This window comes from Pinus tabuliformis, chromosome 8 (assembly GCF_031772625.1).
Source record: "Pinus tabuliformis cultivar Carrire ecotype Pingquan chromosome 8, CPIR1, whole genome shotgun sequence".
Lineage (NCBI taxonomy): Eukaryota > Viridiplantae > Streptophyta > Pinopsida > Pinales > Pinaceae > Pinus > Pinus tabuliformis.
This window is the reverse complement of record NC_142294.1, coordinates 1,809,441,975-1,809,514,063: the sequence shown is the minus strand read 5'-3', so window position 1 is coordinate 1,809,514,063 and position 72,089 is coordinate 1,809,441,975.

The following is a 72,089-nucleotide window of genomic DNA, read 5'->3' as shown; positions in this document are numbered from 1 at the left end:
AGTTGTAGAAATATTACTTAGCAAGCCCATTTTCTAGAAACAAGTTTTGATTTCTCTTGATGTTTGCTAAGGAAGAAAATATAAGTGTAGGTGCTTACATAAGGACTTGTAGAGGTTTGTATGATTTATGTTCTTATCAAAAAGGCAAGGTTGCAAGTTAGGAAAAGATAGGTCATATAACACATCTTTTTTTCTTTAAGAAGGACCTTCTATTTATTGTGCAAGATATTAAAGCTTTTATCTTTTCTAATGTACATTATCATATATTGGTTTTCGTTGCTCGTATATTTTTTATTGCGGGTCGAGAGAAATTACACTCGCTTCATTGGAAATATCACTACACTTATCCCTAACCTTCTAGATGGATAGGTTAAGACTAGGCTTAGTTTCATTTAGTTTCCTTTGCGTTGCATCAACCCTCTACCCTGCTCTCCATTGAGTCTTTGCAATTGTTTGTTTTCTTATTATATATGTTGCACATTGTCTTTACTTCCCACCTCCATTTTTTTTGTTATTTTAGTTTAGTTTTGTTGTTTTTCATGTATTCGCTTTTTCATTTTGTTCAATAATACTTTGCATGAAAGATACTCTTGTTGGCTCAAAACACACGTGGATAAAATTGAAAAGGGAAATTGTGATGATGAACAATGCTTGGCTTATCTGTTGGATCTTCTCTATCCTTCGTTTACATATATTTAAAGTCAATTTTGTCTGAATGGAAAATACGATCCACTTGAACATAAAACTTTTGGTCAAACTATAAGACCTGTATCTATTCTAGGATCCTCATTCCTTAATTCAGAATTATAAGTAAACAATGCTTTTCTTGTTGACCCAGACAAGTGGAGAAAGGGTTAGGAGAAAATCAATTAGTGAGCAAACCAATATCAAAGGTCTATACCTACTTCTCTAAATGGGAAACCTCCTCTTCTCTTAATAAGTTGGGATCCCTCTTCCACTCATTGAAAATGATAAGTATCGAAGCACAACCTTATTAAATAAATAAATAAAGGGTGAAAGAAGAGAGAGGCTTCCTACATAGGGAGGTGAATAAAGTGACTTCATCGGGGTACTGTCTAGGCTTGGTGGTAGTGAATAAATACTTGTGCTCCTGTAGTGACTTCGTCGGGGTACTTTCTAGGCCTACTGATAGCGAAGAAACACTAGAGATGAAACACCTACTTTGAAAATATTAAATGCATCGTGCATAATACCCTTTCATAGATCGAAACAATTTTGATTTGAAAAACCTTGATATGTGTTTAACCAAGTAAGGGAATGGAAGGAACTATATCTCAAACTGGGTTAAGTAGGGAATCCAGGGTAATCCAAAAGATAAATCAATACTTCCTGAAATACTGAGACCTTGCACTTAGAGAACTAAACCTAAATAGAGAAGCTACAATTCTACTAGTGTGTCGCAAAGTGTTGATGTTTCGATCAACACCCTCCAAAAATTTTCCCACACTTGAATTTTGGAGCCTTTTGAGGATCCTACAATCTATTCTTCCATGGTTTATTGGTGTTTAAGTCTTCTTCCAAGTCTTAATTATCAAGTCACACACACACACATGCTCAATCTTGATGAGTTCATGAGATCACTACCTGTATGCAAGCTTGAGCAAGCATGGCACCGTCAATCATGGCAATGGTTGTGCAATTTTCAACTCATGTTGACAATCAATCTACACTTTCATTGATAGTCTACTCACCTTAGTTGTGATTGTACTTCTATTTCTGTGAGAGTTCTCAACTGTTACTTTTAAGCGCCTCTATGTTCAAAAGTGTCGCTTTCACTTTTAGAGTTGTCACTTTTGCTTGCTTTTACCTTAACAAGTTACATACTCATATTATCTTCACTTTGGCATGTGTTGCCTTCAATTTCTTTAAACTTTTGCAAGTGTCTCTTTGTTGTTGTTTCAAGGTGTGGCTGTTGTTCATGAGTCTTGTGCATTCCCTTGTCTTACATAAATGACATTCATATGTGTGATCCTTGTTTTAGTAGTGATCAGATGCATCTCTTTCTTTTACTATATTGGTCTCACACGTATCCATTTTGAAGCCATTTATTAGTCCTACTATTCCACACAAGTTATAGAGGCATTATCCATCTTACTATGTAATGAGTGAAGCTTATCCATGAGCCTCATTGACCCATATTTCCTCCCATACTTGTGCACTAAGTCTTTTCTAAGGTCTCCTTCCTCTCACAGTGCATTAGTACTTCCTAAGGATAAGTCACCTAGCCTTGTGTTGCCTCCCTCAGTGAAAATCACATTCCAAATGAATAAGTAGCCACTGTTGGAGAGAATTGTGCCCTTCCAAGCTTGAGCACACTTCAAAACAACAAAGCACACTTGAAAATAATGAATTGAACTTCAAATTCTCAGTGAAAAATCACACTTCAGAAGAACAAGGACCTTCTCTCCTCTAAAAAGCACATTATGGAAAAACAAGGACCTTCTTGCCTTAAAAATCACACTCTGAGATCCTAAGTGCACTTCAAAACCATGAGTGCACTTTGGGACTATGAGCATGCTCCTTTGGCATGAAGAAATGCACCCTCTTAGAGTGCATGTCTCACTCACGAAGAATGAAACCTTGAGCTCACTCCTTCAACATGAAGAACTATGCCTTCTTAGATTGCATGTCACACTCACAAAGAATGAAGCCTTGAGAACACTCCTTCAGCATGAAGAAATTCTCCCTTCTTTGAGTGCATGTCACAATCGTAAAGCACAAAGCCTTGAGTGTACTCCTTTTTCATGAAGAACTACTCTCTCCTTTGAGCACATGTTGGATTCATGAAGCACGAAGCCTTGAACACACTCCTTTGGCACAAAGAACTACTCCCTCCTTTGAGAACATGTCACACTCACAAAGCATGAGGCCTTGAGTGTACTCCTTCAACTCAAATAACTGCTCCCTCATTGAGCACATGAGTGCACCTTGAAGGCTTGAATTTTTTCCCTTCATCCTTTTGGTATGTGCCAATGAGCCCTTTTTGTCCCTGATTGCATGAGCACACCTTGAAGGCTTGAAGCCTCACTCCTTCATCTCTTTAGAGTGTGACTTTATGCCCTTGGTGTTCTCTCTTCCCTTGACCACATAAGTGAACCTTGAAGTCCTCTTGTAAGCCTTGATGAGTTTGACTATTCTCTCATAATCAGGCCTTACTCTTTTGTTCCTCTCAAAGGCCTATCATGAGCATATCATTCCATGACCTAGGTAGTGATAGAATAGATATTTTTAGACTAAATTTTACTCTTCATGAATTATTTTCATCAGAAGGAGTACCTTCCTAGCATGAAAAGGTGATGCTCAAAAGAAGATAGCAGGGAGAAAGAATAAAGGAACACCTATGGAGAAGAAGAACAAAAGAAAGTTATCATGAAGACATGAAGGAGATCATGGACTAAGACAGAAAGATGACATTTCATGATGACTCAGGATATTTTGAATATTGATAATAATAAAAAAACTTTGGAGGGTGAAAATGAAGAATAAATTAGATCCTTCATGAAGAATAGATCATATCTCTCTTCAAAAATACAAGATGAAGCAACAAGGAAGATATCTTGGCATTGCCACCTCATCATGAAGTTCATGTCATCATTGTCAAGTTACAACCTGTACAAGTGTTGGCTTGAGGGGGCCTGACCCAGATTCAAAATTAATTAGCTGAACAAATCCCTACACTACTCGCCCTTTTGGCATCAACCCGCGGAGCACGGGCCAAAGTCTCACCGGAAGCAGTATGGGGGGATGCTGGAACCAAGTTTCCACACCCTGAGATGGTTGTGATATTGTTTGATTCCCTCTATCCCTACCTTCACATAGGTCGCTTCGCTCTAGGGCTTGCAATACGAGCCCTCCATTACTTCCTTTAATACCTCCACAAAAGAGTACGATCGACCTTTGCGCAGCCCTAGCCTGCTACTCAAGTACGCCATATAGATTCCCCAATTATTCTAAGTGACTTGCTTATCTTATCAAACAATTATAGTTAACACTACGTAAATAGATATTCGTAAATGAGTTTAGTTATTTGATGTAATTGCATCCATTCGTGCATCACATAAGCATAATAAAGGAAATTCATACATAACATATCAAGATGCATCAACAGAACAAAGACACTAAAATTGTAGATTATTTATCTTTATTGATATCTTCCAAGTGTTTACAAACTTTATCCAACTCGTGCACACAGCTACACGGGTCTGCGCACTCAGCTGCGGACTTCTACCCTAGGCCTCTGCGCATTCAGCTGCAGAGCCTCTACCTATGCTACAACCCAAGACTTAGACTTCTTTCTCCAAAGCTATGACTCTCTTGCACTATGTGTCTCTAAAACGACTTTAAGCTTAGCTCCTTTTATACAATCCCATGGTCTGCGGACCATGGGTAGATCTCTTACAGCCGACTTTACTTTACAAAACTAAGGGCGGACTACCCTTTATGACACACAACACCTTCGCACTCCGCAACCGCAAAATGCAGAGTCTTTATAATTTTATTACAAAATTTACTTCAAACATGGGCTTTTAGCCCCAAAGCTATCCTTGGGGGATCCCGCTCCCAACAGGCCCCAACACAAACATCATGATTCACTCTCGAGTCACTCAACAGGTGCGGAGATCTTTGTGTGAAGCCCTTCCAGCTCGACCTGTATGAATGCTACATCGGTCGTGCACTGAGCTACCGCCTACTTCATGTCTTCCACTATCTTCTCAGTCACTGCTCCTGTGGTATCCAAGGAAAATTTTAAGAACCCCCCCTAAATTTATAAATATATAAATGGGCGAATCTCCATGGTATATAGGAAAAATGGAAGGCGATTTTATCAATAATATAATATGTATATATAATTTTTTGGCGAATCTCTCACCAGGCATGGCGAATATTTTACTCAATTATAAAATCTTGTAAGATCTTAGCAAGTCTTTCACTAAATAATAAAACTTTGTAAAGTCCTAGTGAATCTTAGCATAGGCTACATGCTGGTTTAATTCCCCCATTTAAATAGGCTACATTCCAGGTGAATACCATGTGCCATTTTGGCGAATACCATGGGTCAATACCATGTGCCATTTTTATTTTTATTAATTATAATATTAGGGTTAATAATGGTTTTTTGCATTGTATTAATAACAATCTAGTCCATTGTATTTGTCCCATAGTATTTTGGCCATAGGTTTCACCTAAATATAACCCATTTTTTGAGTGTTCGTAAATATAAGGTGACTTATGGAGTAAATATAAAAAAAAAGTTTTATTTGTTTACCATACCTCTCGTTTATTTATATTTTTATTAATTTACCATACCTCTTTTACAAATATGGTATTTGGCCCATAGGATTCACTTAAATAAAATCTCTTTCTTGAGCCTTCATAAATAGAATGAGGGTTATGGACTAAATATAAAAAGAGGCTTTATTTATTTACGATACGTCTAGTTTATTTATATTTTTATTTATTTACCATACCTTTTGAGTAAGTATAAAAAGATGTTTTATTTATTTACCATACCTCCACTTTACTTATATTTTTATTTGTTTACACCCTTACATGTATATAAGGTGACTTATGGAGTAAATATAAAAAATGTTTTATTTATTTACCATACCTCTCATTTATTTATATTTTTATTAATTTACCATACCTCTTTTATAAATATGGTATTTGGCCCATAGGATTCACTTAAATAAAACCTATTCTTGAAAATGGGCGAATGGATTCACTTAAATAAAACCTATTCTTAAAAATGGGCGAATGGAAGGTTGTAAGTCCTAATTTCAAGGGCTAAATTTACCTTTTTTACCCTCTCCCTTAAAATAAGGTGGGCTATTTGAGGTGATTTGTAAAAATGTACTATGATACAAAATATTCGCACACTAAAAATTTAAAACCCCTTAATTTCGCCAAAGGGCGAACATTCGCCCCTAAAATTATCCTTGGTGCTATCAGCCTAAAGCTTTTGTTGCACCGCTTGCAGAGTTGCAAGCTTGCCTTCGATATTTCTTGTGAATGCGTAAGCCTCCTCCAGCCAAGGCTTTAGTCTCACCTTTAGCACTGTTTCCTTGTGCAGTGCTGCATCCACCCGTTCCTTCAGCTGCTCAGCCTCCTACAACTTGGCTAGTCTCTGTGTTAGCGTGACAGTTCCCATTGTGCCCTTAACCTCATCGTAGCGTTGTTGTAGCTCATGTCGTTTCATCTCTATCCTCTATATATTGGGGTCCTCTTGAAATCTTTTTAGGACCTCAAATGATTGCTCAAATAACTATGTGTAGTCTGCCACTGCACTCTCCACTGCCGCAATTGACTTTGTGACAATGGTCACCCACTGTTCCTTTACTTTTGGCTATGTTGAAGGTTGGGCCTTCAACTATGGCTCTGTAATTTGCAGGTTAAACTCCAACTGAACCCACGCCATGTCAGTTCGAGTGTCGCACACCCCTGTGGCCAACTTGCAGATGCATACCTCGACTGCCTCCTCCTCCAGAATGGCCAACTCTGGGACCATTCGACATGCCTCCTCAACGACCTGCATAATCCTCTTTCTTTGATTGGTCACCTCGGTCTCATTGGCGATAGCAACATTTCTCTGTAGGGCCATTTGTTCATTTTTGATCTGTTGTTCGCTAATTACCTAGAGGGTGTAGTGCTCATGGGCCCTCAGTTCTACAATTACTCCATCCTGTAAGAGGTGGAGTGCTTCGCGCGGAAGCACTGCCAGGTTTAGCCCAGCTCCCTTCAGGGTGCTGACAGTGGGCCTGTCAGCCTCATTTTCTATGGTCAGTGCTCCATCTGGCAGGACTATCGCACTGGAAGCCTTCATGCACAGCATATCGGGAGCCTCTGAAGTGTCGATAGACAATATGGTAGACACCGTACCAGCCTGTGACGTGTAGGTCTGCAACTATCTCTAGATAGCCCCTAGCATGATCTGCTACTGTTGTTCAAATTGTTGCAGGGCCTCCGCGGTGACATCCCTAACAGTGTCATCAATATCATGTAAATCGCCCTCTGTAAATGTGATAGGGTCCAGCGAGGTATTTGTCACCTTTGATTTCCTTCTAGACCCTTCCTTCTCTAGCTCTCTTGCATGCTTCATGCGGGCGGATGTCTCCTGAGGGTCTGCACCATGCTATTCTGTTTCTTCCTCTTCTATCTCATGTGAAGGCAACCTCATGCCTTTTTCAGAGCCATGCTCTGTTCCACCTGTCTGCTTTCCTGCCTGTTCTGCCTAAGCCTTATTAGTGGCCTCCTTTTTCCTCTTCTTGACCAGCTACACCATCTTTAGCTTGGCCTCCTCCTTCTTCTTCTGCATGGTAGACTTGCTTCCACCCACTGCCAAGTCTGTGGTAGTGTGCCACTCCGCTGGCCATTGATCAAGCACCACATCAATGGCACCATTGTGGCTAGATATAGCAAGTTGTACCACTTCTACACAGGGTCCTTTCGTGCCGTGATGGATATTCGATGGAAATCGGTTTTAAATTCGGCATAGCCCTGCAGATTGGCGTACACCATATGTGACAATCATGGCTTGTGATTGATGGCCATCCTAATGTTCATCTCCATCAAGATCAAGAATATCTTGCTGTCCCAGACTCATTGCACATCCGTGGTGACCCACAACGAAGTGTACTTCGCTACTTTAGGGACATGACCAAAGGGAACTGGCTGTCCTCTAGCAGCTCCCATGCTACCAGCACAATCGACAACAAGAGCCACACGTAGGAACATCTTGCTGAGCTCTTGTGCTTCGCAGCAGTTCTCCAGGAACTCTCCATGAAGGTAGTCAGACCAGTTGAACTGGACTCCTTCCGCGCACTGCTATGCAAGCATGACAACAGGCGCTGACACCTTATCGGCGTGACACTTCCTCATTACCTTCCTTGCGAGGATCTATGTGGCTACCTTCATGGCAAGGTCGCAGATGCTGGAGATAGCATACCTATGCAACATCTTCACCAGCTTGAATTTTTCCTTCATTGACTCTGCGAGAGCCTACTCACCACCCTTTCTGCCAAAGATCATGGCTGTATTTTCACCTGTATATGACAGTTGTGTTATTCTATGAATAAACCTATCTATGATGGGTATGAACTCCTTCAGCCACAGACACCCATCATGCACCACGCACAACAGCTACTTGATGATCAAAACTGTCGCTAGGGTGTGGTTATAATGCGACACCTAGACCAGGTTGAGTAACCCTACCCTTTCTACTCCCTTGAGCCACCTCCACAGCTCCAATGTGGTCATTCCCGTACTCGTATCAATTATGTGGCGCATCAGCTACTCGGTTGCCAGGTGCGAGAAATTCTCGTGGTCTGCCAAGTCCTAGTCTTCAAGTTTTAGCAGCGGCACTCGTGCCAATCGTGGACTGTCGAAAACAATTTCGTCCGGTAGCAGAGGGGTTTGCAAGGGAGTCTTACTCTCACTGATGTCCTTGTAGGTTTTAACCCCATACAGAAATTACCTGCATATGAATTCTAAGACACAGAAAATAAATAATGCGAGAGCAGAACACATAAAACACATATACACAGAGATTTTCCCCTGGATCCCAAAACCAGGACTACCAGCTTGATTTTTCATTATGTTCCTTTCAATGTTATAATACATATTTATACATGCCGAAGCATCCAATACCATGGACCAAAAACCATCGCGTCCAATACCATGGACCGAAAACCATCGTGTCCAAAAGACGTGTGAAAAATCATGCACAAAACCATAGGTGGGTCAACCTAATCTAACATAGGGTCCAAAACCAAAATTTTCTAGGTTGCTGCCCTGAACCCCATAAAGTGGAATTACAGGTGCCCCTTAAACCCCCTGTTAACTACGTGGAAAGAATATAACACAACCCAACATTCTCCCACTTGTTGTTTTCTTTCCACAGGGAGCCACAAGAGATCTTAGTCATTTTTCCAGCCCTGAAATGCCCATTGTCTCTCTACACCAAGAGAACTTTTCAGAGCTCACAAATTTTGTCAATGCATCTACAATATTCTTCAAAGTGTCCACCTTTACCAGCAACACCATTTTGTCTTCTATCATATCCCTCACAAGGTGATACTGAACATCAATGTGCTTTGTCTTTGAATGATATGCAGCGTTCTTTGCCAAGAAAATTACACTTTGGGTATCACAGTCTATCCTTATAGCTCCCTGTGCTAACCCCATACTTGAACACAATCTCTACAACCAAACTGTTTCCTTGCTTGCATGAGTGGCTACCATATATTCTGCCTCTGTAGTTGATAGCGCCACTACAGATTGTTTCTTACTCATCCAACTGACTGCACCTCCAAATAGGTTAAACACATAGCCACTTGTAGATCTTCTCTGATCTAGATCTCCAGCCTAGTCTACATCAACAAAGCGACGAATATCCAACCTTCTGTTCAATCCTGATCTTCCATGGTAGCACAAACCATAATCACTAGTGCCACGCAAATACTTGAAAACCCGCTTCACTACTATCCAATGCTCCTTTCCTGGTTTTGACATAAACCTACTCAATACTCCCACTGCATGTACAATGTCTGGTCTCGTACAGACCATTGCATACATCAGGCTACTGACTGCACTTGCATATGGAACATGGGACATGTCCTCTTCTTGGGACATTGTTCAGTAGATAACCTCACACCTACAGGAATAGGAACCTTCATCGGTTTACTATCCTGCATATTAAACCTCCATAGTATTGTCTTGACATACTTCCTCTGGTTTAACCAGATCTTCCTCTTTGCCCAATCTCTTTTAATTTCCATGCCCAAAATATAGTTTGCAGCACCAAGATATTTCGTGTCGAATTTGGAGGAAAATTGGGTCTTCAAATCCTGGATAATTTCTTTGTCATTTCCAACCACCAACATATCATCCACATACAAGACCAGATAAATAGCACAGTCACCAATTAATTTAAAATACACAGAGTGATCTGCTTTGCTTCTGGTGAAGCCAAGTCCCCATATAAATGTATCAAATTTCTGATACCACATCCTTGGTGACTGTTTTAACCCATACTGAGACTTCTTTAACTTGCATATTGTTATCAGGAAAACTAGTGTCTATTCGAAGCTGCTAGTCCCACTAAGATGGGTAGCTATCTTAGAAACAAACAAACTAAAGTCACTTGTGTTTTCCTTTACGAGAGATAGATGAGAAAGAAGCAGAGAGTACCAACCTCAGTCTTTCGCTTGGCTCCTTGCTTGTTTCCTTTCCCCTTTGACAGAATCTCGCCACTCCTTCCTTACTTGTCCCACTTCAAAGAGCACCTGTAGATTCAAAGTAGCATAATACCATCAAAGCATAGAAATCTATCACCATAAACAATATAGGATCAGATATATATTGACCATACAAATGCATATATCAATACAAGATTCAAAGATATACAAAAATATGGAGGAAAACTCAAATAGCTTTATTGATAGAAGTAGTAGAAGAGAGGATTACAACCACTTGGTCTGACCCAGCACCATCCTCCCAAAATGAAAGCCCTCTTCACCTCATACAAAGAAAGATCACCCAACAATGTCTTCGAAGAGAAACCAACAACACTTCCTTGCAAATTACAAAATTCTAGCCTTTGGATATCTGGGATGAGGGATCCATATATAGATGTTTGCAGGGGAGTGAGTCAGCTCCTGGGATTTGATTAGTGTCATCTCTCTAATAGTTCTTGGTTCCACTTGGAGATTTCATGATCTCTTACTCATCTTTGGGCGAATTCAGTGAGGCAAGTGTCAAATGAGCAGCTTCTAGAAGATGCTCAGGGTCTCCACCTAGAAAACTGCTTGTGCCATTTGTCTACTCTCACTCATCGCACCCTATAGAAGGGCTTTCTAGTATGCATCGCACTTTTTGCATGTGGCAAGTGAGATGCATCGCACCCTTAGCACTAGGCAGTCTATATGGTCCTGCTTTGACCAGTTCTGAGTAGTTTTTCATGGAGAACTTCTGGGAGATGATGTAATCAGCTGACCTTGCTCCTTTAGGGTATGAAACAACACTTTTATGGACTTAGAAGCCCTTGGTTTATGGACATATATGATTGGGGTTGCTGTGCCCAAATATGTCCATAACAGTTGCCCCCTAAAGCATGAGGTCGTAAATCTTTTTGATGTCGGGTGAAATGCTTTATTATGAGGATCCGAGGTTTTTCGAACTGGAAGGCGACCTGTAATAAGATATAATACAATACATTATCTTCATAATATTTTCATGATCTAGCTGAGGCGGGCATTCCCATGCTCAGCTTTATAAATTCATTTTCATGTACATAGGACAGACAACCGTCTGTGTAGCAGACCGATGATTCTGGTAGAGCCATCATCCTTTGGTTTGGATGATTATCTATGCAGCAATGATGTAAATTTGGTGTCTTTATTTTCCTAAATATATCACAGCCCAGATGGATGAAACTAGATCTGGGGTCTTCAAAACTCATTCAATCTTCACCCGAAAGTACAAGTCGACCCATGTGAAAAGATGTTCTGATGTCAAACATGGAAAGACATCACTTGATTACCAACCAATGATGTAAGATGTTAACAGGTGCGAGAGGAATCACCGATGATGATGATGACCCTCAAGGTACTACAGTACAATCCACATGGTGTGAATACATGAGTTAATGTCGAACACCACACAAAATCTTTTGGTCGAAGGCCATTAATGTAAACCTGTCGCTGGAAGTAAGAAACTTGCCATTGATGCATGCAAGCTTCAAAGTACTAAAAGGGTTGTTCCTAGGTCGACTTCTTGGATAATGAGCTGATGTTGACAAGAAGTGACCCGTCGTAGGAGGGCATTAATGAATCCCACATCTATGACACAAAACGGAGCAAATGATTTTGTGTATGTGAAAACGATCTAATGATACAAGGTTCAGGGTGGTGGTCATGAAAGAATGAAGTGTGAAGGTATTGCAGCGGATGAGACACAAGCTGGGTAGGTGAATTCTCAGAGTGACTTCTCTTGAACATATCGGCGACACTGAAATGGATTGGTAGCGTTAACCCCAAAAGTGGATGGTGCAGTGGACCAATGGTGATATGACCGGTGAGCAGAATAACCCAACCCGACTCAATCATGGTGATGGAGTGAAAGTGTCATGTTCGACAGCGACCTGCTACCAATAAAGTTTCTTCAAGTTTTCTTCCCAATTTTCCCCAGTCATTTCTGACCAGTACCTCTTTATTTTTGTCAAGCTTGAGGAGGATAGCATATGCTTGTTCTATAATTTTCCCTTCGGGCAAACCCGTCGCTATGTTTTAACGAGCCTAGCGACAGTGAGACTCGCTCTTGTCTAAATGGACACATTTGTCGCTATTGTTTTAATGAGTTTAACGATAAGGATAACTCGGTTCTTTTCAATTTTAGAGAGTCTGAAAAGAGACAGAAAGGAAACTCCAATATTCCTTTTTCGTAATATAATCCCTTAAGTCTGAAAAAGTATAAAACAATGCGAAATGGATGACTTTTCGATAGTTTTAACGAGCCGAACAAGACAAACGCTCGATCTTTTTGTGTAATAATCCCTCAGGTCCAAAAATATTAAAATCTAGAGGAGGGATGGCACTTCCAATCACTTTAATGAGCTGGAGAGGCCAATTGCTCGACAATATTTTCATATTTTATGATTCAGGTGAAAAGAGCTTAAAGGAGACTCGTTTTTTGAGGAATGAGTGATGTTTTCAGATAGCAGATGGTTCTAGGTAATGTTTGGAACTTTTCAATCATGGCAGTGTAAAGAAGGTGGCTAATAGGATCACTTGTCGTAGCTGTTCCCCAAAAGGGGTAAACAATCAAATGGAGGCATATGATCGGCTAAAAAAGAGTGGAGGTGATGGTAAGAACACGACCAAGGCTCAAAAGCAGATAATAATGCAATCGCAATGGTTATTTACCAAAGGTTGGTTCATTTTTTAACGAGCTTAAACTCTAGTGGAACATATGCTATCGCTGGGTTTATTTTTTAATGAGCTTGAACTTCGCGTAAAACTGCTTGTGATAATGGTCATTGATATTCGACTCACTGTTAACACTATGTTCTTTTGACAGTCGTACTACCTGTTCAATTTCTCCATCAAACTGATTAGAAATGAGAATACATGCTTGAAAAATGAGTTAAAAAATAATACCCTACTTAAATTACGTGAAAAGTAACTTAAAAGTAGTTTTTACCCCTCATTTTACCATTTCATTTGGAGTTGTGATTGTTGGAGCTCTGGAGGTGTTTTCCCCTTTGATTTTCATTAGCTAATTCCAGGAGATTCTGTGGACGATTTTCACTGCCGTCTGGACCAGGTAGGAGCTAAACCTAAGCTCTTCAATTGCATTCTTTCCTTTTTGAATTCTAAGCATGTTTTCCTACTTTTTTGAGCTTCTGGGGTTTGAACATTTTGTTCTGCCCCCATTACACCTAGTATACATCGAAAGGTGCGACGCATCCTAGGCTAGCCACCATGGAAAATTTTAGGGGCTAATGTTCGCCCAGTGGGCTAATTTTCCATGATTTTTCCACAAAAAAGATTCGCCAATTTCCAATTTTATAAAAGACGATTCGCCCAAATTTTAGAATATAAAATTATTTTACCTTAAAAATCGCCAACATTATATAGAGACTATATATAAAATAATTATAAATTTGAATAATTTTACAAATATATCAATAAACATTTATAATTTGCATATTAGGGATTAGTGAGATTCGCCAATGTTTTAAACTTCAAGAAAAATTTCCATCCTTAAAATTTTCCTTGCTAGCCACTGGCCAGTCAGTATGCATCCCACCTAGTACATAGCTAGGGTGCGATGGGCACGAGGAAAACTTTTACACTGATTTTTCATGGAAATTTTGCCTGTTTTTTGCCATCAAGATCCTAATTCTCCTCTTGTTTGTTTTTCAGAGATTCATCGGAGCAAAAATGGTTGTTACATGGCATGAACATGAGCATGAAGAAGAGGACATGGTTACCTTACATGATCCAGGTACAATAACTGCATTGCGGAACTATGGCTTACTCAAGTTCTTCTACATATCTAACATGATGCAACAAATCAACTTGTTGCAATATTTACTTTATGCATGGGATCCTACCAACCAAGTGTTCTAGATTAGAGGAAAATCCATCCCCTTGACTACTGAGGACATCTACTTCTTGACCGGTTTATCAAGGCATGGTGCCCCTCTCTCACTATCAGGTTCCGCCCGTGGGGGCGAATCCGTGAGGGATTATAGTTTCTGATACTGTAGAGAAGGATCTCAGCCGAGCAGGGACGGTAAGATCAGTATCTGAGATGTCACTCACCAGTCCTTGAGGACTATTTTATTCACCTTCGCTAGATTGGCTAGTAGCACGGCCCTTCACTGGGCCAATAGGTCCTATATGCAGTACGCTTTGGAATGCCTCGAACCCAAGGTATTCAACTGGTGTGATGCAGTACTTCCAGTGATAAAAGAACAACTCACCAAGGTGAAAAACGAAAGATCCAAGAACTTTGGCTATGGTTCTATTCTGACCGCTTTCGCCTTGGAGAAGATCCCACTGATGCAGCCACAGTACATTTCACTTGGCCTACCACCACCAACTGAGCCACGGATGCAGAGATGGGTTGACCTTATGGCCAGACATGCTAGTCAATCACAGGTTTCATTCTCTAATGCTTTCTTCGAGTGGTTCAACCGTCAGCAGATGGTTTATGCTGAGTGTCTGTATGCTGGGATGGACTTCCGGGGTGACCCAGATTTGGTGCTGTCAGCTGGTGAGCGATGGGGTGTCATAGGTAAAAATCTCTGACCATATCTCTGTTTATTGTTTTTATAATGTTCTTGTGTTTTTCAAATGTTTATCAAGACTAATCAAAACTCATGTGCTCATGCAGATATCGGGCCAGTGCGACTAGCAATGCACCTGAGAGCAGCAGCTGCTGTTCTAGCAAGAGAGGCTGTAGGGAGGGCCATCCTTCACAATCTGGATGTAGTCGAGACCCTTGCAATGTTGCAGGATCAGATCGAGGGTCTCACCCTCGGTATTCCAGATGTGAGGACCAATGAGCTGCCTCTGAGATTACAGTGCCATACCACTGGCGTGCCGAGCCGATGGACTAGGCTCTTACGAATGATTGCACAGGCGGTGACTAGTTATCACCAGAACCATTAGATTAGGGTGCCCCCTTTCATTTTGATTTTTTGGGTCATATGACCGATTTTGTCCTGGACACAGAACACTATGTACAAACTATAAACAATTATATATATTTTTGATTTTCGGAGCTTTATTTGGTTAAGTTATATGATGTTGATGCAGATATTGATGAAATGCTTTTCTTTTACAAATGTTGCAAATGTCTATCTAACACATAATTTTCTAATGAATCAATTAATGTGTTTAAGTTTTTGGAAATATGTTGAAATTGAATAGAATCAAACTACCTTTTCAAAATCTTGACCCTTAGGAACATAGATAGATAGCTGGATTCTGAACGGAATAGATGTTGGTAAGCTGTAGAATGATGAGTTGTGAGTCTACCCTGATGACAAGTCGGCGTATGCCATGTGCGATGGCATCAGAGAGGAGCTCTATAAACGCACTATATTCAACGATGTTGTTCGTTTATCGACCAATACACACCCCTCTGAAACTCACTAACTTGCCGCTTGGATCAAAGATGGTCCAAGCTGTAGAAGATAGGTTCCGCGTACTACGACTCGCTCCATCGACATATCCAACAAATGATTCCAATAGGTTTGACATCTGCAACAAAATGCAAAAGTGGATTACCTAACCAAAATGATCACTCTTAACGAAAACAAAAATGTAACAAAAGCATATGAAGAGGTTACTATGCTGAGTCAAGCATAGTAACGCTTAAGGTACAACCCATTTCAGGGTTGTGATAGTGGAATCTCGTCGTAATCTACTAGCTCGTAGGCTCCTTTTGCTAATACACGCTTAACAATATAGGGACCCATCCACAAAGATTGGAACTTACCTGCTCCCAATTTATCGGATTCCTGATCGTAAAGCAAGACCAGGTCACCTTCTGAGAAAACGCGGGGTTTGACATTCTTGTCAAATTGTGCTTTGACTCATTTCTTATGTGCTTTGTTAGCCAAGGCGATGTCATGACGGGTTTCATCCAGTTGGATTAACTCTAAGAAACGAGCCTCTTCCTCTGAAGTTCCAGGGAGGAGGTCAACTGCGAGCTTGAGAGATGAAATTTCACACTAAACCGGTAAGATCACTTCCAGGCCATACACCAGCTAAAAGGGCATAAACTAGGTCACATTTCTCACCGATGTCCAGTATGCCCACAAGGCTAAGTACAAGATTAGGTGCCAACTCTGTTTATGGACTCCAATCATCCTTTGCAGCATGCGCTTCAGGACTTTGTTGATCGCCTCAACTTGCCCATTAGCTTGCGTATAATACGGAGTAGAGCTGTCGTGGGACAGTCCTAATTTGGCAGCCAATTCAACCATCATGTGATTGCAGAAATGTGATCCATGATTTGTGAATATAGCTTGTGGAACGCCGAATCTGGAGGCTGCATGATTAAAAAAGAAAAGAGAAGTCATTTTGCCGCTGTTATTTAATGTAGGTATCGCCTTGGCCCATTTCGTAAAATAGTCAACTGCGACTATGATATACCCATGCCCCCCAGCCAAGGTGGGGTTATATGTCATGAAATCTATGCCCCATTTGGCGAATGGCCCAACAACAACTACTGGCTATAGAGGTGCGAGTGGAATTCTGGTTTTGCGGTCGAATATTTGACAAGCATGGCAACTTCTAACTGCGATTATGCAATCTTTGAACATTGTTGGCCAGAAGTATCCTACTCGTAAAATCTTTTGTGCCATAGCATAACTAGATTGATGCCCCCCACATGTGCCTGAATGACAATCATTCAGGACCTTTTTGGCGTCCTCATGGGTCAGGCAGCTTCGCAGAACTGTATCGACACCATGATGGTAAAGTGTATCACCGACGATCATGTAGTCTTTTGTTGGTATCAAGTACGTCGTTGTTCTGAGCGAGAGGTATTAGACCTATATGTTTGGGCTTGGAGATATATGATTATATCTCCATACCACGAATCGCTTGAAGATATCAGAAACAAAGATTCGTCCACGATTGTTGCTTTGGATGTTGAATCATTAGGCAATGATGGGAAATCATATAGTAACTCCGCGAAAACCAGAGCTTTCTTTGATTTGGATTTTACGAATTCCAGATCAAACTCTTGCAAAATTGCTATCCACTTTGAATATTTGCCCCCAAGCAATTGTCATGACAATATGTAAGTCATGGGGTTGCAATCTCACAAAACGGTAGTTTTTCGAAAGAGAACATAGTGTCAAAATCTCTGTATTGCTTGAATAGCTGCGAGAGCCAGCTTTTCAACATAGGAGTACTTGCTTTCTGTATCTTTTAAGTTTCTACTTAAATAATAAACAGGATGTTCGATTCCATTGTCTTCTTGAACTAAAACCCTTGCGATGGTCGTATCTTCCGCAGCGAGATACAGGTTAAAGTCTCTTTGATAATCAAGAGCGTACATTAATGATGCTTTTATTAGGGATTCCTTTAGAGCATCAAAGGAATCTTGTGCAACATGATCCCATTTAAAGGGTACTTCGTTTTTCAACAAACACGTATAACCTTTAGCAAGTTTGGCGTAATTTGGAATGAACCTCCTCAGAAAGTTTGCTTTCCCTTGGAGTTTCTGAATCTGAAGCAAATTTGAAGGTGGAGGCAAATCGATGATTGCCTGAACCTTGCACGGGTCGAGGCGAACTCCATCCTTTGAAACTACAAAGCCAAGTAAACAACTAGAACTGACACAAAACACACACTTGTGCGGATTGAGTCTTATTTTGTAGTGTCGGAAATGTAGAAATATTGCTTTCAAATGCTGTGGGTGATCGATCTGCTTTCGCGAATGAGCCGGAAGGTCATGGAAGGCATAATTCATTGCCCTCTAAAAAGTTGCCCCTGCGTTCTTTAAACCAAAAGTTAGTTTATGATACGCGAATGTGCCCCACAGACAAATAAATGCAGTCTTTGACTGGTCCTGTGGGCAAATATTTATTTGATTATACCTGGAAAATCCATCCATAAACGAAAATATTTCGCATCCGGCGCATTCATCAATTATCTGGTCGATGAAGGTTGTAGGGTAGTTGTCCTTTGGACAAGCTTGATTCACATCCCTGTAATCGACACACACTCTAATTGTTCCTTGCTTTTCATCACAGGAACAATGTTTGATACCCAATCAGTTAGAGGAACCGGGTAAATGAAACCAGCATGGAGAAGTTTTTCAACTTCTGCCTTGATGGCAGCGGCTTTCTTTAGGTGCACCTGCCGAAGCCGTTGTCTTATTGGTTTGACATCTGGATACATCTTAATTTCGTGTTCAACTATGCTCGATTCAATGCCTGGCATTTCTTCATATGACGATGCAAAGACATATCTGAACTCGCGAAAGAGAGCGTAATATACTTCTAGTTCTGAAGAAGAACAAGATTTGCTGACATGAATATTCTCTACAACATCTGGTTTGGTCGAGATATTTATGGCGATAGTTTCTTCAATATTGGACAAATTTCACTCGAAATCCACCGTATTTACAATATTTGATAGAAAATCAAAAATTGATGGATGATTAAGGTCCCTGGAGCTATCTTCGTTGTAATCCGGAAGATGGGAACGATGGTGATAATCTTTCCATGGTGCCCCCTCTATGATCATTGACTGAACAATTCCTTCATATGTAGAATGTACATGCGACCAAGGATCTGAAGAGGTACCATACTCCTTAGACCTATCTACCCAAATGCTTGATGAGCGTTCATTTGGATTTGCCTCCCATGCCAAGAACATTGATTGCTACAATATTTCTATTGGGCTTGGAGGCAATACCTGGTGATGATCCATGCTAACATCGTGTTCGGACATCTTCTGAATGGAATATACCATATTGCAGGTTCCCACCGTGGCGACTTCCGGCAGGTTGTTTGGAGGCAGTAGGGCAAAAAAACCCATCAATGTAGGGTCTTTCAGCAGACCTACTCCGATATTTTGAAGCAACTGAGAGCTTCCGTGGATCATCAGGATGCTTCCCGTAACTTGTGAACTGTTGGGGAGAAATGTTTGTTGTTCAATTATTGTAATTCCTCCTTGAAAAGGAAATGCAATCTTTCTAAAGTATGTTAACACAATAGCGGCCATAGGATAAATCCAAGGCCTTCCTAGTAGGATGTTATAATCGAGATTTCCATCGATAACTTCAACATCAATTTCTACTTTTTTGCCCCCCAGTTCAACTTGTAAGTTACTCAAAATCCCGTATGAAGTGTATGTTCGTCCATAAAATGCTTTTAACGTCGTTGACGATCGCAACAAGGGTGGTGATCCTAAAGTTTTCCAGCAACTCATTGACATAATACATGTAGATGCCCCCTCATCAATAATTGTTCAATGAACAGTTTTTTTGAGGGCTTTCACTTGAATGAGGAAAGCGAGTTGAGCTGGTAACTGAGGTTCATATCCTTTATGATTAAAGGCCACGAGATTGGAATCCATTGGGTCAATCCCACCTATTGTTGACAATAGAGCCTGCTTTTGGGAGGGGCAATTTTGCAATACTTCAATTGTCGACATAGCGGATGGCGATTAGGCCAGGTCCTCTACTATATTATAATTCTGTGCCGCTCTGGCACGAGGATTAAATGTCGATTTGTGTACTACTCCCTTTGGCAACTTTATCGTTAGCTCAGGAATGATGGGTGGCACAACTTCGATCGAAGTTGTTGTCGAACTACTAGGTTGATCAGTAGCCTTGTTGTTCGACAGCTGTGGATTCTCGTAATCTTTATTCCTTGTCGATATCAAAGCATCATTTTTCTCTTTTGAAATGGACAACGTAAGCATTTGGGATGGGGAAGCATTGTCGCTAGCAACCAGATTGGTTCTTGGGTTCGAAAATGGGTCAGTCAATACTGCTGAAGTTCTTGAATTCTTAAATATTTTCTTAACTTCAGCTTTATATGGACAATCTCTTGTCCAATGGTCCTCATCGCATATGAGGCATGGCTGACTAGGTTTCTTTTGCCCAGAAGGGTTTGCAGAAGATTTTTCAGGAGACGAATCATCCTGTTTCTTCTTTTTTCTCTTCCCTTTCTTCTTGCCCCCTGGTTGCTTCAGTTCTTTGCCTTTGTTGGTCGACACGGCATTAACCTCCAAGGCTAGAAGTTCTTCATTTGCATTTTGACCAGAAACCTTACGGCTTTCTTAGATGTAGCCTTTGTGGATTTCGTGATAGTCGTACCTATCACGCCATCACCATCATGAGAGTCTTTGTTTGATTTAGGAGGAGGAGGAACGGAAAATTCTGGTCTAGGAGCATCAGGGATTTTGTCATAGAGCGTGCCAGACTGAGTATAGATCAAATCTAGATATTGCGCACGAGCAATGACTTGCTCTTCAATGACGACTCCTCCCTTTGCCACATCTTCTGTAATAGAAGGTAATAATGACTTGATAAACCATTCAGCTAGTAGTTGATCAGGAACATATGTTTTTACCATTCTACGACAAAGTCGCCACTCATGAATATGATCAGATATGTGAGTGGCTGTCGTCTACTTGAAATTGGTAAGAAGCTCTGTTCCTGTTTCGTACCTTATTGGTAGCTGAAAATGGGTTAAAATGGTGGTGGCAAGGGCGTCGAAGTTATCAAATGAAGCTCTAGGCAATTCGATGTACCATTTTGCTTCCAGACCAGTTAACATTAGCTGAAAAAGGTGAAGCCTAATCAAATCATTATTTAGAGTGTTGGAGGAACACCATAGATGAAAGGTCATCAATGATTCAACGGATCTTCACCTGGATTTCCATTGAATTTAGGAATATCTTACGGGAGTTTATGAGGAATCGTCAGCCACCAAGGGGCATAAGCAATTGGATCGTTTGTTAGCTGATTTAGATCTGGTAACTCTAAAGTCGCCATGAAGGGCAACTGTTGATTCAGGTTCAGTGAAGCATACCCAGGATAAGATGGGATTGCCTGAGCAGTGGGTCTTTGCATACCAACATAATGTATATGATGCTGATAACTTTGATAAGGCTACTGGGCATAACCATTTTGGGATGATTGATAATAACCGTTTTGAATATACAGCTACCTGTTACCTGCAAAGTTTTGTTTCTCAAGTCCTTGGTAAGCTTGCTAGAATTGCGGTTGTTGATGTTGCACTAGCCATGGTTGTGAAACCATTTTATGTTGCCCAATACTAGATGTTTGACCAAGATGAGGGGTAATAGTACCCATTTGAGCCTGAGTCACTCCAGTTAAGGAGCCACCAATCGGCGATTGCGATTGCATCATAGAGACAAGAAGTTGTTGTATTATGACCTGAGAAACTTGAGGCTGGCATACAACAGGCAACGCTTGTACTTGCGACACCGTCACAATAGCTGGTGTAGTGGGGATATTCGACACAGGTAGACTTGGTTGCATTGAGTATACAACTCTTGGTTGTTGAGGCAGTATTGGCACCCAACCACTGGATGTGATTCCATTTTGACCTGAATTCAGTTGAGAACTCTCATATGGTTGTTCTCCCGGAGGGAACAATGAAAGGGCATATTGCCCCCCATACGGCGGCAATCCAGTGCTCAAGGGAAAGATTGGCCTTTGTAGACCGGACTGCCCAAATTGATACTATTGCGAAGGATCAATCTACTGAGACTCAACATAAGAAATTCCAGATATTATTCCAGACGAACAAACGGGAACAAACCATACTGTCGAAACAATCCCTGGGTGGACTCCCTCTAGCGGTTGAGAGCTAGTTGGGATAGATGGTATGCCAGCGAACATCGTCGGAGTGGTGGCAGGAGGTTCTGCTACTGCTGTATCGGATGACATAGTCCTAGATGTCGATGGTTGTCCAGACATATCGAGTCTATCCAAAAGACTTCCTAGCGATTCTACAAGAACTTGCGATGAAGGGGTATTAACTTCTGAAGTAGAATGATATAGGTGGATCACAGTTACAAAATGAAATGGAGTACTGGATGGAAGATCCTCCGTAATCTATTCTATAGCAATCAGTCCAGGTGGAAGAGGTAGACCGTTAGGTCCGTAAAATATTTCTGGTGCCGGAGAAGGTATAGATTCTACAGCGACAGATGCTGGAGGGGTAACACCTTCCGAATCAACCCTAGATGGAGCTAGTTCAGGAATAGAAGTGTTTATTGTTACACTAGGATCAGTTCTAATGTCCTCTTGTAACTGTGAAACTTCTTCCGTAGAGGCAAGGATACCAGAAATGGTTGGAGTAACTGGAGTCTCAGAGGATGTTGAAACACAAGTTTCAAACGAGCCAGGAGACTTTAACCCAGTTAAACGAGTCCGCTTGGCCCAGAATGGTTTCGTTTCCAGAGTCAAAGACGGCTGACTCGTCAGTCTCTGCAAATGACAGGGTTTTGATTGACTTTCTTCCATGATTGTGGATTATTTGATCAACTCAAAATAAGAGGGGAAAATGTTATTCCGAATTAAATGAATTTTAGACGCTTTGACACAACTTGCTTTTTCAATTTATAAGAGAAAAAGCTAAAGATGACTCTAGTCACCTTCGATTTTTAATGAGCCTAAAGTGACAAGTGCTCAGATAGACCTTTTCTTTTAAGGAGTCTGAAACAGAATGAAAGAGACTACTCTGGAAATCTAGACAGAGGGATTACCAAACCAATCACAAAACTGCAGAAAACTTTTTATGGTACGGCAGTCAATCTTCCCAAATGCTATGTTCAGTGCATTGCAATCGATAGGGCGGCAGACACGGATTCCTAAGGATAAAGGATATAGCCTATTGTGGTCTCCCAATATATACTCGACGGCACGTGGGAGCACTAGTCCGTATTGGCACTTGTCATCTCAAAGAGGAGGAATCACCCAACCTACGATGAAAGCGATAGTTACCAGGCTTTACGACGCCGAAATACGTCTCTAGCCTAGACTTCTAGATGTTGTGTGTTAGGTTCCAAAGCGTTTTTATATTCATTGAATTTATTTTACAGTTGATCTTTCTTAAGAAGTTTGCCTTTAAGGTTCACCGCATGATGTAGATATACAACTCCTAAATATGCAATCTAAAATGATAAACAGTGATTTACTCTTCTTTTTGCAATGAAAATCCTAGCTACTAAGGAAAGAGAAGTGAAATCCTTTCAACATAGAGCAGAGAGCACACACTAGATACATTGTCCTAAATCAAAATCAACAAGCAGTCTAAATGCAAATGCACATGCATGTATTTGTTTTCCGCTTTCTTAATGTGTGAATGACAAAAAGAATGCTAACTACAAATCTGAATTATCGCTTCTTTCAAAGCGACAATACTAACGATTTTCTTTTCAAAAAACGAAAGGAAGACAAGACGACACTTTGCGATTTTGAATTGAAAATTGCTTTCGACACTTGAAATACTATCAATTCAGATCAAATACAAGAGTAACAATGTAATCGAATATCAAAAAGAGGAGTATTCTTTTACTAAAAATGACACTTGTGACACTTTCAAATCAAAAGATGACAGTTCGATTAAGCTACTATTTTGTAAAGGAGAACTGTAAATGGCGAAAAATACATAAAAACATTCACAATTCTTTGTACAATAGAGGCTGAATAATGCAAAGGAAGGGGGTTTCAACAGTGGTCTACTGATCATAGATAGCAAAACTCCTGAATAAAGCTGAAGACAATGAAGAAAAAACCAAAATCTGGAGGCAGAAACAGTCTTACCTAATAATCGCACCTGTAACACAGAGAAATAGGGATGCATCCCACCTACTGCACACGAGAGGTGCAATGCATCCAGTCTGCCAAAAGGAGACAGTGCGATGGTCTAGGGACGAGACTTTAACTTGGTTTCTGGTCACAGTTTGCAGCTTAGTTCAAGGATTTAGGCTGACCTAATGATAGTCAGTAAATACAAAGTATAGGGGCTGATCTAATGAGGTTACTTGAGCTACCTCCAGGGCACTTAAGATGTTTGCAAGTCAATTGTTTAGTTCATAAACAAACCCAAAGATTGACTGAAGCAGAGTTGATCTACTTTGCACTTGCATAGAAAATGCAGTTCGAAGGCTAGCTGGCTTAACTTCGGGCTCTGTCTGTAGTTTATGAAGCAAACAAATAGGGACAAGAAATCAAACTATTCGTTCCCTAGCGGAGTTTCCATTTTGCTATCGGGAAAACTAGTGTCTATTTAGAGCTACTAGTCCCACTAATATGGGTAGCTATCTTAGAAACAAACAAACTAAAGTCACTTGTGTTTTCCTTTACGAGAGATAGATGAGAAAGAAGCAGAGAGTACCAACCTCAGTCTTTCGCTTGGCTCCTTGCTTGTTTCCTTTCCCCTTTGACAGAATCTCGCCACTCCTTCCTTACCTGTCCCACTTCAAAGAGCACTTGTAGAGTCAAAGCAGCATAATACCATCAAAGCATAGAGATCTATCACCATAAACAATATAGGATCAGATATATATTGACCATACAAATGCATATATCAATAAAAGATTCAGAGATATACAATAATATGGAGGAAAGATCAAATAGCTTTATTGATAAAAGTAGTAGAAGAGAGGATTACAACCACTTGGTCTGACCCAGTGCCATCCTCCCAGCATGAAAGCCCTCTTCACCTCATACAAAGCAAGATCACCCAACAATGTCTTCAAAGAGAAACCAACAACACTTCGTTGCAAATTACAAAATTCCAGCCTTTGGATCTCTAGGATGAGGGATCCATATATAGATGTTTGCAGGGGGGTGAGTCAGCTTCTGGGATTTTGATTAGTGTCATCTCTCTAATTGTTCTTGGTTCCACTTGGAGATTTCATGATCTCTTACTCATCTTTGGGCGAATTCATAGAGGCAAGTGTCAAATGAGCAGCTCCTAGAAGATTCTGAGGGTCTCCACCTAGCAAACTGCTTGTGCCATTTGTCTACTCTTGCTCATCGCACCCTACAGAAGGGCTTTCCAATATGCATCGCACTTTTTGCATGTGGTAGGTGAGATGCATTGCACCCTTAGCACTGGGCAGTTTGTATGGTCCTGCTTTGACTAGTTCTGAGTAGTTTTTCATGAAGAATTTCTGGAAGATGATGTAATCAGCTGACCTTGCTCCTTTGGGGTATGAAACAACACTTTTAGGGACTTAGAAGCCCTTGGTTTATGGACATATATGATTGGGGTTGCAGTGCCCAAATATGTCTATAACACATACCAGTTCTTTCTTACCCTTCGCTGCAAAGCCTTCAAGTTGCTTCATGTAGATTTCCTCTTCCAGATCCCCGTGAAGAAATGTTGTCTTCACATCCATCTGTTCTACCTCAAAATCGAAAGCAGCAGCAACAGATAAAAGTAATCTAATAGAAGTTACCTTGGCAACAGGAGAAAAAATATCACCAAAATCAATTCTCGGCACCTGGGAATAACCTTTTGCTACCACCGAGCTTTGTATTTCTCCACTTTTCCTTCTGCATTTGTCTTCTTTTCGAACACCCATTTGCTGCCAATGGGTTTCCTTCCAGCCGGAAACTCCACCAGATCCCAAGCCTCATTTTTGTGCAAAGATGCCATTTCATCAACCATGGCCTCTTTCCAAAGTTTTCCATCCTCTGAATCCACTGCTTCCTTCACAGTTTTGGGATCATCATCAATAACAGACAAAGCAAAATTTGAACAGAAAGTAGATGGACTATACCTTTCTGGCTACCTTCTTTCTCGAACTGATCTTCTCACAGCCGGAGTTTGTGGCTCTTCATCTTCTGATTCCTCCTCTGCTGTAGAGTCTGATTCTTCCTCCTTTAGCTCAAACTCTATCTTCTCAGGTTCCTTTGGTTGGACTTCATGTTTAATAACATCTTTCACCTCTCTGAACACCACATCTTGGTTGTACAAAACCTTCCTTGTTACTAGGTTCCAAAGCTCATAACCCTTTAAACCATCCTTATCCACAATAAAGATGCACTTTTCAAATTTACTATCCAACTTTGTTCTTTTCTCCTTTGGAACATGTACATATGCATCACATCCAAATACCCTCAGATGTGAAAGAGAGGGTTTCTTACCAGTCCATACCTCTTGGGGAGTCTTATCCTCCAACGCTGATGAAGGTGACCTGTTGACCAGATAACATGCAATATTCACCGCCTCTACCCAGAATTCCTATCCTAACCTGGCACCACTGAGCATGCTTCTTGCCCTTTCCATCAACATCTTGTTCATTCTTTCTGCAACTCCATTTTGCTGAGGTGCATATGGAGTAGTCTTCTGCCGTGCTATACCACACTTCTTGCAGAATTCTTCAAATTCCTTACTGCAAAACTCTCCACCATTATCTGTCCTCAACACCTTTATCTTCTTCTTTATCTGGTTTTCCACTAGAGCCTTAAATTCTTTAAACCTGTCAAAGACTTTATATTTATTCTTAAGGAAATATATCCATGTATTCCTCGAGAAGTCATCTATAAATGATACATAGTACATAGATTTACCCAATGATGGAACCTTCACAGGTCCAAACACATCACTATGCACAAGCTCTAATATCTGTTTCGCCCTCTTACTACCAGAGGGGAAACTCACCCAATTCTGCTTCCCATATACACAATTTTCACAGAAATCAAAATCCAGAGAGCTATTACTCATACCTTCTACCATACCTTTACCATGAAGTATTTGAAGGCCCTTCTCTCCAATATGTCCAAGCCTTTGATGCCACAGCATGGTCTTCTCTCCGGAGACCACTAGATTTTCTACTCCACTTTCAGGAACCAAAGAACTATTGCACCCATCAATAACAGTGCTACCTTGCAGCCTGTACAGAATTCCAATCTGAACTCCCCACATCAATACCAGTGCTCCCCGAACCATCTTGCAGGTATCCTTCTCGAACACTGTTTTTATACCTGCATCATCCAACTTGCTTACAGAAATCAGATTTCTGGCCAATGCAGGAATATGCAGAACACCCGGAAGTGTTCTAACCCTTCCACCTTGCAACTTCAACTTTACTTTTCCACGACCAATGATTCTAGCCTTCCTATCATCCCCTAAGAAGACATCACCACCATCGTATTTCTCATACTCACAGAACCACTCTCTATGGGGAGTGAAGTGAAAGGATGCACCTAAGTCAATCAACCATGCCTCATGATCTACATGTGTACTTGAAGAAGCCAAGTACACATCCCCACCTTCATCTGAGCTGGTTTTCACCTCTGTAGAAGGAGCCCCATTAGATCCCTTTCCTTTGTTAGGAGCTTTAGATTTACAGTCCCTTTTGAAGTGGCCTTCCTTTCCGCATTTCCAGCACACCACCTTTATAGGTTTTCCTGGAGATTTAGATCTCCCACTCAATGAATTATTTTTGTTTCTGTTCTGAGATCGTCCTCGTATAGACAAGGCATCACCATTTTGGCTCTCCATATTTTTCCGTCTCATCTCCTCTGTCAGCAAGGCTGAGACTATTTCATCAAACTGCAAGGTAGTTGCATTGCTACCTATTTCAATAACCAGACTATCCCATGAATCTGGTAGAGAACACAATAAATTGATGCACTTATCTTCATCTGAAATTTTAATATCAACAGATGCTAACTGACCTACCACAGTATTAAATGCGTTCAGATGCTCTATCACCATGTCTCCATCTTTCATCCTCAGGTTATATAGCTTTTTCCACAAGAACAGTTTATTCACCAGAGACTTAGATTGGTACAAAGTCCCTAACTTGTCCCACAAAGCCTTTGTTGTAGCTTCCCCTGATACATTCAACAATACTGAATCTGAGACACACAATCGTATTGTGCTTTTTGCCTTCCGATCCAACTTCTTCCATTCTTCATCGGACACTCCCATTGGTTTAGTACCTAGATCTACCGCGATCCATTGATCTTTATCCACCAACAGATCCTCCATCTTGAGTTTCCACAACTCAAAACTCTGACCATTAAATTTCTTGATCTCTATCTTTCCACTGCTTGCCATCTTCTTTCACCACCAAAATCGATCTCGCAGATCTCCCACTGAACAGGGTCTACCACGAGCCCGAGCGAGACCCCTCAGCAACAAAGGCATCCCCTTGAAGCCAAAACTGCTCTGATACCAAATGTAGGTTTTAACCCCGTACAGAAATTACCTGCATACGAATTCTAAGACACAGAAAATAAATAATGCGAGAGCAGAACACATAAAACACATATACACAGAGATTTTCCCCTCGATCCCAAAACCGAGACTACCAGCATGATTTTCCATGATTTATACATGCCAAAGCATCCAATACCATGGACCGAAAACCATCGTGTCCAATACCATGGACCGAAAACCATCACGTCCAAAAAACATGTGCAAAAAATCATGGGCAAAACCATACGTGGGTCCGCCCAATCTAACATAGGGTCCAAAACCAAAATTTTCCGGGGTGCTGCCCCGACCCCATAAAGTGGGGTTACGGGTACCCCTCAAACCCCCTGTTAACTACGTGGAAAGAATATAACACAACTCAACAGTCATTTGGTACCTTGGACTTAGGCTTGCGTGGAGGGACATACTCTGGCAACCAAGTAATAAGGCCCACACCTTAGGCTTCAACCTCCTCCACTTCAGCTCCCACATCCTCATCATCCATCGAGATGTCTTCAATGTCCTCCTTCTCTAGTTCTAATTCTATGGCCTTGACCTTCTCCTGTGCAATGGGTTTTGGTGGGTTTCGCCGTCACAATGCGCGCATCGGTATGGCAGGCTGCTTGTCTTTCTTGTCCTTCACAGTTTCCTTGGTTGGGGTTGGCTTCGGTCTTAATGTTCTCAGTGATTTAAGGACCTATGCCAATACTTCGGCCACTTCTGGAGCAGTTACTTTTGCCTCTCTTTCCATTTCCTGTGCCAGCTCCTCTACTACTTGTTCAGTATTTATAATTTTTGCAGGTGCTAACATAACACTTTCTAACAGTGCTCGTGACGTCACTGGCAAGTTCGCAAATGCGGGAGTCTCTTTGAAAGCCTCGAAGAACTCGCGTTTCATAGGTGTCTAAGAGCTCAACAACTCAATATTGAAAATGCCAAGTGTTTCTTGCTGGACAATGCTTGTAATTTATAGGGAATTTTGAATTCAAATCTGATTGTTCCCCCCAAATTTGGTTCATTAATGTTGGATTGACAACAAATTTTCAAGGATCTGAGCCATAAATTTCATCTTGAATGTTGGCCTTCCACTCCATTTGGCCTCACTTCTGCCATCAAATCGTGAACAGTGACTTTAATGGTCACTTTCTGGCCAACAGGCGTGATTTCTCCCTGGGTAGCGTAGCTCCCTCTATGCTGTCGCGAACCCTGTGACACTTCCTTTCTTCGCACCATCTGCCAATCGAGAAGCTCCCCAACCTGGGCAGCATAGCTTATAGTCCCATGCCTCCTTTCAGCTATCTGGAGTGCTAAGATTGTGCTACCTTCACCTAGTCACATGTTCAGACCGTCGGTGTATAGATTCAAGTGACTATCGTTCACCTTTCTTGGGAAGGGTTCTCCATTTAATTTTACCAGTTGTACCGATCCTCCATTGGTAATTTCCTTAATGACATAGGGCCCTAACCAATGCATCCTGAATTTCCTTGGAAACTTATCAAACTTACTATGATATAACAAAACTAGGTCATTTACCTTAAATGTGCGCAGCTTGATGTGTCAATCATGCCATGCCTTTTCGCACTGCTTTTGGACCTGTTGGTGAAATCTACCTAAAAATCTCTCTTCTTTGAGCTCATCTAGCTATGCGAGCCTCTCTTCTAGGGCTCCACGATCCTTCATACCTATCAGCGCTGTTATGCGCAGACTAGGCACGATATATTCCATAGGCATTATCGCTTCAACACCATAGACAAGCCTAAAGGGGGTTTGTCCAATAAACTTTTTGCATGTCATTCGATAAGCCCATAATAATGTAGGTATGCATAGGTCCCAATCACTTCACTGAGAATTTCAAACCTTGCTCAACACATTTTCGAGCACCTTATTGAATGCTTCCACCGTCCCATTAGCCTGCGGGTGATAAGGTGTGCTCTTCTGGTGGTATACCTGAAATTCGTCAGTAAACACGCTGATCGTCTCATTGAGGAAGTGCGTATTATGATCACTAATAAAGATCTTCGGACATCTGAATCATGTCAATACATGCTCAAAGAGGAACTTTGCAGTGGTCGTGCCTATGCAATCCTTCACAGGTTGTGCCTCTGCCCAACGAGTCAAATAATCTGTCACAGTGATAATGTACCTTGCTCCTATCTTTCCTTGTGGCTGAATGGGTCCCACAAAATCTATCGCCCACTTCTCGAATGGTTGCAATGTCATCTATGGATTCAAAGGCATCTCATCCCTCCGTGATGGCCTGCCAGTCCTTTGACACACATCACTTGCCTTGCAATACGCTTTTGGGTCCTGATGGAGGGTTGGACACCACAACCCTATGCATAGAATCTTCTTCGTGGTTGTTCTTCCTGCATAATGTCCTCCCGTGACACCCCCATGAGCATCTGCAAGGATGATGCTTCTTTCAAACTCAGGTACATACCGTTGCAATATCTCATCAGGCCCCATTTTGTACAGACGCCCAGTGATGACAGAGAAATCTACCACGTGCACTACTAATTCCTTCTTTTGCTGGACAGTGTATCCTTCTGGTGTAGTACCTATCATTAGAAAATGTATTATATCTTCAAAATGACCATCCACAATGCACACTATAAATAGCTGCGTGTTAGCCAATCCTTCTTCCAGGTTAGTGGGCTCTTCCCCTGTTTCGATGCACAACAGATGGTCTGGTCCTACGTTCAGTCATCCAGGCTTCACAACAACTTCAAAATCATATTCCTGGAACAATAAGAGCCACTTGCAGATTCTCCCCCTCAACACAAGCTTATTGATCAGGTACTTCATCTCGGAGTGATCCGTATACATCTTAAAATGGCCTCCCAACAAGTAATTCCTAAACTTCTAGAGTGCATACACCATAGCTAACCCTTCATGCTCAGAGGTGGAATAGTTCTTATCCACTTTGGATAATCTTTGGCTTGCGAACGTGATAGGATGGTCCAAACCTTCTCCGCCAGCCTATGTCAGTACTGCTCCTAGCACTATACATGACACGTCGACATGTACATGAAACTCTTTCTTCCAATCTGGGAAGACTAGAATCAGCATGGTGACCATCTTTTCTTTCAATATATCCAAGCTCTTCTTACAATCCTCATTCCAGCAGAATTTGACATCCTTCTTCAACAATTTTTCCATAGGCATAGTGATCTAGGCATAGCCTTTGATAACCTTTCTATAATATGCCGTATGTCCCAGGGTGGCACGCAACTGCTTCACACTCCTTGGTGCTTCCAAGTTCAATATCAATGCTATCTTGGCTAGATCTACCATCAATCCCTATTTGAAAACCACATGCCCCAACAGGTTCCCAAAAGGAACACAAAATAGACACTTCTTTAGATTGAGCACAATCTAGTATCTATGACAGGTATCTAGCATCAGGCGCAAGCTTGCTACATGGCATTTTACCAGTCCAAACACAGTTCAGTCATTAAAATATACCTCCAGGAACTTATGAATAAATTCCTTGAACGTAGTAACAACTACGCATGAGAAGATCGCAAGTGCATTCTTCAATACAAATAGCATTACAGTGTACTAAAAACAACCCCACTCAGTTGCAAAGGTTTTCTTGCTCCTATCCTTTGGCGTGATTTTGATCTAGTGGTACCTAGAGAACCCATCAGTGAAGGAATATGCTTCCTGGCCACCCACATTGTCCAACACTTCATCAGTGAACAGAGTTGGGAAAGGATCATGTACGCAGGCATCATTCAGCTTTTTGAGATCCATGTATATTCTTATTTCATCCTTCTACTTCTTTTCTTGTACCACCATTGGGCTTACCCAGTCAGATTCTTCCACAGGCTCAATGATGCCTGCTGCGAGCATCTTGTCTAGTTCTAAGTAGACATTCTCCTTATATTTTGGATTGAGATGGTAAGGCCTTTGCTTAACCAGTTTCATGTCGCGCTTCAATATAATCTTCATCATACCTAGGTCCCCGATTATCCCCTTCAGATCCGTAAAATTGGCAGGGAATAAATCTTGGTATTCACCGAGCAACTCAATGACCTTATCCACCGTCATTTCGTCCCAGTAGTCTCCAATCTTCACAAATTTTGGTTCTTCCTCCGTACCAATGTTTACTTGTTTTGTTTTCAATGGCACAATTATATCAGGTTTTTCAATCTACGGTCCTTTAACAAGTGTCATCATAGTGGTCAATGTATGTCCATATGTCATGCCACATCATCATGTGGAGTGTAATGATGTATTTTAAAATGAAAGGACAAAATAATGTGTGTGGAAGTCCAAGAGTCATATGTGGAACATGAAGAGTCACATGGTCATATATGGAAAAAGATTGTATAGAAGTCCAAAAGTCATTTAGAAGTTCAAGAATTGTTTAGAAGTCCAAAGGACACGCTATAAGTCCAAGAGTCATGAGGGTGATCCTAGAGTCATGAGGATATGAAAGTTCATTTGTCTTGTTATAAAAGAAACCTCATAACTCAAGCAAGGGGCTTTTGGAGACTTAAGATTTGTAGAGCTAGCCTTGGCTTCTCTACTTGGCATAAGAGAGAAAATATTCTTTGAAGAAGAAAGAAGTGACTTAATGTTCCACTATTGGAACTAGTGCTCACCATTGTAATTTATGTACTTGGATATTTCACCTTATAACTGAAGCTATATGATCCAACACATTTTCATGCATATATCACAAATGTTTTAGGACTATTCTTGGGATGTTTACGGTAAATGTTTTTTTATATGTACTAGAGAAATTGAACTATTTTGGTGGATTCAATACTTATCTTATTGAATGTTTGCTGTATGCACCTTAATATCATTATGTGAACTATTTCACCAATAAATATTTGCATGCTCTCATGTGCCTTTTCTAGTATAGTACTATTACTTTCCTCTTAAGGACTCATCTTGTGTCTTTCCTCGTGAAGGTTTCCTTTTAGATCCAGCAATTGGTGCTTCACAATGTCATCTTACTTTCATATTCAATGTTTGTGTATATAATCACTTATGTTATCTGTTGAAACCAAGACAAACCTTTGTGTTATGGTGGTTGAGCCGATACTTCGAATGGGTCTCCTACTCCAAATTGTGTGAGGTATAATTGGGACTTCCATCGAGGAGACCCCTTGTATGTTGGTGGTATCTAGCACCGTCAAAAGAATTCTTAACATTTATAAATTTCTGAGCTTCCTAGTTTTTAAAAGCTTTCCATCTCTGCTACAAATTTGATGTAGGCCCAATTTTGAGCCCGCCAAAATCCCACAATTCCCAAATTTCTTCCCAAAAAAGAAGCTTTCTTCAACCCTGCATAATCATTTCAAAACAACTAGATTCAAGCTTTTAATATATATCGCAGCTCCGTTATATTTAGATTGGCCCTTTGACTATTATTTATAACAGTACCCTCTCACATTGATTTTGTCCTTTATACTTTGTTCTCTGGAACATCACTTTATCTCATAAAACATGTCCACATGACTATGGCATTCAAAAGTCAGAAACTCAGTGCCTTGCTCAATTTTCTTTTCCTTTCAATTCTCACACCTCCCAAGTGTAGGGCTTCCAGGATGGCCCACCTTAAGGCTCCTTCCTATCCCTTCACTTAATGGTGTCCACTCACCATGTAAGCTCGCTCATAAATTCCCAACTCCTTTCATGTTGGTATTAAATGGAATTCTTGGGCTTCTAGGTTTCTGTGTTTCTAGGTTTTTGGGCTTCCAGATTTCTTGGCTTCCGTGTATAGAACCCGCTGGTCTCGAGACTCCAAGCTTTAGAAACCTCTGGGATCATTACTCTCTGGGTTGTACCACTTATCTACTTATCAGCCACTTGTAGTGAACCTCCACTTTTTGACTTGTCAGCCACTTATAATGAACCTCCACTTGTTTGTTCCACTCGTGTGCTCGACGTCCAATTTAATTCGCTTCTAGGCAACATGAAATTAATCGTCTCTTGCATATTCCTTCAGTAGTCAATCCCTGGTGCCCAATGACTTTTTAAAATAGAAATTCATAAATTTTCCGAGCTTCGGACCCTCCATCCCGTTGTTATTAACTCCATCTCCAACTCTGTAAAATTTTGTCTACTGTCGGTCCGAGGGTCCGTTAAATGACGGTCTTTCATTGAATTCGATAAATTAAGTGTTATGCTATTGGTTATAGTTACGTGTGATGGCTTTTTGCTCCTGGAACCTTCTTGGCTCTCTGCTTATCTCTTTGCACACCCTTTTTCCTTCTCGACTCCTCTCAACCTTTTTAGCCTTCTTAGCTCCGCTGGCTAACTGAAGAAGAGATTGTTCTCATCTATGAATCTCTCCCCTATTCACTATGACTTATAATTCACTGTACTTCTACTTCACCACTCTGATTTCCTTTGTGATCTCTGCTCCTTTGCATTCTTTGAACTAATCCTTTGAGCTTTATTTACTCTACTTAGCCTCTGTCACTCCTTTTTCCAGTTTTTCATTGTGCCACTCTGATACTATTTAATCTAGCTTCCTCTTGTGCATTCTTCAACTTCTTCCTTGGTTATGTCTTGATACTGCAGTTAGTCTCTGACTCTATTAAGGTGTAACCCCTCCTGAGCTATAATACCTGCAACATCAATAATTGGACACATATATACATACAATCTTAGCATATATGAATAATTTCAAGTCCCTTGGCCATATACAACAATGCCCTCTTCGGCTTGGTTACATCATGTAGTCTCTTATTTCTTGGCCTTTACAACCTTCTTCTCTCGACTCTCTTACACACTTCTCTAACCTACTTGTAATGTATTGGGTGATGATCCTATAACTCTAAGCTAAGTTGTGAATAATGTTGAATTTGGACAATTTAAATTTACATGTGGTTATTAATTGAGGAATTTCTAATTGGAAAATAACTAGCACATGTCAAAAATAAAAAATAAAAAGTTTTGTGATGATAATAATCATCATTTTGTATTTATAATAAAGACCTATTTGGTGAGTTCAAGTCCCTTCAATCAGAAGCAGTTGAAATTTAGTTATGACCAAAAGAGGGGAATAACAAAAATAAGTAACATCCTCATTAGAGTCACCTTTTCACTCAAAGGCGAAAGGAAAAGAGGATAGGGATTCTAGAAGGATGGTGGGAGAGAAATGCCATTGATCTCGATAAGGAAGAAATTAAATTGGTAGAGAGACTAGAAAAAATATAGTAGGAGATAAATGTTGTTAATCTGACACTCTTAATGGAAGTTATTGTGGGAGACAAAAATAGTAAATACCTATCACCAGTGGGAGATAAAGACTAGTGAGACCCTAGAAAGAGCAGTTTTCTACTCTAGGAAAAAAATAAAAATCCTTGGCCTTGTAAATATTGTCATTATAACTAAAGGGATAACAATTCGGGGGTAGCCAAAAAATATATTTATCTTAAGGTTAGGAGGACCGAGTACGTCTCATTCATATTGTTTTGGAAATTGAGATAAGTTTCTAATTATTTTTCTGGTTGCAGATAAAAGGAAGTACATAGATACTTTGATTTAAAAAAAAACAAATAAGAAGAGAAATTTTCTCTCTCTAGGAAAGAAGTGTACAAATAGTTACTTTCTTCCTTTCATTGAAAGAATTTGTGGAATAAAAGTCTTAAGGAAAAATGTTATATTTTTTCTATTATATACACCAAAAGATAAGGGTTCTGGTTTTAGAGTAAATGCATGATTGTATATGTCTTGTAATTCAGGTATGCTAGTTAATCAAGCAAAGAACTATGACTCCAAAAAAAAGGGAGAGGGGTAGTAGAATCAATATTCTTCAAGGAATAAAGAAAACAAAACTAGAATGAGAGGAGAAATTCTTCAAGAAAGTTTGACTATGAAAAAGGTTAGAGTAAAAGGCTGGAGAATAAGTCAGGTGAAAAGAAGAAATGAGCGTTATTTCAAGGAGGAATATTTTGTTGTCAAATATGCATATTCTCGTATGTAAAGTAGTGACAAGAAATGTAACCAAAAAAAATCTTAAACTGGTGAGGGTTACCACCAAAATACAAGGTAAAACTAAACCCAACTATTTACTACAGTCCCTTGGGTAAAGTGTGAGGAAATTTGGGTAGTCTCTATACAAGTACAGAAAAATAAAAATAAATAAATAAATTACTTATGAGAAATATTTATGTTTCCTGGGTTCATTGTCTTTAATTTATATAGGAAAAGGGGGAAATAACCCTCAGTTCTTGAATATGTATACATGGCTAAAAACTTAGAACATAAGAGACTAAGTATTATAACTTGAATAGAAGAAAAAATAAAGGAACCAATCAGAAAATTTAACTCATTACAAGTAAATACAAGTTCCATATTTATTTTCTTTACATGTAGTAGAAGCAGGAAATGATACGCTACTAAAATCTGGAATCATCATAGAAAGTATCAACCTCAAATTATAAACAAGTATATACTTAAAAAATATAGATTGAGTTCTTTTTCTCAGTGCCATAATTTACTTGATGGATTTGATAACCATTAATCTATACAGTCTCAGCATAATATAGTTCAATACAAGTCCTAAGGAGATCAACTTTGTAACCCTAACCCTCCATATAAGGTCAACAGAAACTTTAAGGGTTTCACCCTCTAAATCAACCCTAGGTATAATGATCTACATTGCACCAATTTAGGGTCACAGTGTCTATCTCCAACATGATTAGAAGACCTGTAAGGTAATTTGTATTGGGTGTGTGCTATATTCTTTCCACCACTAGCCGTAAGTGTGGGGGGGGCATAGGAGGGGAAACAACCCCTCCTGTTCATTGCACTAGGCGCAGCAAGGGGGTGATAGCCTGCACGGGGTCCATAGCAATGGTCCGGGATTTTTTTTTCTATATATACGTGGATCCAAGGATGGGGGGTGGACCAAAAGATGGTGGATAGACCTACCCATGGTTTTGTGCATGGGTTTTGCACATGGTTTTGGGCATGATGATTTTCTGTCCATGGTATTTTGTAGATCTTGTCAAGGGAACTACGGTTATGTTCTAATCCAAGGTTAATGGATTGACGTTTATGAACGCGTTGACATCTACATGTATGTATTGTAACATTGAAAGGAACATAATGAAAAATCAATTTGGTAGTCCAGGATTTGGGATCCAAGGGAAAATACTTGTATATTTGCTTTATGTTCTCACGATTGTATATTTTTTGTTTTAAGAATTTGTTTGTAGGTAATTGTTGTATAGGGTTAAAACATACATTTCATATTAGAGTAGTTTCAGCTTCAACAAGACACCTTTACTGTTGAGGGGTTTTTCTCGAGCCTGTGGTAGATCGTGTTCAGCGGGAAATCTACGGGACATATTCTTGCTATGAGAGAAGATGGTGAGCAGTGGAAAGATAGAGATGAATAAATTTAATGGTTAGATTTTTGAGTTGTGGAAGCTCAATATGGAGGATTTGCTAGTGGATAAAGATCAGTGGATCATGGTAGATCTAGGTACTAAACCAACAAAAAAGTTAGCATAACACTAAGAAAAGTTTGATCGGAAGGTAAAGAGCACAATATGGTTGTGTATCTTAGATTCAAGTATTGTTGAATGTATCAAGGGAATCTACGATGAAGGATTTATGGTTCAAGTTAGGGACTTTGTACCAATCCAAGTCTCTGGTGAAAAAATTGTTCTTACAGAAAAAGTTGTATAACTTGAGGATGAGGGATGGAGACTCGGTGACAGAGCATCTAAATGTCTTTGATTTGTGGTAAACCATTTGTTATATGTTGATATAAAAATTTAAAAAGAAGATAAGTGCATCAGTTTGCTACATTCTCTACCAAATTCATGGGATAGTCTAGTTGTTGCAATAGGTAGCAATACAACTACCTTGAAGTTTGATGAAATAGTCTCATTCTTGTTGTCAGATGAGATGAGACAGAAAAATATGGAGAGCCAAAATGGATATGCTTTGTCTGTACAAGGATGTTCCCAAAATAGAAATAAAAATAAGTCCTCGAGCGGGAGATATAAATCTAGAGGGAGATCTAAATCTCTAGGAAAACCTGTAAAGGTATGTTGGAAATGTGGAAAGGAAGGGCACTACAAAAAGGACTGCAGATCTAAAGCTCTTGAGAAAGGAAAGGGATCTAATGATGCTCCTTCTGTAGAGGTGATAATCACCTCAGATGAAGGTGGGGATGTGTACTTGGCTTCTTCTTCAAGTAAACATGTAGATCATGAGGCATAGTTGGTTGACTTAGGTGCATCCTTTCACTTCAATCCCCATAGGGAGTGGTTTTGCGAGTATGAGAAATATGATGGTCGTGATGTCTTCTTAGGGGATGATAGGAAGGCCATAATCATTAGAAGTAGAAAAATTCAAGTTGAAGTTGCAATATGGAAGGATTAGAACACTTCCTGGTGTTCTGTATATCCGTACATTGGCCAAAAATATGATTTCTGTAAGCAAGATGGATGATGTAGGTGTAAAAATAGTGTTTGAGAAAGATACCTGCTAGATGGTTCAAGGAGCACTGGTATTGATGTGAGGAGCTCAGGTTGGAAGTCTGTACAAGATTTTGGGTAGCACTATTATTGATGGGTGCAATAGTGCTGTGGCTACGGAAAGTGGAGCAAAAAACCTAGTGGTCTCTAGAGAAAAGACTATGTTATGGCATCAAAGACTTGGACATATTGGAGATAAGGACCTTCAAATACTACATGGTAATTATATGGTATAAGGTATGTCTAATTTATCTATGGATTTTGATTTCTATGAACATTGTGTATATGGGAAGCAAAATCAGGTGAGTTTCCCCACTAGTGCTAAGAGGGCAAATCAGATATTAGAGCTTGTGCATAGTGATGTTTTTGGACATGTGTCAGTTCCATCACCAGGTAAGTTTGTGTAATATGTCTCCTTTATATATGACTTCTCAAGGAATACATGGATATATTTCCTTAGGAAGAAATCTGAAGTCTTTGACAGGTCTAAAGAATTTAAGTCTCTAGTGAAAAATCAAACAGAGAAGAAGATCAAGGTGTTGAGGACAAATAATGGTGGAGAGTTTTGCAAGAAGGAATTTGAAGATTTCTGTAAGAAGTGTGTTATATCATGATAGAAGACTGCTCCATACACACCCCACTAAAATGGAGTTGTATAAAGAATGAATATGACATTGATGGAAAAGGCAAGAAGCATGCTCAATGGTGTCGGGTTATGACAAGAATTCTGGGCAGAGGCAGTGGAGACTGCATGTTACCTTGTTAACTAATCACCTTCATTGGCGTTGGAGGATAAGAGTCCACATAAGGTATGGAATGGTAATAAACCCTCTCTTTCACATCTAATGGTATTTGGTTGTGATGCATATGTACATGTTCCAAAGGAGAAAATAACCATGTTGTATAGTAAATCTGAAAGGTGCATCTTTATTGGGTAAAAGGATGGTTTAAAAGGTTATAAGCTTTGGAACCCAAAAATAGGGAAGGTTGTGTATAGCTAAGATGTCATTTTCAAAGAGGTGAAATATGTTATTAAACATAAATTCATACCAAATGAACCTGAGAAGATAGAGTTTGAGCTAAACGAGGAAGAATCAAACTCTACAGCAGAACCAAAATCATAAGATGAAGAGCCACAAACTCCATCTTCGAGAAGATCAATTTGAGAGAGAAGGCAGCGAGAAAGGTATAGTCCATATTCTTTCTATTCAAATTTTACTTTAGCTATTACCGAGGATGATCCCAGAATTGTTGGGGAGGCAGTAGATTTAGAGGATGGAAAACTCTAGAAAGAGGCCGCAGTTGATGAAATGGCATCTTTGGACAAAAATGAGCCTTGGGATCTAGTGGAGTTGTTGGCTGGAAGGAAACCCATTGGAAACTGGTGAAATATAATTCTCGGTTGGTAGAAAAATTTATTCCCAAGTGTCGATAATTGATTTTGATGATATTTTTTCACTTGTTGCCAAGTTAGATTCTATTATATTACTTTTATCTATTGTTGTTGCTTTTGATTTTGAGGTAGAACAGATGGATGTGACGACAAAATTTCTTCATGGGGGTATGGAAGAAGAGATCTACATGAAGCAACCTGAAGGCTTTGTGGTGAAGGGTAAGAAATAGTTGGTATGCAGGTTAAAAAAGAATTTTTATTGGTTAAAACAGTCACCAAGGATGTGGTATCAAAAATTTGATACATATATACGAGGACTTGGCTTCACCAGAAGCAAAGTGGATCACCGTGTCTATTTTAAATTAATTGGTGACCGATTTATTTATTTCGTCTTGTATGTGGATGATATGTTTCTGATTGGAAATGACAAAGAAATTATCCATGATTTGAAGGCCCAATTGTCCTCCAAATTTGACATGAAAGATCTTGTGCTACAAACTATATTTTGGGCATGGAAATTAAACGTGATCATGCAAAGAGGAAGCTCTGGTTAAACGGAAGGAAGCATGTCAAGACAATACTACAGAGGTTTAATACGTAGGATAATAATCCAGTGAAGGTCCTTATTCTTGTAGGTATAAGGTTATATGTTGAATAGTGCCCCAAGATAAAAGAACAGTTAGAGGACATGTCCCGTGTTCCATATGCAAGTGAAGTCGGTTGACTGATGTATGAAATAGTTTTTACTATACCAGACATTGTACATGTAGTGGGAGTCTTGAGTAGGCTTATTTCAAAACCAGGGAAGGAGCATTGGACAGCAATGAAGTAAGTTTTTAGGTATTTGTGTGCACTAGTGATTATGGTCTATGCTACCAAGGGAGACTAGGATTGGATAGAGTTTTGGACATCCATGGATTTGTTGATGCATAATCAGTTGGATATCTGGATATGAAAATATCTACAAGTCGGTATGTGTTTAACCTATTTGGAGGAGCAGTCAGTTGGATGAGAAAGAGAAAATCTGTAGTGCAACTTTCATCTACAGAGGCAGAATACATGGCAGCCACTCATGAAAGAAAGGAAGAATTTTAGTTGCAAAGAATGTGTTCAAGTATGGGGATAGTACAAAGAGATATAAAGATAAAATGTGGTAGCCAAAGTGCAATTTTCTTGGCAAGGAAACCTGCTTATCATTCAAAGACAAAGCACATTGATGTTCAGTATTACTTTGTGATGGATATGGTTGAGGACAAAAAGGTCTTTCTTTTAAAGGTGGAAACTTTAAAGAATGTTACAAATGCATTGACGAAGTGTGTGAACACTGAGAAGTTTTCTTGGTGTAGAGAAACAATGGGCGTTGCAGGGTTGGACCAATGATTAAGCTCTCATGTGACCCCCTATGTGGAAAATAAAATAATAAGTGGGAGAATGTTAGGTGTGTGTTATAAGCTTTCCACGACTAGTGTGTTATATTCTTTCATTGCGTCGGACATAGCAGGGGGGCGGCAACCCCCCTACATTTGGGGTAGCACCCCGAAAAATAAAAATAAAAATATCTATATATATGCGGACCCAAAGATGGTGGGAGGACCTACCCATGGTTTTGTGCATGGGTTTTGCACATGGTTTTGGGCATGATTATTTTCTTCCTATGGTAATTTGTAGATCAGGTCAAAGGAACTATAGTTATTTTCTAATCTAGGGTTAATGGATTGGGGTTTATATCTATATATATATATATATATAGATATATATATATATATATATATAGATATAGATATAGATATAGATATAGATATATATATATATATATATATATATATATATATATATATATATATATATATATATATATATATATATATATATATATATATATATATATTGTAAAATTGAAAGGAACATAATGACAAATCAATCTGGTAGTCTCGGTTTTGGTATCCAGGGGAAAATAATTATGTATTTGTTTTATGTTCTCACCATTGTATATTTTTTGTTTTAAGAATTTTTTTGCAAGAAATTTTTGTACAGGGTTAAAACCTACAATTTATGAAGAAATAGTGAGAAAAAATTGGCACCTAGAAAATTGAATTGAACAGAAAACATTCGAAGGAATCCCTTTTGTTAAATGCATACCCGAATAACCATGAATTCTGCATGCACAATCTCCAATTTTGTTAGAACCTCTGCTAACCAAAATTATAATGAGTAAGGTAAATCTTCTAAAGGAGAAGAAAATGAGAGTATTCTAACTCATCAAGGAAATTACCTATAGGAAATTCTTCAAATTTCTCCATGCCATGTGGGAAGAAATCACCCTGTACATAATCCAATAGGAGACCTAGAATTAAGGGTATTGACAGGCTATACGATGGCTGAAGAAAAACTATTGAAGGTAAGTAAATTTATCCAGGACCTACTCGCTGAGTTGAATTTTATAAAGGCAGTGGTGTCGAAAGACGAATAGCTCCAACATACCCTTTTATTCTACATTATAACACTTCTATAGGTTCAACTTTGAGGCCTAAGGCCTAATCCATAGTTGAAATATGAACAAAATTATTGTTGATATCCTACAGGATTAAGAGTTAAGAATAATAGTAAAGGAAGATATACTTGCTAGATATTTCTAGGTGGAAGAGCATACCTGGATGCAATTATGATATGAGGTGTCACCTCTTGCAACATAATTGTGAGGTTAGTAAAAGACTAGAAATCTATAAGTACTCAATAGTTAATAAAAAAATATATACATATATATAATCAAGCCCTTCGGGTCAAGCACAAGTCCCTTCATGTAGAAATTTGGGTATTGGTTACTCAGTGCATACCTAGAACCTATTCAAGTAGACATTTCTAGCCAATATTTCTAGATGAACATAGTGATGAGACAGAGAGAGGGTATATACTTTAATGGAGGTATGGTTAATCCTTTTCCACTGACTTATGTATGGATTTGTTATCACTCTATAATTTTTCTAGGCTAAGTAAGAAAACTACCAAGGTAACCACAAAACCACTTTTAAAACTAGGATCTAGCCCTTCTAGCTTCAGAGAGGGATCCTTTTATATGATTTAGATTTATGTTTCAGATTTTAGTTTGTCTATTTGAGTTCGAGATGGTTTTTTCAAAATCTTGGTTGAAAGATGTTGGATAAGTCCATTGGGCATAGAGTCATGAACCTTTGGGTAATCAATCACAAAATAACAGAGTAGTTGTAATAGAGCAAGATAGGAAAACTTTTGGATCTTATAGAGTGTATGTGGGGTGAATAAAATGAATATGATTTGAGTTCAATTAAATATAGAGCATATTGGGATGAATTCTATATTTAACATCATAAAGAAAACATGCATATCACTAACAAGCCAAAGTAGATTACACTTAAGGAAATTCAACCCTTAATCTTCTTGCAACAATAAAGAGGGAAAAATATATGGAAACTGAGAAAAGAAACAATTTAACATAAGAAGCACATCACCAATTGTCTGACACATGAATCCTGGAAAAAAAATCTCTGTATTTTTTCAAATTGATCACTTTGAGTCCAATCCACAACTTACATCAATACAAAGCCCTTTTCTTCATAAAAGTTCCAACCTTGTTTACATCTTCAAAAATTGTTTATATAGTGCTTTACATAACAGTTTTACAAAATAATATTCATGACATAATTAAAAAAACATAGATATTTTTAGTATCTCTCAAGTTCGTGTATGCAAAAATAAAGTTTAAAATATATTATGGATGTCCTAGAACAAATACAGGAAAATATGCTTACATTCACGCAAAAGAAGTATCTAGTTAACTCCTTCCCTTGAAAGTAGAACAAGTCGCTAACTGAAGTTTTATCATTTCTTCTATCATAACAGGTCCCTCTGCAATAATTCATCAAAAATGCTCCTTTGCTCTTCTCAATTCTTCTGGAAAATCCTTAGCCTCTAAATTTGGAAATTAGTTCAATGTTTCTGATCCTCTCCCTTTAAAACTGGATTGGTTGTAGTTATTTTCATAGAGACTTGTTGACTATGCATTTGAAACCATTATTCCTCTATTTTTTGTGTTTAAACAGTTGCCGACCCATACATCTGTTGACACTTCTGAATGGTTTATCGGAGAATTCCCACCATAACCAATGCTCTGATACTTCGTAGCCCCTCACGTTTTTTGCGCAGTTGCCGACCCATTCATGCTCCAATACTTAAACGTATTTCACTATGGGAGCCCTTAAGCCCTATAATATCACCTTGATGCGACTTCAAATATTTTTCCTCATCGAAAATTTTACTTAAGAAACATTAAAACGACAACGAATTCTTCATGTATTTCTTCACATAGGATCAAGGGTAGTGACCCAGTGCTTAGCTTTAGGGAGCTAATTTATTTAGGCTCCTATTGGGGACAATTTTCCTTTGTAAACTACTTTAGCGCCTGATCTCTTTAAACTCTGAAGACTGTGTGCTAATCCCAATATTGGAGATCCCTCTATCGAAAATTTTGAAGTGTCACAAGTTATAAAATGTTGATATCCCTCAACCTCCGACTTGCAAACTCCGATAATCATCACTGCCACATGGCACACTATGAGTGGTGACATGTGTCACCCTATGTTTCCCCCTTAGGGACTGTCAAAAAGTTGAAAATGCTTGCCACGTGTTTGTCGTACCACCATGTCATCCTTATGTCAGATGCCACATGGCCTTATCGAAACCAATCATATTCTACCATGTGCCCCTTATTGGAACCAATCACATTACACCACACGTCCACTAGAGGAGAGAGAAAAGGGCCAAACTTGCTCTGGTTTTTCACTAAAATCCTCAGTTCATCCATTTTCATCCTTTTCTGGAATTTTAACACTAACAACACATTTCCTAGCAATTTAACACTAAAAGCATTATTTTTATATCACACATCATATATTGCAATTTTATTAGGATTGACACTTTGAAAAAGTCAATCGTCGATATGCGATATGGCCTAGTCACTAATTACCAATTACACTGTGCAGAGGACCACACCGATTGCTGAGTCACCGATATATATCATCGGCGATCGTAAATCATCGATATTGTTTTAATGTTGTGCTATGTATTGGAACCTCTGACCACTGATACGAGATATCAACGATCGTTGATCGTTGTTTTGCTTCGACTTCCGTTGATGTGTTAGAAAATTATATATTACAGAGCAATGGAACACATAAAATATTGCAAAAATATAAACACAGAAAACACATAAAACAAGAGAGACACAGATATACTTGGTTCACCCAGTTTGGGCTATGTCCATGGAGAAACAGCCAGTCCTTCCTTTTATATTATCTAGAAAATTGAAGAGATACAACCTACAACAGATTCGCTGTAATTCCCTCTTCGCTCTCAATCTCCTCTCTCTTCCTCACTCAAAATATAGATCTACCTAGATGCAATACAATTCCCTCATATATATAGCAAGGGGTTGCCTTCTAGGGAAAAAAACCCTAAATTAAACATAACTTCTACTGTCAAATCTCCACCTAATGAACAACCCAGATTGACTACGAAATTACAACATTTTACAAGGCAATTTTACATCTATTCTTAGCTTTGAGGGTGTTGCCCCCGATCCCCCCGCCAGTGGAGGTATCTCAAAGGTTGCAGCCACCCCCCCTGGACCCCCCCTGCAGCGAATATTTTACGGGTGGTGTTGCCACCCCATTATGGGGTCCAATGCGGCAATACCTTTGAATACAGAAGATAATCAGGCTCCACACCCAACAATCTCCCACTTGGAGACTGAGTATAGTAACTCCACCACTGCTTCATTTGCTGGACAATGACTCCACTTTGGACCTAGCTGTTTCTCATCTTCTTCATCATACTTGAAGACCAATTGAAACTCAGAAGATTCTCAGTTTCTCCCTGGTTACAACTTTTGTTAACATATCTGCAAGATTCTAGCTAGTGTGTATCTTTTCCAGCTTCAACTATCCATCTTCCAACGATGACCGTATGAAATGGTGCTTGAGCTGTATATGTTTAGTCTTGGAATGAAATGTAGAGTTCTTTGCAATATGTATGGCACTTTGGCTGTCACTGTATAACTTGTCCAACTCCTGCTTCTTACCCAATTCATCCAGAAACCTTTGTAACCAAATCATTTCTTTACTAGCCTCTGTAGCAGCAACATACTCTGCTTCTATTGTTGAGAGTACAACAACACTTTGCAGTTTTGAGACCCAACTGACAGTTGTTCCACCTACAGTAAACACATACCCTATTGTGCTCCTCCTATTATCTCTATCACCCACCATATCTGCATCAACCTATCCATGTAGAGAAATGTTTGAACCACCAAAGCATAATGCTTGATTTGTGGTATCTCTCAAATACCTGAGAATCCACTTCACCACCATCCAATGTTTTTTTCCTAGATTGTTCATGTACCTGCTTACAACTCCCACTGCATGTGCAATATCAAGCCCTTTGCAGACCATTACATACATTAAGCTTCCAACTGCTGATGCATATGGAACTTTAGACATATGAGCCATTTCTTCCCAAGTCTTGGGACACTCCTTACTTAGTTTGAAATGTCTAGCCAAAGGTATACTAACTAGTTTTGCATTCTTCATATTAAACCTTTTCAACACCTCTTCTATGTACTCACTTTAAGACAATGTTAATTTGTGATTCTTCCTGTCTCTAGTTATTCTCATACCAAGGATTTGTTTTGCAGCACCCAAATCCTTCATTGCAAATGAGTTTGCAAATTTTCTTTTGAGCACATTTATTTCCTACATGATAGAACCTGCAACAAGCATGTCATCTACATACAATAACAATATAATATAGCTGCCATCATTTTTCCTTTTGAGATAAACACAATGATCAGAGCAACATCTAGTATAACCTTGTTCAGACATAAACCTGTCAAATTTTAGATACCACTACCTTAGAGCCTGTTTTAAGCCATACAAGCTCTTCTTCAACCTGCACACTAGTTTCTCCTTCCCTTTTACCTGATATCCTTGTGGCTGCTACATATATATCTCTTCCTCCAAATCCTCATGGAGAAAGGTTGTCTTTACATCTAACTGCTGAAGATGCAAATCTTCAGTTGCTACTAGACTTAAAATAGTTCTTATTGAAGTCATTTTAACAACAGGAGAAAATATCTCATCAAAGTCTATACCCTTTTTCTGTGAAAACCCTTTCACCACAAGTCTAGCTTTATACCTTTTTCTACCTCTATCTTCTTCCTTCAACTTGTAAACCCATTTATTCTACAATGTTGTTTTACCTGCAAGCAACCTGACTAAGTCCCAAGTCTAGTTATGTGCTAAGGAGTGCATCTCCTCTTTCATGCCTTGCTCCCACTTCTTCCTGGTTTCTACCTGCACTGCTTCTTCATAACATTCTGGTTCACCAGAATCAGTCAACAATACATAATATAATGAAGGAGAGTATCGTTCAGGGGGTCTACTTATCCCGGTAGATCTTCTAACACCACTTTCAGGTGTTTGAGGTGCTTGTTGTTGTTGTGGTTGTTGTTCTGGCTGTTGATCATTATGATTTTTAGGCACCATCACTTTCTCTGTGATCTCATCAAGCACTGTGTATTCTCTGTTTTCTTTTTCCTGTTTCTTTTCCTGCAACCAATCCTTATATAAAACCTTTTCATTGGATATGACATCTTTGCTACTAATGATTTTGTGTTTTTCATAATCATAAAAGCGATAACCAAAATCATTAACACCATATCCAATAAAGGTACATTTCTTTTATTTTGCCTCAATATTTGTTCTATTTTCTTTATTAATGTGGACAAAGGCCTCACAACGAAAAGTATTTAAAAAATAGTAGTTTACCTTTTTACCTGTCCATGCCTCCTCTGGAATACCACCATCCAAGGAACTTGAAGCCCCTCTGTTTATTAGATAAACAACAGTATCTACAGGGTCTGCCCAAAATTGTAAAGGCAATCCCGCATGTAATCTCATGCACCTTGCACGCTCCATGATTGTCATGTTCATCCTTTCTGACACACCATTTTCTTGTGGTGTTCCTGGAACTGTCTTCTCTCTACAAATTCCATTCTCTGAATAGTACCTATCAAACTCTTTGCTGTAATATTCACCTCCATTGTCTAATCTGAGACACTTCAACCTTTTTCCTGTCTCATTTTCAACCAAAGCTTTCCATTTCTTGAAAGTATCAAATACATCAGATTTATTTTGAATACAACAAATCTAGGTTCTTCTGGTTGCATCATCAATAAAAGTAACATAATAACAAGAGCCACCAAGAGATGATACCTGAGCAAGTCCCCATACATCTATATGCATAAGTTCTAATTTTTCAGTCTTCTTTTCTTCCCCAACTCTAAGGAATCTGACTCTCTTCTGTTTTCCATAAACACAATTCTCACAGAATTTTAAATCAACTTGCTTCAAACTTGGCAAAAAAATTCTTAAGTGAAGAATCTGCATCCACTTCTCACTCATGTGCCCGAGCCTATGATGCCACAATGACATATCTTCTCCTATAGAGGTTAAAGCATTAACAGAATTAGAAATACTATTGCATAAATATAATGTACCAACTTTTTCTCCTTTTGCTATTACCAGGGATCCTTTATTGACCTTCCAGATTTTATCTGTAAAAGTAGTCACACAACCTTCACATCCCAACTGCCCTATTGAAATAATATTTTTCTTCAGATCTGGAACATTCCTTACCTCCTCCAATAGCCATTGATTTCCATTTTGTTGTTTTATGAAAACTGTACCCATTCCAGTGATTTTACAGGGTTTATCATCACCCAATCGAACATGTCCAAAATATCCTTGAACATAATCATGAGAATGTTTCCTATCAGGTGTGGCATGGAATGAGGCCCCTTAATCTACCACCCAGGCATCAATAATATTTTATAAAGAAAGAATCAAAGCATATTGCAACACATCACCTGTTACATTCACTTCATGATTATTTTCTTGTTGCGCTTCTCCTTCTTTTCCCTTCCAAGACTTGCAGTCTTTCTTCAGGTGTCCTTTCTTCCCGCATTTCCATCACACTATCCCCGATCTAGACTTGGATCTACCTTTTCTTTACTTACTACGATATCCTGGGCTCTTTCCTCTTTCCATTTTTCTTCCCCTAGTCTCTACAGTCAAAGCGTTACCTGATGTCTCACCAAAGATTTTCCATCACATTTCCTCGCTAAGGATTACACCGACAACATCATCAAACTTTAAAGTACTAGATCCAAAGACAGAGTTACTAATGGCCATAACTAAACCATTCCAACTTTTTGGCAATGAGCACAGAAATAGCAGAGCCCTAACTTCATCATCAAAAGTTACCCCTACATAACTTAACTGACTGGTAACTATATTAAATTCATTTAAATGATCAGCAATAGATCCACCTTCTAACATCTTCATATTAAATAACTTCTTCATAAGAAATACCTTATTTGAGGCCAAGGGTTTTTTATATAGTTTGGCCAATGTTGACATTAAACCATCTGTTGTTGTTTCCTCTGAAATATTAAATGCTACCGACGCCGCTAGGCACAGCTGTATTGTTCCAAGTGCCTTTCTGTCGAGAATATCCCATTCTGTGTCTGTCATACTCGTTGGCTTCTTTTCCTTTCCACTCAATGGTTGGTACAGATCTCTCTGATACAGATAATCTTCCATCTGCATCTTCCACAGCTGGTAGTTTTGGCCGTTGAATTTTTCGACCCTAAACCTACCATCTTCTGCCATTGCTCCCACTCAAACCAGGAACCCTTCTCTCCTGCGAGTTTATCAGCCAAATAGACCTTTGGCTCTGATACCAGTTGTTATAAAATTATATATTACAGAGCAATGGAACACATAAAATATTGCAAAAATATAAACAAAAAAACGCATAAAACAAGAGAGACACAGATATAGGTGGTTCACCCAGTTTGGGCTACATCCACGGAGAAATAGCCAGTGCTTCATTTTATATTATCCAACAAACTGAAGAGATACAACCTACAATAGATCTGCTGTAATTCCCTCTTCGCTCTCAATCTCCTCTCTCTTCCTCACTCAGAATATAGATCTGCCTAGACGCAATACAATTCCCTCATATATATAGCGAGGGGTTGCCTTCTAGGGCAAAAAACCCTAAATTAAACATAACTTCTACCGTCAGATCTCCTCCTAATGAACGGCCCAGATTGACTATGAAATTACAACATTTTACAAGGAAATTTTACATCTATTCTTAGCTTCGGGGGTGCTGCCCCCGATCCCCCCGCCGGGGGGGTATCCCAAAGGTCATAGCTGCCCCCCCCCCCTAGACACCCCTTGCAGTGAATATTTTACGAGCGGCGTTACGGCCCCATTACGAACTGGGGTCCAATGCGGCTATACCTTTGAATACAGAAGATAATCAGGCTCCACACCCAACATGATGTCCTCTCAAAATCTCTGATATATGGGATCTGAGACTCATACTTAGGCATTTTCCCTTTTTCTTTTTTCTGGTTTTGAAGAGTAAACTTCAAATTGCTCCAACTTTTGATCGAGAAATCCATTTTGGGACTTCCACATACCATTGGAAAGAATGTTTAGAGAACTTTCCAATGGAGAGGGTCTGATGTAGAATTTGAGTCCTTATTCTACTTGGAAAATGGTTGCAAACCTCTCTGCTCATTTTCTATTTGGGTAGCTGAAAATACACCACCATGATGATCTTTTACATGAAACCTACAACTACCATAGGAATCCTTCTGAACCATGCACTGCAACACACATTCTTGCTAGTCTAGTTGACATCAGTGCCAACATTCACTCATGACAAGGCACCCATGACAACTCACTGATGACCCCTTAGGGACCTTACAATTCAAATCAAGACTAATGGACCCCTTTTGACACACATATTTACAATGAATTGAGAAATTTTGAGACCTTAGTACAAAAATAATTTAGACTATAATACATGGTGAATTTATAAGTTAAACTTTACAAGTAGATTCCAAAAATAAATAACTAGAAAAATAGACTTAGATTATCTATATTATAGGACCCTAATAGTGGCTCCAATGGGGATGACATCCTCCTGGTGAGGCGTCAAGAACACTGTATATCAGTTACAGCCTTCTCCCTTAGGTAGTCATTACATCATAAAAAACTAAAAATAACCTTTATAAATTGAAAATCATAGATATAGTAGCAATTTGTCTGAAACTTAGGGTCTTCACTCGAGGCTTCAATTTCAGATGATAGCCACCCACACCTGTAGTAATTGGAATAGTAGAATGATATATACAATGATGAATTATGTGATCACCTGAACTAGGGTGAAGTAGTGTTTGAGCAACCTACTATTAACAAGTCCTCCTGATAGTGTTTCTCCAATCATATCCTCCAATAGAAATGAATTGGTTCCACGGAAAGCTCCAACCTTGTAAGGGCCTTTCCACAAATGATCAAAATTTCCATTTTTACCCTTTTCCTTATTCCTAGCATCCCATTTTAGAACAAGGTAATTGAGCTGGAAATCATCTTCTTTAACTCTCCTGTCACGAATTCTTTTGATCTGGTCTTGAATTATTTGTGCATTATTGTATACCTCTTCTCTAGTATGCTCTAAATGTATCATTTGGTTGATCCTCCTTTGTGTATCATTGAGCTTTTCTTCCACTTCTTGCAACAACATTACCACTCGAATTCCTAGAGAAGTAGGAAAAATTGCATCTATTCCATATACCAATTGGTAGGGTGACATCCAAATTGATTTCTTTGTGCTTATCTTATCTGCCCATAGAGCATTTATCAATTTCTTGTCCCAGGATTTCTTGTTTTCCTGCAGTATCTTCTTTATGATATTGACTAAGATCTTATTAGAAGATTCTACCAACCCATTTCCCCGAGGACAATAAGTAGTAGAATGTCCTAATACTATATGATATTTGTTACAAAACTCATTCATCCTTTTTTATTTGAAAGCAACAACATTATCTGTGATAATTTTATGGGGAAAACCAAATCTAGAGAGAATATTACCTTCAATGAATTGTATCATTACAGAATCTATAGCTTTCCTGGTTGGGACTGCTTCTATCCATTTAGTGAAGTAGTTTGTTGATGTTAGGATCCACTTGTGTTGGGCTAAATAACTTGGATGAATTTCTCCTATAAAATCTAAACCCCACTGCTGGAAAGGAACCTCCACTGATATATGCTTCAAAGGTCAAGGTAAAATTTTTCTCTTGCCTTCAAAAATATGACACTGATGACAAGTTGAAACATTTTTATGAATGTCAACAAACAAAGTAGGCCAGTAAAAACTAGCTCTCAAGATTTTGTTTGCTATGTTTTTCCAGTAAAGATGTCCTCCGCAATCACCTTGATGAAATTCCTCCATTATTTTATCTACTTCATCTTTCAACAAACAATTTAACAACATTCCTCTAGCATCTTTCCAATACAAATCTTGATCTTATATGAAAAGCTTTACAACTTCAATTTTAATAAATCTTGCCTTGGTTTTTGTCAAACCAGGTGGAGCTTGTAGATTCTATAGAACATAAATAATATTTGTGTACCAAGGAAAAGTGGCAAAATTTTATGATACCCGTGGAGTCGTCAGATCATCTTATTCATCAAGAGCAACTACAAAGTTGATGTCTAGTTCATGAAAGTTTGACTCGTCCATTAATTTGGCTAATCCTTGACCCTTGATAAGTTTTTTAGGCTTTGCTTCCATGTCATACTCCAAAATCATTTTTATCCATTTGCCCCTTTTTCCATCTGAATTCATCTGAGTGAGGATATCCTTTACTACTACACTTAGAACATAATAAATTATGTGAGAATGTAACACACACACTCTGAAATATTTCAAGGCCTTTACTAAAGAAAAATCTTACTTTTTCCATGATGTTATACTTTAAGAAACATCTCTTAAAGCTCTTCTAAAAAATGTTATCGGTTTTTCATGTTCCTCCTTGTTTTTCTGTAATAATACTGCTGCAATAGTATGTTATGAAGCAAAGGAAAAGATAATGAAGTCTTTAGTGTAATCTGGGCTAATCTGAACATGAGCACAAGTCAAGGCTATCTTCACATCACTAAATGATATTTTGGCTTCAACATTCCACTTCATCTCATTTTCCTTCTTTAGCCAATTTGTAATAGCTCTTAAGATCTCAGCTACATTTGGAATAAACCTCCTTATAACTTATATTCTACCAATAAAAGACTGCACTTCTTTCTTGTATCTAGGTGGATCAATTTTCATAATATTGTCAATTCTACTTGGATCAATTCAGATACCATCTTTTGAAATTATGTGACCAAGTATTTTACCTTCTTCTAACATAATAGAGAATTCTTGGGATTCAAGGAAATACCATATTTCCTACATTTCTCAAAAATTATTCTTAAATGAATAGAGGATCCTCATTAGTTTTGGAGAACATAGTGATGTCATCTAAATATAGTACAATAAATCGATCCTTCTCATCTATGAAAGAAATATCCATTTCTCTCTAGAAAGTGGCTCTTGTATTCATCAGCCCAAAAGGAATCTTCATGGACATGAAGATTCCCCATGGTGTTGTGAATTTTTTTTTGTGTTCATCTAGATGCACAAGAATTTGGTTGTAACCTAAAAAGTCGTCCAACAAATAAATTCTGCTAGAACAAACTACCTTTTGTAAAAATGATCCATTTTTGGTAAATGGTAGTTATCTTTGAGAGAAACTTTGTTTAGGTTTTAGAAATGCACACATAGTCTTATTTCTCCAATCTTCTTCCTCGTCGGCAGTAGATTTCATAGTCATTTTGAAAATTTCAAAGGTACAATTATTTTGGCATCAAAAAAATTTCTAACCTCTTTTTCTATTAAGGGTAACAAAATTGGATTCATCCTCCTTAATTTCTATTTGAAAGGTTTTGGTCCTGTTTGATGGGAATAGTATGTTGTATAATGTTGGTATCATATTCCTTTATATCTTTGTATCCCAGTGCGAACACATTAGAATATTATTTCAATAAATCAATGTACATTTGCCTTTCTTTAGGAGATAAAGACTTGGAAAGCTTTACCATCTTTGGATTATCTTCAGTACCCATATTACAATCCTCAACTTTGGCTCTTACATGTTCTATCTTGAGCTCTTTAGCCACATCAATAAAATCAAATAGTTCTTCTAATGGAACCAAACACCTTGGTAGCACATTATCTTTCAACTATAGGATTTCAAGTTCTTCTCGATCTTCATTGATCTGGTTCAACATTATTTCATTTGTATCCTTATCTACACTGTTATCTGTATCAATATGTACATTCTCAAATTCTTCCTTCAACTACAAAATTTTTCTACTTTCTTATCACTGCCAAACACTTGCTAATATCTAATATTATCAGGGATAACCGGTCTATGCTTCACTTAAATCTCATACTTTTTATTGGGATGGAATGGAATCTTACAGGTACTCGTCAAAGTAGCCAGTGCATCAGCTAACATATTTTGACTCCTAGGAATCAGAGACAACTCATACTCTAGAAAACACTGTATAAAATCTAAGACAAAATTTATGTAGGCCCTTAACCTAGGATGTTTAGCTGAGTACTCACCTTTAATCTGATTAATGATGAGTTCTAAATCACCATGTATATAAATCCTTTTAGCTCTTGACCTCTTCAAAAGTTTCAATCCTAAAATAAGTGCTTCATTCTCAGCTATATTATTGGTGCATTGAAAATTAAGCTTGTAAGAATATCCATTTGTTATGCCTGTTTTAGAGTTTAAGACCCAAACACATACCCCTGCTCCTTCCTTACTGACTGCCCCATCAAAATCCATATTCCACAGGGCTTCATCTTCTTCATCTTCTTTTCCAACATCTAATTTCACATCCTTTGTTTTGCTTGATTTACTTTCCAACTCTGTCACTTCTTCTTCTACACATATATCATTGTATAGAATGAAAGAATCCATGTCGGAATGCACTGAATAAAGTGGGTAGTTATTAGGTTTATCTTGGATTCTTACCATATATTTCATTAATTCTTCCTTATACAACCTCCTCTGTTGACCAAAGACAAGAATAGTTGCATATTTCATGTCCATTTGCATGGTACCCTGTAACTGTTCCCCTCAAGATCTTGATAATAACATTCCATATTTGGGAGGTATATTAGCCTCTATTATATCCATGACCACAATCTTTGCTGTGATTTGGGCCAGAGTCATACATAAATCATTGATAAGACCTAAGCATTTTACTTTTCTGGAATCAAAGGAGTAAAGGTATATATAGGGTCTTGTTATATCTAATCCCAAATTTTCCATAATGACTCTAGGCATGAGATTGTGCGAAGCACCAAACTCAAGCATGAAATTGTGCAAAATGCAATCATGAATGTTCAAAATAACATAGAATGGTGACATATTACCATCCTATGACTTCCCTTCATCTTCAGGTCTGAATAATAATTTGGGTTGGTCATCACTTAGGTTAACCATATCTATTTCCTCCTCTATCTTTAATGTCTTTATGACTTGAGATCTATAAACATTCTTCTTCATCAATTCATTCAGAGGAATGGAAATTTTAACCTTGGGTAATTTATTTTAGTACTAAAATAAGTTTGAGGTTTATCTACTTCTTTAATACTTACATCTTGTTTATGAGAAACCTCCTTTAGGGAGTCATCCTTTTTCTAGCTAGTGGAAAGTGTATCAATTTGAATCCTCTTGGGAGGGTTTGTTGCAGCCTTCTTGCTTCTCAAATTGTATTGTTTGTGTACTTTCATTATAGCATTTTGATATCCCTATTTATAGTCATCTGACTCTGTAGGGATGACTTATGGCTGTGATAACAAGAACAGATCTTGTTCCTCCTTAGTTAAGAAAATATTTTCTATTTCTCCTTCCCCAAAAAGATTAATTTGATTCTCTTTAGGGTCATTTGCTATCTCAGTTTCTTCATTTGCATAATTCTCTTGGAACGGAGGTCCGATTTGCTACTGATCTGTGGGGGCTCTTTGATCTCTTTGTTTAATTTGGGGCGGGTTCCTCCTAAAGTTAGGATTTCTGATCTGTGAACCCCCTTGAGTTTCTCTTGGTGGAGCTCTATCGGTCAAACTCATTTGTTCCATCATCCTTTCCATAGTTCTAACTAGGGTGTCAAGCTTTGCCTCTGATGAAGAGGAAGAGGGCTCTTCTTTGATGGTCACCCTTCTTTTAGATTTTAACTTCACTCTTTTGGCCAAAAAAATTTCTTCTACACTCATAACATTTCTTATCATTTCTTCTAAGGTGGTAGGATTTCTCTCTCTTAATTGATAAGCCATATCAAAATCAAAACCATCTAAAAATTAGATCAAAGCTAGTCCTGTTGGAGGTTGTATTGCTACTGGAATAGAATTGTAAAAATTATTAAATTTGGTACAATAATCCTGAATTGTCTCAACAAGATCTCTCCTTAGACTCTCATATTTTGTCAGGATTTGAAGAGGATTCTTTTTTACTTCCCATATTGCGAGAAAAAATTGGTGAAATTGTTGTAGATCTGCAATATTACCTGCTGGAAATCCCCTGAACCATTTTTTAACTTCCTCTGTCAAACTTTGTGAAAAGAGCCTCATTTTCACATCATCATCATCAACTTATTGTAAGTATGAGAATGTATTCATCGTGTCTATGTGTTGTTGTGTTGTGATAGGCCCAATGCCATCAAATTGAGGCATACGTTGTTGATAATCCTGTGGCATGGCATGTAGATATGCTAGTAAAACTAGAGGAGCATAGTGAGCTTCCATGACTGGGATATGTGAGGAGGATGAAACTTTGGTTGTGTTTGATGTTAGGGGTGATGAAGAAGGTGGAAATATGACTTGTTGAGTTGGTATAGAAGGATTTTGGATGGTATATGGAATAGGAACAGTGGTGAAAAGAGAAACCATGAGAGGGGTTGATGATGAGGTAGAAGAAGAAAAAGTAGTTGATTGATATGTAAATTGTTCTGAGTAGCCTGATTTAGTTTAGTCACCAAATCTTCAAGTTTTTCAAACTGTTTCATAACATCTTTATAGAATATAAAATGATAGGTTGATGTGCTGAGATACAAGGTTTCAAAATATTTTCATCAAAGACTGTCTCACGAAAAAAGCTTTGTAATTTGTTTCTAAGAAGACTAGGCTCAAAGGCTAAGTAAAATTCAATATTCTCAACAATTATAAAACTTTATGGAAGGGAATTAACTCTTGGAAAAGTATTATTGCTTGCTTGGCTCTATATAAAAATCTTCTTGCTAATCAACTTCTCAGGATTATTCATAATTTCAGGTGGGTTATGATCTGGGTGGGATCTCGTGTATATTTTCCTCGGAGCCAGATATTCAAATAGATTATTTACTGATAGGTATATGTACAAAATATGGGTGGAAAAGTCAACCTAAATAGCTCCTACTTCACTATCACCCATGGGAAATAAATTTGGAGCTTTGAAATCAATATTTACGAAGGAAATATTTTATTTTTAAGGTCATTCCCCAGTATGGTTGCCAGGATGTTATCACTCCATAATTTTCCTAGGCTGAGAAATAAAACTACAAAGGTAACCACAAAACCACTTTTAAAACAAGGATCTATCCCTTCCAGCTTCAGAGAGGGATCTCTCTATATGATTTAGATTTCTGTTTCAGATTTTAGGCTAGCTATTTGAGTGCGAGAAGGGTTTTTCAAAAGCTTGGTTGAAAGATGTTGGATAAGTCCATTGGGCATAGAGTCATGAACCTTTGGGTAATCAATCACAAAATGACATAGTAGTTGTAACGAGGCATGATAGGAAAACTTTTGGATCTTATAGGGTGTATGTGGGGTGAATAGAATGAATATGATTTGAGCTCGATTAAATATAGAGAATACTGGGATGAATTCTATATTTAACATCAGAATGAAAACATGGATATTACAAACAAGCCAGAGCATAGTACACTGAAGAAAATTTGGCCATTAATCTTCTTGCAACAATAAAGAGGGAAAAAAATATGGAAACTAAGAAAAGAAACAATTTAACATAAGAAGCACATCACCAATTGTATAACACACAAATCTTGGAAAAAAACTCTTTTTATTTCCGCAAATTGAACACTTTGAGTCCAATCCACGACTTACTTCAATGCAGAGCACTTTTCTTTATACAAGTTCCAACCTTGTTTACATCTTCAGGAACTATTTATATAGAGCTTTACATAACAGTTTTACAAAATAATAATTATTACATAATTATAGAAATAGAGATATTTTTAGTATCTCTCAAGTTCATGTATGCAAAAATAAACTTTAAAATATATTATGTATGCCCTAGAACAAATATAGGAAAATATGCTTGCATTCAGGCAAACAAAGCATATGGTTAACGACTTCCCTTGAAAGTAGAACAGGTCCCTAACTGAAGTTTTAGCATTTCTGCTATCATAATAGGTCCCTCTACAATAATTCATGAAAACTGCTCCTTTTCTCTTCTCAATTCTGCTGGAAAATCCTTGGCCTCTAAATCTGGAAATTGGTTTAATGTTTTCGATCCTCTGCCTTTAAAACTAGAGTGGTTGTATTTATTTTCATAGAGACTTGTTGACTATGCATTTCAAACCATTATTCCTCTCTTTTCTGCATTTAAACAACTTCTGATCCATACATCTATTGACACTTCTTCTTGGTTTATCGGAGAAGTCCCACATCACAATTGCCCTGATACTTCGTAGTCCCTCATGTTTTGCTCACAGCTGCTGACCCATTCATGCTCCAACACTTCCACCTATTTCACTGTGGGAGCATTTCAGCCCTATAACATCGTCGTGATGATACTTTGGAGATTTTGCCTCATCGAAACTTTTACTTAATAAACATTATAACGACAGCGAATTCTAATATTCCCTTGGCTCTTTTTCTGTTTAGCCCCTTCTTGTATTTATTCACATAGGACCAAGGGTTGTGACCCAGTGCTTAGATTTACAGCACTAAGTTATTTAGGCTCCTATCATGGATGATTTTCCTTTGTAAACTACTTTAGTGACTGAGCTCCTTATACTTTGAAGACTACGTGCTAATCCCAATATAGGAGCTCCCTCTATCAGAACTTTTGAAGTGTCACAAGTTATAAAACATTGACACCCATCAACCTTTGCTTGTGAACTCCGATCATGAAGTCATCACTACCACGTGGCACACTACGAGTGGTGACATGTGTTACCCTATTTTCCCCCCTTAGGACCCCTCAAAAAGCTAAAAATTCCTGCCACGTGTTTGTCATACCACCAGGTCATGCTCATGTCTAATGCCATGTGGCCTTATCAGAACCAATCATATTTTTCCATGTGACCCTTATCTGAACCAATCAAATTACGCCCCTTGTCCGCTAGGGGAGAGAGAAAATGGTTGGACCTGCTCTGGCTTTTCACTAAAATCCTTTGTTAATATGTTTTCAGCCTATCCCAGTGTTTTAACACTAACAAAACATTTCCCGATGATTTAACACTGAAAGCATTATTTGTATATCAGACATTGCATATCACAATTTTATTAGGATTGACACTTTCAAAACACTGATCACAGACATGTGATTTGGCCTAATCACTGACTATCGAATGCACTGTGCACAGGACCCCGCCAATTGTCGATCCACCATTATATCTGATTATCGATCACAAATCATCAATATTGTTCTGCTGTTGCATTGTTTAATGGAACATTTGATCGTCGATATGCGATATCGACAATCATTGATCATTGTTTCACTCTGACCTCCATTTCTTGCCTCTCCAAATCTTTGATATGTGGGATCCGAGACTGATACTTAGGCATTTTCCCTACTTTTTTTCCTGGTTTTAAAGAGTAAATTTGAACTTGCTTCAACTTTTGATTCAAAAATCCATTTTTGGACTTCTAGATACCATTAGAAAACTTGTTCAGAGAACTTTCGAATGGAGAGGGTCCAATGTAGACTTTGAGTCCTTCTACTACTTGGAAAATGGCTGCAAACCTCTCTTATCATTTTTTATTTGGGTAGCTGAAAATACACCACCATGATGATTGTCAGGCCAGGCAGTAACTCCAATAGACAGTAAAACTGATTCATCTTATTCCATCAGGCATTTTATTTTTATATACAAAAGGATGTGACAGTTCAGTTCATCTTCTGATGACTGTCCACATTCCTGATTAATTATTTACATGAATTCACCCAATCGTGAGGATTAGGTGTCAACATTCCCCCCCTTAATCTGAAGGGATGTTGGTGAGTCCAAGCATCATTCTGAATCTTTCAAGCTTTTCCCTTCCAAGAGCTTTGGTGAAGATGTCTGCAATTTGCTCATTTGTGGAACAATGATGGAGATGGATTGTTTTGGCCTCAACATGATGTCGGATCAGATGATATTTAGTATTAATGTGCTTTGTTCGATCATGGAATTTTGGGTTCTTGGCCAACTTTATTGCAGAGGTGTTGTCAATCATGAGTGGAGTTGATTGTACTTGTTTTACCTGCAAATCTTCAAGAATTTTCCTGAGCCACACAATTTCTTTTGTTGCTTCAGCTGCTGCCACGTATTCTGCTTCTGTTGTGGAATCTTCTAGAACTGATTGTTTGCGTGATCTCCAGGAGACAGCTCCTGATCCAAGACTCATAGCATATCCTGAAGTAGATACCCCAGTTTCTTTGTCTCCATCGAAGTCTGAATCAGAGTATTCGATCAAACTGAAGTCATCCACCTGTGTGTACTTGATTGCAAAGTCTTGAGTTCCCTTCAAGTACTTTAGAACTCTTTTTGCAGCAGACCAATGTCCCTCACAAGGCTTTTGCATAAACCTGGAGAGGATTCCAACAGAAAATGAAATGTCTAGTCTGGTAGTAGTTAGGTAGTTGAGACTTCCTACAAGCTGTCTATACTTTGTTGCATCCTCAAATTCCTTTCCTTCAACAGATGTGAGCTTTAAGTTTTGTTCCATTGGAGTAGTAAGAGGATTGCAGTCTGTCATGCCAAACATGTTCAACAAATGTCCAATGTATTTCTTTTGAGAAAGAAATATGGACTTTGTATGTTGGGTTACTTCAATGCCAAGATAGTAATGAACATAGCCCAAATCAGTCATTTCAAAACTTTTCCCCAATTCCTTCTTTATGGATGAAATGTAGCTTTCATTGTTCCCTGTCATTAAAAGATCATCTACATATACCACTAGATATACAACTGTTTTTCCAACTTTCTTGACAAATAAAGTTGCATCATCAAGATCAAAATGATTGAAGTTGAGTTTCAGAAGATGCTCAGTTAGTTTTTCATACCAGGCTCGCGGTGCTTGTTTGAGGCCATACAAGGACTTCACAAGTTTGCATACTTTATGTTCATGTCCTTTCACAGCAATTCCTTCAGGCTGGGACATAAAAACATTCTCTTTTAGATCTCCATTCCAGAAGGTAGTTTTTACATCCATTTAATGGACTTTCCAACCGTTCTGAGCTGCTAGTGCAAAGAGTGTCTGGATGGTGGCCCATTTTGTTGTGGGGGCAAAAGTTTCCTCATAATCGACCCCTTCCTTCTGTGCAAAACCTTTTGCCACAAGCCTAGCTTTGTGCTTTTCAAGTGAGCCATCATCTTTTTACTTGTTCTTGTAGACCCACTTGCAGCCGATTGGTTTGGTTCCAAATGGAGGATCAACCAGCTTCCAAGTGCCGTTCTTTATGAGGGCATCATACTCCTTTTGCATCGCTTCTTTCCATTCATCATGAAGCAGCTTCTTTAAAGGAAGTTGGTTCAAAATCTGTAGACAAGTTCAATTCACAATCATAAGAAACATCCATATCAACAAGTGAATTATAGTCATCTACATCACCTCCATTTTGGCGGTTTGAATTTCTAGTTCTTGTTTTTCCAATTTCATCAGGATGAACACTTTCAAGTGTCTTCGTCAGCCACTTTGGGGGACCTTTCTGAGATGGTCCAGGCTGTTCTATTAATTGAGTTAGGACCGAATCAAGATTGAGTCTCCCAATTCTATCAATTACATCACTTAAAGCATCATCCATTGTTGGAGTTTCATTCGGGGGAGAGTGTTCTTCAGAAGAAGATTCCACATGTTGATCTAGAATAGGAATCCCCCCTTCAAGATGTGGAATCTGATTATCAAATTCTTGAAATGATTTTGTTTTTGCGAATCTATCCAAGCGATCAAGTTGCCGCTCAACAACATTGTCAGATTTGGATGATTCAAGAAAAATTACATCTCTCGATACAAAAAACTTTTTATTTACTTCATCATAGAGGCGGTATGCTTTGGAGGTGTTCGAATACCCCAGGAAGATACACTTACGACTTCTAGCACCAAGTTTGTTTCTATGTACCTTTGGTATCAAATCATAATAGGTGGAACCAAAGACCCTGAGATGTTTTACTGAAGGAACATGTCCATACCACAATTCATAAGGAGTCTTGTTTCTTATAGCATTAGATGGACATCTATTCTTTATATATGCAGCACATAGAACAGCATCAGCCCAAAACATTATCTTTACATTTTTTAAGAAAAGCATGGATCGTACCATATTCAAGATTGTTCTATTCATTCTTTTAGCTACACCATTCTATTGGGGATTATAAGGCACAGTTGTTTGATGTTTGATCCCATGTTGGCGAAGATAGTTTTCAAATTCATTTGATGTATATTCTTTTCCATTATTAGTGCGAATAGACCCAATATGAGATTGTGCATCATTTTCAATCCATTTATGAAAATTCTTGAATGTTTGAAAAGCATCAGATTTGTTCTTCAATAAATAAACCCAACACATTCTGGTGTAGTCATCAATAAATATCATGATATATTTATTTCCATTTGCAAAAGGAACAGGCATTGGACCACATAAATCTGAATGAATGAGTTCAAGCTTCCTATGTGCTCTTGAATGTGAAGCATGAAAATACTGTTTTCTATGCTTTCCTAGAATGCAAGCATCACATTGCTTAAGTTTCCTAGGAATTGTAGGCAAACTAGCAACACCATTTTTCTTCAATAAGCGGAGACTGTCATAGTTTAAATGTCCAAATCTAGCATGCCATAATAAACTTGATGGAAGTGTACCTTCTTCATGATGAGAAATATGTGAGAAATGTTGTGCATGAGCAGAGGTTCCTTGCAGTTTGAGAAGCCTTTCTTCTTCTATTCCCCTCATGACAAGTGAGTGGTCAGATGCTTTTCTTACCTCAAGCTTGCCATCAAACATATGAATGGAGTGACCTTGCTGGCGGATGTGGACCAAGGACAACAAGTTTCTCTTGAGCTGTGGGAGATATAGAACATGATCCAGAAGAAAGTCTGGAAGACCAGGCAGTTTAAGCCTGATTGTGCCAAGCCCTGATGGCTTGATTTTTGATTGATCTGCAAAGTATACTGCTCCATCAAAATTGTCAGTAAAATCTTCAAAAAAATCTTTTCTATGAGTCATGTGACAGGTTGCTCCTGAATCAAGCAACCAATCATTTTTCCATGAAGCAAGTGAAGCATTAAACAAATCTTCATTTACTCCAATGTTACATTGTGCCTCAACATAGTGAGTGGATTCAGGTGCTTTACCTTTGTCTGCATCATCAGTTTTACCTTTTTGTTGGTTTCTTTTCTACTCAATTTTGTCCCATGGTAGCTTGCATGTAGAGGCATCATGTGATCCATTTCTTTTGCAGCGAATGCAATGTAGATCTGCCTTTTCTCCTTGAGAACGTCTTCCCCCCCGCCTCTGAAATATCTTCCTCTTCCTCTTCGTCCACCTCTTCCTCTTGTAGAATCTTGAGCAGGATGCTTTTCTTTATGAGCAAGGCACACAGTCTCTTCAGAAGACTCAGGGGTTGTCTTCTTTCCAAAAGCTTTCTCTCTTTCAGCAAACTTTTTCAAAAGAGAGTCAAAGGTTATATCTTTGAGATTTCCATTTGCTTGCAAAGACTCAAGATAATTGGAGTAAGTAGGATAAAGTGCCTTGAGAAAAGAAATAAGAGGGATATCCAGCTCAACCTTAGTAGATTTGATATCATGCATTATAGACTTTACTTCAGATGCAAGAGCAAGAGGATCATTATTTTGTAGTTCAAGAATGAAGAGTTTAATCATGAGTTGGAAAACCTCAAGTGCAGAATGTGAGTCATAGAGTTCTTTCAGTTTTTGTAGAGCTTCAAAGGCAGTTGAATATGACGAAATATGGCGACTCACCTCTTCATTTACAAATGTTGCGATTAATGCATAGGCTTTGTTGTTCTTGTTTTCCCAAATGACGAGCTCTTTCTCTGAGGTAGGCTGTACTGGGTCATTGTCTCCTTCTCCGACACACACTCCTTTCCACAACTCATTGAAGATGAGGGTGTGTTTTATCATCCGGGACCATTCAGGATAGTTCTCCTTGCCAGTGAGAACTATTCCTACCATGGATATGATTGAATGCATTCTGTTAAAAAAAAATTTTGCTGCAAAATTTTACTCTTAATGGGAAGGAAAAATATAGTTCTGATATAATGGTTAAGCAGATTCAAATATCAATTTGCATCCCTTATCTTTGCATCTTGTAGACCAAGAAAAAAAATCCACAGTTCTTATCCAATTCCCAGCAATGGCAGTCATACAATATATATGAATCTGTAGTTAATACGCTATACGCACAAGGTTATTTGCAACTGTAATTGGAAGATATACCCTCCAGGATAGAAGACAAGAAGGCGTTATAATGCGCCTGGACAAATCTTAGTGTAAGCTCCTCAATTGTGATCTCTGTCAAAATAAGTTACGTATGACTAAGAGCAGAAAGCCAACAAATATATGTGTATTACAGCATTCTTTGCCTTGAGTTGCACTATTGCTAAATGGATATGCGCATACACAATGGAGATATATAAAAAACTCGTGACCTGCGTCGAAGTATTTATAAATTTCACCACTCCACTAGAGAGCACTGATCAACTGCAACAACACCCGAATGCAAACTACAGGCGGAGATATATAAAAAGAAGTATCAATTTCAATCTTAACAAGTCGTCAGCTTTTACCTCTGAAAATCTTTCCAAGTAAGCCCACACATCAAATACCAAAATCGAGAAACCCAGTTACGCAAAACTCATATATAAACATCGCATCTCATGGCCTGAGACAAACGCCCGGTAGAAGAATGGTTCAGGTGAACAGTCACATCGCAGAAAACCGCCATGGCATGATGCCGAGTCTTCCAGCTCCCAACCGAGTCTTTCTGAGATGGTTGTGGGTTCGGTTCCCACAGACAGTGTGATTGATGGACAGGCGGGGGCGTAACAATGAACACAACGCTCAATTAAGTGTGGCTAGATTTCAATGAACACAGCATTTCAACCTCGTTCCTCGTTCCAACGTGAAGGCACCAGTTCAACCAGTTCATGAATTGCCGAGAGATCAGTCGCCGGTCTCACATTTGAGCAGTCCTTCCAAGGTATGGTGGTCCTTTACGCAGCACTCCCTCACACCTTAACAACACACACACAGCGACACTCTCAACAGCACACTCCAACAACACACTCAGGCGTGCATTAGCGAGACAGAGATTAGGAAAATCATTCCATCGATTTCTGAAGGATGCTTCTTTCTGCCTCCAACACCTACTGACAAATCCTCCAACGCCTCTGGAAACGTCCAGAAGGTATTACTAGATGTTGGGATATTTCAGAAGGTGAGCAACACAGCGTATTATAGAATAAAAATGTCAGTATGGCAGTGCTATTCACAAAAAATTTAACGTACAGTGCTTCTGTCTGGACAGAATGGACAGATGCGTTATGAGACAGCGCTGGAAAGGAATATGGCAGAGGGAGGTTATTTTAGGACAGAGGTAGAGCAGCGCTGGAAGGTAACTCAAGACTGTATCATGTCAGGTCAGGACAGAGGAGTTACAAGAGCATAATAGCTAAAATAAGGAGCTGGCTCTGATACCATGTCAGGCCAGGTAGTAACTCCAATAGACAGTAAAAATGATTCATCTTATTCCATCAGGCATGTTATTGTTATATACAAAAGGATGTGACAGTTCAGTTCATCTTCTGATGACTGTCCACATTCCTGATTAATTATTTACATGAATTCACCCAATCGTGAAGGTTAGGTGTCAACAATGATCTTTTACATGAAGCCTGTAGCTACCATAGGAATCCTTCTGAACCATGCACTGCAACATACATTATTTCTAGTCAGGTTGAAATTAGTGCCAACATTCACTCATGAAAAGGCACCATGACAACTCACTAATGACCCCTTAGGGACCTTACAACTCAAAGGAAGACTAATGGACCCTTTTTGACAAACATGTTTATAATCACTTGAACAATTTTGATACCTTAGTACAAAAATAATTTAGACTATAATACATGGTTAATTTATAGGCTAAACTTTACAATCATATTCCCAAAATAAATAACTAGACAAACAAACTTAGATTACATATATTATATGACCCTAACAGGAACTATGTTCAAGGTTTCCATTGGACTGGCTATCACATTCATATTGAATATATTTGTCTTCGATTTATGCTACTAACAATTTTTATGATGAGGGAACCTTTATTTTGACCTTGAATGTAATCATGATAATAGTATTAGTATAGTAGAACAACATTTTTCATTGTAGTGGAATCCATGATATATATATATATATATATATATATATATATATATATAGATATATATATAGATAAGAGGCTGAAGCTGTGTTGGAAATTTACATAATTGAAAGATTTAATTAACCAGAGAATTGGTTAAAGAATTTTTTTTAATGCATAAGGTATTATTATACTTATGAAAGAAAATAAAACATTGTTTCCTTGGTTGTATATACCTAAACATCTTACCTATATAATCTGGGTGAAGAAAATAGTTAGTTGTAAGAGTATAGAGTACCCTCATTAATATTTAAGCTCATAAGGAGGGATATGGACAATAACTAGAGCCATATGGATGTAAGGATAGTAGGACATGTTTAGAAAATCAGAGTGGAATCACTCTATGGTGTTACACCTATAACGTTGTAAGTCTGGAGTTAGAGATTAAATGCATTGAAAGGAAAAAAGGAATTACCTGAGGGGTGAAGCCCCTCCGACGTTAAGTTCCAATCCTATGCATAAAAATGATGATTATCAGTAAAGAAAAGATATGTGAATATGAATGTGAAAAAATAAGTATGCTTAAAACTAATATTATAAAAATAAGATGTGAAAATGGACTTGTTAAGTATATATAGTGGATTTAGTAAATGTCATGGAAATTGTATTATGTGGATATAAATCGTAGACATTCATAAATGAAGGATGTTGTTGGTAATCTCAAAATGACTCACTTAACTCAATGTTAATTAATGTAAAAAAAAAAAACAAAAAGGTTGGAAATTCAACTTATCATATAAAAAAATTATATGGAAGAAAATATGTAACACTCAGTGTTATTATTTTTATAATCCTAGAAGAACCAAAAGGGTATTGTATTGTTTGGTTAGGGAATTATTGTGAGTCGTGATATAGAAATTGATGTATGGTATGCAAATAATTATGTATTACAAGAATCCTTTCTTATATGTCCAGGATCCTAGTTGAAAGCACTAGTGCCCATAAAGACCAAAAAGGTATGAAAAAGATTTGCTATGAATATTTTGGCTCGAGAAAATAAATACATAATAAAAGGTGTGCAAGATGCTCAATAGGGGTGTAAATACCTGTGAAATGTGCTAAAAAGAGGGTGGAGAACTCTATATTATGTAGAAAAAAGTCTAGTGCAAATATAGAATATACCCAATATTAATATGTGTTACAACTCAATTTGACGTATAGAATATCTACATCAAGGGAAAACCTGTAATAGTAGTATCACCCAATATGAGCATGCTAAATATTATAACTTATGATTGTGAGTACTCCCCCATAGCTATCATGAGCAATTTGGTCTTCAGGAGTGATAAAAATTGTGGAAAATTAGTGATATGCTTATGTAGAAAGAGAGAAAAATTCTAGAAATATTCCAAGAAATTTTATATGACATCCTATTTAAATAATGTCGAGAATAAACTTACTTATAGTCTAAATTTTCGGTTTCGGATATCAGAATAATGTAAAGAATGATAGCGTAAAGCATGACTAATGATATTTTCAAAGAAAAAGGAGTTTGTGGAAGCAGGTAATTATGCAATATAGCGGAAATTCTAGCCTATCAACTTTCGTGGAGTGTTTGTAAGTTGGGATATAATATCATGATAATCTAGTAAGAATACAAAACTAAATAAACATTTTAAGACTCTCAAATCAAAACTAAGAGTAATAAAAATATTTTGGTTACACTTAGAGACAGAAAACTAAGAAGGCACGTGGATATGATGTTGAAAGAGATTTATAAAATCATAGCTTTCTGCAAATATGGGAAAAGAAATAATTGATCAAGGTTAAATCTGGGAGTGGACATAGTAATATGATAGCTAAGTAGGCTAATTGAGTCCATGGAAATGATGTAAAATGGAGTCCCTTAACCTTGATTTTAATTGTACATGTAATTACATATTGCAAACATTATAATTTTGAACATCCATATATATATGAACATGTCATTATGTTTGACATGGCTGTCAAGGGTCATTGCAATAGGAAGACTACGGCTTACAATGACAAAAAATAATATGCTAACAAAAGACATATTGCATGAGTTAGAAACTATGGGAATGATAACGATTAAAGCATTGTTACCTTAACTATTGTTTTGGAAAAACAACTTTATGGAAACTTTGTTTTAACATGTGAAGGATGTATCCCTATTATGATTTTTTAAGGAGTAGAATTTATATCTAGCTATGGGCAGGAAGCACTACTCCATACGATGAGAGAATTGGAGTTTCGCTTTCTCGCGTATCAGTAGCTGGAGCAAGGGAATAAAACGAAATAGATACGGAAGGAGATAGAGATTAGCTAGTTATTGGAACTGAGTAAGGGGAATTGCTTTGCTCCACACCTCCACCGGGGGCATAAGCAGAGTGAGCTAGTCATCGAATTGAATACCTTCCCTCTATTGTATCATCCCATTATTGAGATGCAGGTGGATGGGTAAAAAGTAACTCATTCTGCCAAGAACCATTTTATTGGGTCTCCAATAACTAGAGATTGTATTACTTTTAATGCATAGAAATGGTTTATGAAAAGTAACAGGGCATATCTTTCTACATTGTTAGAATATTGAGAACATATATGAATGTGAAAGTGAGATGCATCCTTAATGCATTTGATAAATGATTGTGTATAATAGTATTTTGTAGAGTATGGTTTTATTAAAAACAATTGTGAGTAATGATGTTGATGTGATTAAGCAAGGGCAGCGTAGTAGCAACATAAGAAGATATGAAAGGTAAAACATTGCAATATGAATTGCAATTGCACATGAGAAGGCATAATGTTTAATGCTATGATATGCAAAATATGGTAAATATTTTTCTAAAATGCATGATGTATGTAAATATTCCTTTTGAAATAATGATCATGTGCATATGGTCAGTTATGTAAATTACAATGGGAAAAGGTGCTAAAGAAAATTTCACAACGCAGACAGTTGTGGATAGTTGTGAAGGGCCAAGGAGGCCAAAGAGTGAGTTGTTGAACTCAAAATTCCTCATAGACCAAATAAAATGGATGGAGATAAATGCCATGAGTCTGTATCTGGTTGGAATTACTATGCGAGAGAAATACGGTAAATTCAAAATAACACCAGTGGAAGAGAAAAATTGGTGGAAGCCTCCAATAAAATACAAGACATTGTCTGGGGGGGTCATGTAAGACGTTGCCAAGAGGAATCTTGAACTAGACCAAGTGTGGTCACTATCATGGAAATGTCATGGATGTGAAAATGGCTCAATCTGGTTGTAGAAACTAGTTTCCATTGGTTGGGAGGAGCATTCTTTTGGCCACTATGGTTTTCGTAGCATAACAAATTAACTAATCATATAAATCATGTGCTAAAAATGAACTTTCTATATGTTTGTGTAAGAAATTTATGTACATCTTGACAAGAAAAGAGCCTAGTGCTCAAAAAGGAATTATTGGAAGTGTAGTTCCTTTATTATGATACTAATATTTTGAATTTCTTTAGCGGGGGCTAAGACAACATGCATTTGATGTAGTTATTGATCATTTTGATGGTTGAAGAGCTAGGTTCTCCTAGATTACTTGTAGAAGTACTATATCAAAATATCACCTAGTATTATACAAACGATCGCTATATAAAAGTATTTCATTTGATTGTCAATGTTGGGAATACAATTAATGTGAGTGTGATTACTATGATTATATTATATTTTTAATAATATGTTACAGGGTGTTTCCAGGGAGGTTGTTAAATCACTCTAAGTGCATTGGATCTGCATTGGAGTTACCACCAATAATCAAGATGAATGTGATGCAGTGATAGGTTTTTTAGTTGATTCCCTCGCTCATCGCATCCTTCATCTTCATGTTCATTTAGATTCCTTGCTACTTGTCATGCAATTGAATGGTGTGTATCATTTTCATAACCAAGTCCTATTTAGAAAATATCTACGAGTTAAGTTGTTAGTACATGAATTTGAAACCATTACTTTCAATCATGTGCCTAGAGCCCAAAATCACTATGTAGATACCATTGCAAATAACATTCTAGATTGGCATTTATCACATGTATACCATAGAAGACAACCATAAACAAAACAAATGGCAAACCATCATCATCATATTAAAAATGCATAATCATATTATGTATTATATAAATATTTGTAGCCCTTAACTATAAATACATCCAGTATGCCCATAACATATTGGGGGGCACATAGGCCCCTACATCTCCTTTGGAGGACCTCATGCCAAACTAGGCCGATATGCTTGAATCCCTTTTCGAGCACTCGGAACACAATGGTGCTCTACAAACGCCTACTAGGGGCATCATTACCACCTTTGCATACCAGATCAGTATCCCATGCTTTAGGGCATGATGGTTTTCCCCTGTCCATCTTCTCAGTTGATTAACATAAGTCTCGACCTCGATCCCATTAGATATAGGTATGGTCAATTATCCTCCCATTCCTTGGATAGTTTGTCCTACCGGACTCTCCAGCAATCCATATGAACATCGCACATTGTAGAAGTTTCATACCATATCTTCAAATATTCTACTCTATGTCCACATAGTCCCCATGTTTGACTTCGTGGGTGAGGATGATCTAGACCTCCTCTAGTATTTCATTCTCTTTTTCCTCTTCCCTTAATTTGTCACCAGGAACCATCGTTCCAAGAAGCATTAAGGCCACTTTCCTGAAATTTGCATATCCTGATTCCTATGGTCAGTTTGTCCGCTACGATCTCCACAAGATTTAGGGCCTTTTCCTCCTCTCCAAATTCACCACAACTCACTTAGCAAATGAATCCAAATTGGAGGGAAAACACCCTTTTATAGGAAAACCCACAATTTTTCTGTCGCCCATTGTGACTAGACTGTAGCTCAATTTGACGAACCATTAGCACCATTGGAAAGCTCTCACCGAGCTCTATAATGGGTCTTCCTCATTTTTTGATGATTTGACACTTCACTAGGAAGCCTTTTTTCCAAGAAAGGTCACTTCGTCGCCTCTCAAAATTGAATTTTGTCATAAAGTGACACTTGTACTTTGAGTTCCACCTCCTCTTAATACTTGTCATACCATATGTTAATTTTTGTCATGAGTAACCATCATTTACTCATGTTTTCATGGTCCCCACCGGGCCTAGTCTGTGTGGTAGCATCATCGAGTCACCCTTATTCAAAGCATCTGTGATGAGTCACCCTTGCATCCTTGGAGTCTATTTCATGTCCCATCATCTCATGTCACATTATTCCATCCATATTTGCATATTGTTCATCATGTGTTGCTCATTTTGTCCTCCAGTCATATTGTCCCCATCCCCTCCAAAGTT